At 38.6% G+C, this 62,096-nt stretch overlaps 5 protein-coding genes across 6 annotated transcripts in view; 3 read left to right on the forward strand and 2 right to left on the reverse strand.

Moving 5' to 3' along the window:
- Positions 1-8,133, forward strand: part of LOC129096425 (myomesin-2-like) — a 33,073-nt gene extending 24,940 nt beyond the window's left edge. Inside the window, 12 exon segments of the mRNA XM_054605201.1 lie at positions 526-585; positions 1,015-1,082; positions 1,194-1,307; positions 1,543-1,630; positions 2,649-2,687; positions 3,226-3,331; positions 4,473-4,636; positions 5,230-5,266; positions 5,360-5,382; positions 5,766-5,821; positions 6,607-6,640; positions 6,643-8,133. Of these exon segments, the coding sequence (XP_054461176.1) occupies positions 526-585; positions 1,015-1,082; positions 1,194-1,307; positions 1,543-1,630; positions 2,649-2,687; positions 3,226-3,331; positions 4,473-4,636; positions 5,230-5,266; positions 5,360-5,382; positions 5,766-5,821; positions 6,607-6,640; positions 6,643-7,136 (1,283 nt within the window). The 3' untranslated portion in view covers positions 7,137-8,133.
- Positions 8,134-9,850: 1,717 nt separating this feature from the next.
- On the forward strand, positions 9,851-19,362 carry LOC129096514 (protein FAM83B-like). Its single transcript, XM_054605317.1, has 4 exons — positions 9,851-10,294; positions 13,369-13,533; positions 16,435-16,559; positions 17,229-19,362. The coding sequence occupies exons 1-4, from the start codon at positions 9,851-9,853 to the stop codon at positions 19,360-19,362; spliced, it is 2,868 nt and encodes a 955-aa protein (XP_054461292.1).
- Positions 19,363-21,233: 1,871 nt separating this feature from the next.
- On the reverse strand, positions 21,234-24,981 carry lgsn (lengsin, lens protein with glutamine synthetase domain). The gene is made up of 3 exons (XM_054603719.1): positions 24,318-24,981; positions 23,391-23,557; positions 21,234-22,427 (listed from the first exon to the last, which is right to left on the reverse strand). Exons 1-3 carry the CDS (start codon positions 24,979-24,981, stop codon positions 21,234-21,236), a joined length of 2,025 nt encoding a protein of 674 aa, XP_054459694.1.
- Positions 24,982-34,921: 9,940 nt separating this feature from the next.
- Positions 34,922-40,483, forward strand: ptp4a1 (protein tyrosine phosphatase 4A1). Its single transcript, XM_054603960.1, has 5 exons — positions 34,922-35,029; positions 35,328-35,420; positions 36,474-36,604; positions 37,078-37,152; positions 38,668-40,483. Exons 1-5 carry the CDS (start codon positions 34,925-34,927, stop codon positions 38,783-38,785), a joined length of 522 nt encoding a protein of 173 aa, XP_054459935.1. The 5' UTR covers positions 34,922-34,924; the 3' UTR covers positions 38,786-40,483.
- A 1,629-nt stretch (positions 40,484-42,112) lies between these two features.
- Positions 42,113-60,453, reverse strand: col9a1a (collagen, type IX, alpha 1a). Of its 2 annotated transcripts, none has more exons than XM_054604610.1 (32): positions 60,301-60,453; positions 59,321-59,395; positions 58,545-58,583; positions 58,396-58,458; positions 56,875-56,928; positions 56,741-56,776; positions 56,036-56,059; positions 55,430-55,483; positions 54,956-55,009; positions 54,831-54,863; positions 54,112-54,168; positions 53,314-53,367; positions 53,007-53,060; positions 52,837-52,890; positions 52,045-52,098; positions 51,904-51,957; positions 51,624-51,677; positions 51,031-51,084; positions 50,862-50,915; positions 50,725-50,769; positions 50,557-50,610; positions 50,251-50,304; positions 49,433-49,486; positions 47,459-47,530; positions 46,578-46,613; positions 46,445-46,489; positions 46,069-46,101; positions 45,695-45,841; positions 45,358-45,412; positions 44,637-44,825; positions 43,604-43,681; positions 42,113-42,374 (listed from the first exon to the last, which is right to left on the reverse strand). In XM_054604610.1, the coding sequence occupies exons 1-32, from the start codon at positions 60,373-60,375 to the stop codon at positions 42,169-42,171; spliced, it is 2,064 nt and encodes a 687-aa protein (XP_054460585.1). In that variant the 5' UTR covers positions 60,376-60,453; the 3' UTR covers positions 42,113-42,168. The 2 variants fall into 2 exon arrangements, with proteins under 2 accessions (XP_054460585.1, XP_054460583.1); XM_054604608.1 differs by lacking the exon at positions 60,301-60,453 and adding an exon at positions 59,493-59,598.
- Between the last annotated feature and the right edge of the window lie 1,643 nt (positions 60,454-62,096).

Raw genomic sequence — 62,096 nt, forward strand, 5'->3', positions numbered from 1 at the left:
CAGTAGAAGTAAATAAACCATGAAAATGCTGCTTCATAGGTTTTTCCATCTGTGAAAAGTAAGAATTGTTGGACAGAGACAAAAATACTTGAACATTCTGGTGTTTAAAACTGAAAGATATTTAATATTGGTTTGTTTTCATTTTAGTTGTATGTTTACAAGAAATTAAATCAGAGGTGGAAAGTAACTTAGTCCATTTAAACAGGTACTGTATTGAAGTATAATGATCATAAGAAGTATAGTATTTTCATTCTATTCTACTTATACTCCTAGTCCACTACATTTATCTGACAGCCTTAGTTACTTGTTTACATACAAAATAAATGCTTAGTTTATCAAATATGAGTAATTACAGATACATCTTTTAAAGGTAGTTCATCTTAATTTTGACCAGCTGAAACATAAAATGCTGTTTACATAATACTTTTATAATACTAAAGCACAGGATCTAAGTACTTTTTTCCACCACTGAACATTTTCTATATTCATTGATTGTGACTCGTGTTGTGTTTTTTCCTGTTTCAGTGTTCAAAGCTGCTCTGAAGGAGGCCGAGTTCCAGAGGAAAGAACACATCAGGAAGCAAGGTACCAACACACAAAAGAGCCCGGGAAACCCGTTACCAAGGCGACCAAATGTCCCCTAAATCATCACTTACACAAACAGAAGCTCTTTGTTGCACAAACTGCTAGTCAGAGTTAATTGTGTTTCTAAGATATTACAGTAAAGTTAATGTTTTTTTATTTGTTTGTTAGCAGGTTAATTAAAAAAACAGTGGTTCATTTTTAGTTTGGATGCAGGAATTTTTAAGGTTCTGCAAAATACATTTTAGTCACTTTTGTGTATTTTTATGCATATTTAAAAAAGTAGATAATAATGTGAATTAAAACAGCACATTTAGAAGGATTGTACAGTGTGTACAGAGTGTTTTACCATTTTTCATTTCATTTATGTTGAATATTATGCTCTTTATTTCCTAAAATCCTCATTTAAATGATCTCACTTCTTCATTTCAGGTCCACATTTCTCTGAGTATCTGTACTTCACTGTCACTGAGGATTGCACTGTTATGCTCGCCTGCAAGGTAAAAACTTAAATCCCCATCTCCAAACAATCTTTCTTATTGCTTCTTGTTCTCTCAGTAAAACTAATCCTCCTGTATGTTTGTTTGTTTGTTTGTTTGTTTGTTTGTTAGGTGGCCAATGTGAAGAAGGAGACGTCCTTCCACTGGTACAAAGAGGATGATGAGATTGTTCCAGAAACTCCTCCCAATGTCCTGTCCGGAGTCTGTTCTCTTCCCATCACCATGGTAACCACTGCAGCATCCACACCAGAGTACATTCATTCTCACTGTATATATATTTCTATATACATATATGTATATTGTATTTCAAATAATCAATAATGACTCTTGCGTGTATTTTCACCCTGACTTTTTAGACAATTAAATAACCTCACTGTTATGTGTTTTATTCCTATATTAAGGTTTATATTTACAGGTTTACTGCTGCCTGTTGATACAATAATAAATGTTTTCTTTCCAGTTTTCTAGAAAAGATCAGGGCGTTTTCAAGGCCGTGCTCAGTGACGACAGAGGAAAGGACACGTCTCTGTTTGACATTTCAGGCCAAGGTAATATTATTTATTACAATAAAAATAAACATGATTTGATTGACACCTTTTATTCAATACATGCAGCTCAAAGTGCTTTAGATTTAAGAAATAATAAAAAACAAGATAAAGTTCTTACCATTGCAGAGAAAGCAAACTATTAAAAAAATCACATTTAAAGGCATAAAGAGAGTAGATTTTTTTGAGACATTTTTTGAGAAACCCATTTCTCTACTACTATTTCTTTTAATTTTTTTGATTTATGTATTCAATTTTTTATTTTCTTCTCCTATCCTATTTTTTCTAAAATTCTATTTCCATTTTTTTCCAATATTTTATCTAACTTTTCCTTTTCCTCTGTGTTGTAGTCCATACTTTTAACTTTATTTATCCATAAATTAAATTTTATTTTATTTTTGTATTATTATTATTTATGTATTAAAAAATATATATATTCTCCTATCCTAGTTTTTTAATTTTCTATTTCCATTTTTTCCCCAATATTTTGTCCCTTTTCTCCTTTATAGTAGTCCATCATTTTAAATGTATTCATCCATAAATTAGAATACTATCCTCTTTAGTCAGCAGTGGTTTCCTGTTTGCTTTGTTTTTTGTTTGAGCAGGTGGATGTGTTGTAAAATTGTACGGTTTTATTTATTATTGACCATCAATAAAAAAAGACAAAGGTAATTCAAAAACAGCATGTGGGACTAAATGTGAAGCATGTGAGAAGCAGTGCAAGAAAAAGGCTCTGTTATAAAGAAATGTTGTTAACTGCTGCTTTAAAAAGGTTACCAGAGTTTTCACCATTGTATAGCTAAAAATATCCCAGTTTTCTTTTATGTGGGGTTTTGCTAAAACCAGCAGTAGAGAATCTTAGAGCTTGTGAAGGAACATAAGTTGACTGGGAATCTGTGATGTAAGATAAGATGCTTAATATACAAGTAGAAGGACTTTAAAATCAATTCTAGAATACACAGATTCAGATATTTATAATATAATATAATAAAACGTATTTTGTGTCTATGTTTGTTTGCAGTGTTTGACGACATCATCAATGCCATCGCCCAGATCGCTGGTGAGTTTGACTTGCTGATAAAATCCTTGTGTTTTTTGAGTTTGCATGACAGGATGGGATCAATGTGTTCGACTGGTACAAACCATGAAAACGTGACGATATTTATTGGAAAGTTTGTCCTCAAGATTTCCAATGAATCCATTTCTACATCTCTGCTACATGCAGCTGTGCAGCACTTTTGTTGATTTAGCCTGAAGGTCTGACTGCCTCCAAAAAAACATGTGATTTAACCTGATGACACTTGTGAGAAAAGTATTGTCATCGCTAAAAAAATGGCATCTTTCCAAAAGAAATGTATTAATTAAAAAAATATATATATCTTTTTTTTAAATTACAAAAAGATCCAATTTAAAAAAAAATCCAAAATGTAGAAAATGTCACATTATTTAAATTTAAAAATGTATATTAAAAATGTACTGTGTGGCCGAGCAGCAACTCCCCAGCATAAACGACTGAATCATAGGACATAGTGTGTACTTCAAAGTAGTATAACAGTTTCAAATGCATCCTTTGTAATTTTCATTTGATTGTTTTTCAGGTGCGTCTGCCTCTGAGCTGATGCTGCAGTGTACACCAGAGGGCATCAGGCTGCAGTGCTACATGAACTACTACACGGAGGAGATGAAGACCGTCTGGAAACACAAGTACAGTTTAAATAAATTACTCCACCTGGTACATCACACACCTACTGGATGCAAATATTTACTTCCACAGCACAGCTTCGTATCGTAGTACAGTGATAATATCACTGTGAATTAAACTTGCTATTTATGTACAAAAACAGCATATTACAGTACAGATCATTGCGATGATAACGTAGTCAGCAGACGTATGTTCACACTGTGCGGTACAGTATGTCCTCTGTGTACAACTCCTTTAGTCGTTGTATTTAAAGCCTTCAAGCAACTCTGAATCACATGAAACAAAAATAAGTCAATGTATGTCGTCGTTCTGGCTTCTCTCCACATCAGAACGTGTTTTCTTTCTGTCAGCTGTCAAAAGCTAAATACCTGAGTTGATATATCATGTAATGTTTTGTTTAGGACATGTTAGGCGCCCTAATTATGCTGAAGTAAAAACACTCCTTAACACAAGTTAATATTCCTCTACACACCTTCGACAAGGTTTAATGGACCTGCTTTGTCCATTTTAATTATGTGACTCTTCTCCCTCTGACATTCCTCATCAGTCATTGTTTAGTTATTGTGCTACTTCTGCCACAGAATGCTGCAGGAATGAGTCCTTAAACCCAGAAATCAATTCAGCATTTTTGCACTTCCTGTCCTCTGGAAGTCAATGTGTATATTGAATGTGTTTGAATCTGTGATGATTACAAGCTGAAGAGATTTTAACTTTTGTTATACGATATAAAATCCATCAGTAAATACCCGTCTGGTGAATTTAGAAGCTTTTACGTGTCTTAAAAAAGTGTCTAATTGAGACGATTAAACGTCCTCACTAGAACACTAGTCCTCCTTTAGATTAGTGGTCGTGATGTGTCATGTGACCCTGGTGGAGTTCATTTATAGCCAAAAGTTAGCTTTTTACTTCTGCTGATTGTATTAACGCTTCCAAAATCATAAAAGTGGAGTTTATTTGTGAAGATTATCTTAAAGTATCATAAATGTTTGTTTGACACAGAGATTATTTTCTACAAAATCCAAAATGGAGAAAATCCCACTTTGGGCGTTCTGTTGATGGAACCAGTGTGAAGCTAACTTCCTGTTAGCCTACAAAAAATCTATTAAGAAGTGACTCCTGTGTCTTGTGACCTGAACCCTGCAGGGAGAGTAAGATCGCCTCCTCTGAGAAGATGCGTATCGGAGGCACATCGGAGATGGCCTGGATGCAGATCTGTGATCCGTCCGACAAGGAGAAGGGAAGCTACTCCATGGAGATCCACGATGGCGTGCAGACCCACAGCAGGACCTTCGACCTCTCCGGACAAGGTACAGATATACCTGTGACATGTGATCAACACTTCATCTTTTCTCATTGACGGGTTATATTTTATTTTATTTGGAATTCATTTTAGCCTTTTTTATTTATTTTTTTATACTCTGTAGCCATTAGTTGTCATTTTTATATATTTTGTACTATTTACATATATCTATATATATATATATGTATATAAAAAGTGAAATATATATAAATATATATATATATATGTATATAAAAAGTGAAATATATAGATGTATATTATTTTAAATAAATATATATATTTATATATACAATAAGGAAAACATATATATATATATATTTTCATTTTTTATTTAAATATATACATTTAAATAAATGTATATATTTATATATATATTCATTTATTTAAAACTAAGTAAAATAAAATAAAATAAAAATATATATTTTTTAATTTAAATATATATATTTAAATAAATATTTATTTAAAAAAATATTTAAAACTAAGGAAAATAAAAAATAGAACTATACATATATTTATTTATTTTCTTTTACTTAGTTTTTAATTATTTTAAAACCTTTTGTGCAGTGAGGTGAAGTAATGAGCTCATTCTTCTTTTTGCAGCTTACACCGATGCCTATGAGGAGTACCTGAGACTTAAGTGAGTTATTTGATAAAACAGTAGTTTGTGAACATGCATCTTTAAATTGTGTCTAGATTGTATTAATAATATTTATATTCTTTTGTCTTTTAGGGCAGCCGCATTCGCTGAGAAGAGTGAGTATATCATTATTTCATTTAAGCCACATATTTAGGATGTTAAGGTGTTTTTAAAGACTCCTCTAGTGACATTCTGAACATTTTCAGATCCGCCTCACAGACGAGTTATTTGCTTTCAAAGCAGACTACGAATGAATGTTGAAGTTCAAAGAGTTTTTACTTTTCTTCTTCTTTCTCCTTCTGAACATCTCCACTTTGTTTACACTGAGACACTGAGACAGTCTTACATGACTTCACAATGCAAAGGGAGATATTATCCACTAAAGTAGAATTTTACTTTATTGTCAGTACAGAAGTATTCTCATATTCTCCACTAAAGTAGAGTTGTACTTTATTGTCATCAGTACATAAGTAACAAACCTTTTGCTGTCTCTCCTCAGACCGTGGCAGAGTGGTCGGAGGTCTCCCTGACGTTGTCACTATTATGGAAGAGAAGGTGAGAATATTAAACATGTTGATACAAATCAATACCTTGTTAATAATATGTAACATGACATTGTCATACATTCATTTTTGGGGTTTTGTTTACATAATTACAAACAAGCGATTATATTAATAAGGGAGTCGAGGAGCTGCACTGCCCTGGTAGCATTCTTGTATGAAGCAAGGTTTGTTCAGCTGTTATGGAGGAGAATCTGCTGACATGCAAATTCAGTAGCTTTTATGGTTTCATGCATAGCAGGTATCAGACTTCTCCTCTGTGTAGGCATAAACTAAATAGTTTATCTTGTAAAGGTAAATCCTATATCGAGGTCCACTTACTCGCTTGTTCCAGATCAAACTGCCTTTTCAAAGAACAAACTTTTCTGCTAATTTCTTGAATAATTTGAGTGAGTGCTTCAAATAAGACAAGATAAAATAAGATAATCCTTTTTTAGTCCCACAACAGGGACTTTTGCAATATAACTATGAATATATATATATATTATATATAAATGTATACTCTGATTATTTTATTTTATTCCTAATGTTTTATTTATAGTCTCAAAGAATTTTCTGAAAACGCTTTTTCATCTTTTTTCAAAAGTTAGATGATATTTATTCAGAGTGCAGTTCGTGACAGTGTGGGCTCCATGGTAACGTAGCTCTGACAGCTTGATGGACTAGGAGCCGAAGGGGGCGGGGCTTAGCAAAGGGTCAATTGTTTTTGGTAAAATGCTTAAACAAACCTGCATGAATTGAATACGTTTTGACTTGAGTTGACTCTCGACCCTCTTCCAGTCTCTGAGCCTGACCTGCACCGTGTGGGGCGAGCCGACCCCGAGGTCACCTGGTTCAAGAATGAGCAGGAGGTCGCCTCCACCGAGCACATCAAGGTCACCTTCGAGGGCGGCAAGTTCGCCAGCATTGTGATCAACAAGGTCACGCCCGACGACTCCGGCAAGTACAGCATCAACGTGCGGAACAAGTACGGCGGCGAGTTCGTGGAGATCACCGTCAGCGTCTACAAGCATGGAGAGAAGTTACCCGAGCCCAAACTGGGACAGCCCAAAACGACCGCAGCCACGGCAGCATCCACGCCAGTCCCGCCTAGGTCCTCAGCCACGCCCTCCAAGACCCCGACCCCGACCCCTTCCAAGTCCCAGACCCCGATGTCCATGAAGAGCCCCACTCCAGCCTCCACCCCGATCCCCAAATCCCCAACCCCGACTCCAAAGTCTCCAGTCCCGAAGTCTCCGACCCCGAATCGCAGCGTCAAGTCGCCAACCCCACCCAGATTCATGAAGTCTCCGACCCCACCGAGGAAGTAAACGATGGTTGTGACGTCTAAATGGAGGGGGGGGGATGTTTGCTTTTAGCGACGCTGATTTATAGCATTTATAGAGAGTGAAACCAGGAGGCGTTTATGTAGTTTATGTAGATGTAGTCGCTGAAAAAAGTCCCACTTTGTGAACTTCTGGACGATCACTTACAAAGTTTTTCTGCGTTCTAGTTGCAAGATATATAAAGATACAAAAGAGAGATTTTTGCAGCGGCTACTTATATATACAGTAGATTTCCTTTGCATCATTCAACTGCCAAATGTGCTTTTGATACAGGTGGGAAAAAGGCGGGAAAGCGCAAAAAAACCAAAAAAACTTTGCAACGTAAGTGGAATGCCTGTTAACGTTTGTTTTTTGTGGATGTTAAAGGATAATTCCCGTTTATTAACATTGGTAGGTTGGCAGGTTGTACACAAACCTCCAGGTTTAGACAAACTGATTCGGAAACGAAGGCAAAACTGTAAAGTTTATACGCAAACTATCCGTCGTAAACGTCCATCAAAATGAACAAGACTGACTTTCTGGTTCCACTTTAACCAAACTACTTATTGTAGTCATGTGCACAAAGTTTCTTGTACAAAGAGGGATTATTACCGACGTTTCAGGGGAAATTACTTTGAGTTTTACCTCCAAATATATCTGATCGTGTTTCTCACCCGTCTTTAGTGATGTCACAGCGTTCCCATATTGGAGCAGTTTACCCGGTGAGTACAAAGTTATCATAAACCGGTAAAAAGCGATGACCAGAACTATGGATGTCAGATCAAAGTTGTTATAAACAGGAATTACCTTTTAAAGTTGATGACCAGGGAGCTGGGGTTATGTTGTCAGTACCTCGGTGGGACATTAACATCAGATACCAGATCATTTTTTTGTTTTCTCTCTGGTTTGGTGATGTTTCTTTCATCAGTTGGAATTACAATATTCACTTCCTGCCCTGGTCTCTGTGTCCGAGAGGTCAGTCTGTCTGTGACATGTTGTTCTCCCCCCCCAAATGCTTTGTGATGGCAATAAACTCTCAACCTTCTTCTGATGTCTTTGTGATTAATCCATTCTCTGCCTGAGATACACTACTCTTTTGAAAATTAAAATGTAACTGTTATATTGGTGTTTTTTATTATTTCTCTTTTTTAACAGATATAAAAACAGCATAATTAAGACACAAAATGTGTTATTTACACTTGAAATAATTTTGAAGAATTAGTAATAACTTTATTCATATAGCACCTTCTAAAAACAGAGTCGACAAATTGCTTTGACAGACAAATCAAGGCAATAAAAACAACATAAAGCTCAACAGTGAAGCCCAACAACGAAGACGAACTGACATAAAAGTTAAACTCTGATAAAACAGTTCAATAGATGAAACAATAAAACCAATCGATACGATAAAAAGAAACTAAGAAATAAAATAATAATAAAATAAAGCAGTAAAAAGACGACATCACATAGAAGCCACTCTATAAAAGTTTGTCTTAAGAAGTGATTTAAAAGAGATTGCTGATTCTGCGAGCCTCGTGTCCTCGGGCCGGTCGTTCGATAGCCATAAATGATTCAAGTGTTTCATCTTGGATGTTGAATTAGAGCGTCAGCGACCCTCCGTCATAAATAAACCACAGCGTTGCAACTGTGCTCTAAATATTGAGTTAGTCTGTTTTTCTCTTGGTCCTTTGCCGTCCAATCAGTGTTTAGCTTAAAGAGGTTTAAACTGGGATTTGTACAGCTGGTATTGCAATAGTGCTGACTCCAGACTAATCTTCTATTTCTACTGTGAAGTTTGAAAAAGAGCTTTACTTAAGCTTAACTTGCCTATTATTTCCAACTTCTTACAGGCTGCATTATTGTGAAACAGGAAGCTGTTCTTATTTAGCTTCCAGTTTATTTCTTCTATTCTCATTCTATCTGTTGCTCAGAGGGATCTTTGTCTCGATCTGCGTTTCCATTGTCAGTCTGGTTGAACCGCTGTGGGGCGTTTTATTCTCCATGTACAAAACCAAACAGCATCTATTTATAAAGAGGACTTTCTACAATCTAAACCCTTTCAAACGGGTAATGAATGTCAGGAAGGTAACTCGATTCCCAACTGAAGCACATATGCACATATTGTGTTTTTGAGTTTATGTATCCAGGCTTGAACGCGCTGCTAGACAGCTTGATAAATAAACAAAAAAACCTGCTCCCGCTCCTCGAAACCCAGGTGAGCTGAGATGGGCGGAGCTTGTTAAAAAGTTTAGTGAGCTGTCAGTGGAGCCGACGGGGCAGGTACGACCAGCTATTCGTCACACCTTTTAGTGCTGCTGGCTGGTTCATTCTGCAGAGACGACACACACACACACACACCACACACACACACACACACAAGGCTCACTGGAGGGTTTGACTTTGTTTCTTTAATCTTCAGGACTCTGAGTGGATTTCTGTTACCGGCGATGAAGTAAGTCTGTTTGAGAATCTTATTTTCATCATAATGTTAAAGGATTTCCCCTCATGCCTTCTACTATTTACCTTCTTCTGGTGAATCGCACTTGCCGGACAGGTTTTTAACTCTGTCACTTTGCATATGTAAAGTTTATTTTCTCACTCAATGTGTTGCTTCATCAAAGGTTCAGTCCCAACAGCCAACAGTCTCACACTCTTGTCCCATTGAAGGTAAAGGAGGAGGCCTGCTGCTTGTAGGGACTCAGAGGGGGGATCTGGCATCCATGGAGTCCAATCTGTCCGGCCTGTCTTCGCTGAAAGAAGACAACAATCCTGTTTACATCCAACCACATTACAAAGAGTCCTACCGCCTGGCCATCTACGCCCTCCTCTGTGGAGGCAAGGAGGCCTACGAGGAGTTCCTCAGGGCCGAGCAGATCAGCCACTTCCTGTCAGAGGAGGAGATCCTGTTCGTTCTCCAAAATGCAGAGTTACCAGTTGTGGAGGAGGACGACTCCTCCGAGGGGAAACGGGTCACGGACGAGGCCAGCCCCTCCACCTACTTCCCCACGGAGTCGGATGAGGAGGTGCCCGACCTGGAGCTGGGCTGGCCGGAGGTGTCGTTGGAGAGCGAGGACACCAGCATCAGCATGCTGTTCAACCCCACACGGCAGAACACACCGACCATCAAAGAAGTGATTCGCAAACAGATACAGGAGGCGAGGCAGGTGAGAACACAACACTGTTGAGTACTTGGAGAAAATAAATACTGTGAAATGTGAAGTAAGAGTCATAGTATCCATCAAAGGGAGGGCGTGAATGTCACAGATTCATCTTCTTGTCTTTGGTGCACGCATGCTTCACGCTGAGGACAATAGTGGTTAAAACACACAATGGAAGGCGTTGCTTTGCACAGAAGAAAATACACATCACTCTGCATATTTCTCTGCATACACAACACACTGTAGGCCTCATTTATTAAGGTGAAAGTAGTAATACCACAGTCTATAAATACACCATTACAAGAAAAGTCATGACTGATGGAGAGAAGTGTTATCCGCAAAAGTAAAAGTCTTGTCTTTTGTCACCAATCCTGTAATTTTCATGGAAAGGATTTCGAGGTTTAGCCGAATTGCGTCTCTGCTCTTTGCAGATGATGCGGTTCTGTTGCTTCCTTCAGAGCTTAACCTTCAGAACACACCGGTTTGCAGCCAAGTGCAAAGCATGTGGAGAGTCAGTACCTCCAAGTCTGAGTTCATAGTTCTCTGATGGAAAAAGGTGGATAGCAGCCTCTGAGTTGGGAGTAAGCCTGAAATGAGGGAGTTCAAGTATCTTGGGGTCTAGTTCACGTGTGAGGGTAAAATGGAGCGTTTGTTTTTTTTGCAGCGTCAGCAGTGAAGCAAGTGTTGTAACAGACCTTTGTGTTGAAGACGGAGATGAGCCTAAAGGCAAAGATAACCAGTCCATCTAGGTTCGTTCATCTGTGGTCATGAAAAACCCCTGATAAGCAGAAGACGGTGCACGGAAGTTGGATTTTAAGTGATTCTGTCTTCTGAGTATCAACAATTCAACGGCTTGAAGGATGACTTTGTCTTTTGTTTGCTTGCTGTGAATTTACTTCTGTTACAATAGTTTTGAGAGAAACATCTTAAACTATTCCTTCACAATATTGTACAAGGCAGACGGCTCCATTTAATTATAAACATGCAGAAACATATCACAAAATCTGAATAGAGACACTTCATCTGACTCAGTCCTCATGTAGCAGCCTGTGGAGCTCTGAAGGTCAGACCTGCTCCGTCCTGCAGTCGCTCATCATTGTGATAAAACGATAATAACATTTTAAACAAGAAGATGTTTTCTGGTTTTTAACCCCTGAATATAAAACCTAATTCAGTTACAACAGGTCAGTATGACCATAACTAAAACACAAACTACGCTATGTGTGTAGGTGCACAGCTACACTAAGCAGCAAGCTTAGATGTTCCGTAAATTAGTTGCTTTCCAGAATCAGATTCACATTACAAAATCTAATTAAAAATTATTATCATAACCATAAGACTTCATTGATCCACAGGGGGAAAATTCACAAGCTACCCAGCAGTGTATAAAGTAAAATATGTATATTTATATAAAAAATGTATAAATAAATCAAATTTAGAGAGCAGTATTAATGCAATGTAGACATTAAAACATCATTTGTAATTTGAATGCATATGTGCATTATAAAATGGGCTATTCTAAAAAATGAGAACTCTTTTGTTGGTCATACTTTTTTTTACTTAATCTTAAGTGAAATTTGAAATGCATGACTTTAACTTGTATTTGTGGTATAAAAACTTACTGAAGTATGATATCTGAGTGCTTCTACCACCATCCCCTTTATTGGGCAGCAGATTAAAAAAAAGCATGTACACATTCATCAGTTGTGCAGAAAGCTGAGCTGCAGCAGTCCTTTTGTGAAGAGAACTTAAATCCAGCTGCTTCAGAGAGTAACAACCATGTACTTCAGCTGGCAGAATACTGACTATCAGGAAAAACTAAGCACCTCGGGGCGAATTATTAGTCATAACTCCTATAAAGGATGGAAAAATCTTGCCCCTGCAGGAGGTGAATACAATGAACAGATTCCACATTTCTCTGCACACTCTTCTCTGCCCGGCTTTGCAGAGACAAAAAAGTTAATTTGCCCTCTGTGATTAGAGCTCTGAATGTAAAAGGTTAACGTGAAGGTCGTGACAGACTCATGACATTAAACCAGCCAACGTGTCTCTGCTTGAACGTTTTCCATGTTCGACTCCACACGCCGGCTCGCCGTCTCCAGAGCTGAAACTAATAGTTCAGAAATTACAGCAGGGCGTGTGTGAGTTTGTTTGTGTGTGTTTGAGTGTGTGTGTTTGAGTGTGTGTGTCTTTGTCTTTGGGAGTGTGCAGGAAATTAACTTTTACAGCTCAGAGATCAACCAGCTGAAAATGATCTATGAAATGCACGCAGTGATTTGCACAGTTCAGTGTATTCATGGCTCGTAAACAATGATTAAAACCTGGTCTGTTCATTATTATGAAAGATTCAACAAATCAGGTTTCAGACATGACTGTAGTCAAGCTTTTATTTTGTTAAGAGAACCACTCCTCTTATAATTTACGAACATCTATCTGATACAACATGTCTGAGTGATGATAAAGATTAATAACAGGCCAAGAAGGGAGAGTTAACTCTTTAATAACATGGTTATCAAATTATAATCCCTGTTCTTCTGACTAATCCACAGCACCAGAATTACTTTTCAATATGTGTCTTGAAATGTCTTAAATTATATGTTAAATTACATTACATTACATTACAGTCATTTAGCAGACGCTTTTATCCAAAGCGACTTACAGGAAGTGTATTCAACATAGGTATTCAAATGGAGGAAAGAAAATGTTATGTCTTGAGATCCATTTTAGAGGGTTAAACTTGCAATATATGTTTTATTTTTGTGCATGCAAAGAACTTCATTCATTACGTCCAGATATATTCATTCATTCATTCATTCATTCGTACAATCATTCATTTACTCTCTCCAGTAGAAGGTCAGGAACCTGGAATTAGGAAGACTTACATTTATTTTATTTTTTTAAATGTATCTTTCTTGGTAGAACTTTTGAATTATACATTTCACCTTTCATTTAAATATTAAAAATAAATCATTTAAATAACTTTGACTCTTGAGACTTTTTTATCTTTTAATATATTTATCTAAATATATTGGGGTTTTTTCTGTATTCAAAGCATTTCCAAATGTTCCTTATGTCTCCAGGTTATTGCCTTGGCGATGGACATCTTCACTGACGTGGATATCTTCAAAGAGATCATCGCTGCCACATTGAGGGGAGTGGTGGTCTACATCCTCCTGGACGATTCCCAGTTCAAGAGCTTCCTCACCATGTCGTACAGGGTCGGCGTCAACATACAAGACTTCAAGGTGAGAAAAACACGACATGACCCAATCCCAAATCTCCTCAATCAGTCCGTATTTCTGCAGACTTTTTCTGAGGGAATTACCCACAATTCGTAGCATTTTGATGTTGAACCAGGGGGCAACCTCCTGTTCTGACGAGTGAAGCCGATGAGGAAGTGTCTTAAACTTGCATTCTCTCTACTGTCCACCAGGGGGCGACTCCTCTGGTTGTATAGAAGTCTATGAGAAAATGACTCTACTTCTCTCTTGATTTATTCCCTCAGTAAACATTGTAAACATGAGTTTATGGTCTCAATCTCTAGTTTCAAGTCTTCTTCAATACAGCATGATGTTCATTTAGTAAATGATGCTCCATTTAGAGTCAAACAGACCATAAAGCAGGGGATGCTTTAGGGCGGGGCTTGCTGTGATTGACAGGTCTCTGCCAATACCAAAGACGTATAAGGCGTCATTATGTCACTCCTCCGCAGTCCAAATATGGTAACATCTGTTCAATGGTTGCGAAAAAACCAAACATGGCGAAGGATGTAATCCAAGATGGCGACCGCTAAATCAGCAAACTCGAGGCTTCAAACCGGCAGTCCACAAACAAATGGGTGACGTCACGATGACTACGTCTACTACTTATATACAGTTTATGAGGAAAAACAAGGATTCATCAGGGGGAAGACCGGGGGTACAAATAAAAAAAAGATAAACAAAGTTGAAGGCACACTGGTGTTCAGCCTGGCATATTACATTTACACAGAAACATCAAGATGCTACATATGAAAACATTAAATAAGATGAATGCAAGCAGAGACTGTATTACACACCTGGTTTATTCATCAACTATTTATTTTCATTTTGTTATTCAAGCTGTTTTGACACTTTGACAATGACCTCTTATCTCTTAAGTCAAGACCCTGGAAGACTTTCAAATCAAGGAGTAAAATAAAAAAATTAAAAAATACCCAATATGGGTCAGGAAGAGAAATATATGAGCAACCTTTAACAACTCCCTCTTGTCCACTCTGACTCTAAATTACTTCCTGTCTGGTCAACAAGACGGAGAGAGAGAGAGAGAGAGAGAGAGAGAGAGAGAGAGAGAGAGAGAGAGAGAGAGAGAGAGAGAGAGAGAACTAAGCCACGATGTACCACACAAAAGAATTACAACTTGTTAAATCTGATCTGAAAACAGCTCCTTCATCAGTATTTCAGTATATTCGTATTCCACCAGTGCTATCTTGCCCGAGGAAGCTTCGCCTGTGGCATTGACCTTTCTTCTATCGGCAGGAGCGTTTTAGTGGATTAAGTCTGACATTTGCTCCACACACCCTGGTGAAAACGCTGTCATTTACCAGAATACTCCCAGCCTGTCATTATCATGCAGGACGACGGCAGAAGCCGCAGGACAGATCTGTTAGCGAGGCTAGACTTTCCTGTTAGACAGCATCGGGACGGCGTTTCAACAGTCCAAACAACAGAGTGAGTCAGAGTGAACACAGTGGAGGCTTTGAGATCTAATTGCTTAGCCGGTAGCCACATCCAAAAAAAAAACTGACACACAGGTTTGGTCTTGTTGAGTATCACAAAGGGTGTGTTTGGAGATTTTCTGAACCTGACGTGTTTTATCTGAGACTGATTCCTAAACCTTAACCGGTTGGTCATTAAGTACAAACACTGTTCAAACTGTAGACGTAAAATAGGAGTAGAACTCATTCACATCAACGTAGCAGGATGGTCAGAGCGGCGGCCATTTCTTATGTGTACCGCTGCCATGTTTGTAAAACTCCAAATGAAATATATCAAATACATGTGTGTTCTCTCAACTGTTTTAGGAGTAGAAGTGACATTCCCATTCATATCACAAGGTAGTTCTCCAATCAGAGGGTCGGTGGTTCGATACCCGGCTTCGGCAGTCGATGTGTCCTTGGGCAAGACACTTAACCCCAAGTTGCTCCTGAAGGCTTGCCATCGGTGTGGACTGGATGTTGTGTGAATGTTAGTTAGAGTCTGATGGTGGCACCTTGCATGGTAGCCTGTCATCAGTGTGTGAATGGGTGAATGATATGTAATATACTACTGATTGTAAGTCGCTTTGGATAAAAGCGTCTGCTAAATGACTGTAATGTAATGTAATGTAATATCAGCGTAGCAGGGTAGTCAGAACGGCGGCCATTTTTTATGTGTACTGCTGCCATGCCGACCGCTGTAGCGGGAGAACGTTGAAATAAAATAAACCGACTTAAAGCAAGTCTCAGACTCACTGAGGTGAGGTTTTACAGTACCGACTAAAACAAGCAGTAGGCTAGTAACGTCAGGAAGCGTAGAGAGTGAATAAGTCAAATGTAACAATTAATGCTTCATCAAAACACTCGTGAAGGAAGGAACTTTGCTATCTGTAACCAGTGTAGCATTAAAGCATGGTGGAATTACCAAGATAGCTAGCTAACTAGCTAGATATATGTATACTAACCTACCCAAGTTTGTAAAACTCCAACTAAAATATATCAAATAGATTTTAGTTTGTGTTTATTTTACTCATAAATGTACCACTTTAATCTCATAAATTCTGATTTTATTTCTTAGATTTTTCTGCCTGCTCTGTATTTTATTTATTTAAAAAAAAATTTTTTAAACCTACTAATGGCAGTACTGACAACACTGCTGAATGGATGTGTAAATAGAAAACAGTTTGCTAACAACTTCGCCCTATCAAGTTAAAAAGTGATGATATGTCAATGTTGTTTCCACAACTTGTTTCTGCTGCACCCAAGTTGCCACAAACCTGTTATGCAGGTGCACGTAAAAATGTACTGAATTGATGTACAAACAACAAAAAAATGTAAATGTCACCTGTTTCTCTTCCTGGCTCTAAACCTTGTGATAACTGTAAACTCTTTTTGTTTGTTTCTCCACCAGAACATCCGTGTTCGGACGGTTCAGGGGCAGCAGTACCAGTGTCAGTCCGGGGTGAAGTTTCGAGGAGATTTGGAGCAAAAGTTTCTTCTGGTCGACTGCCGAACAGTGTTGTTTGGATCATACAGGTAAGTCAAAACAGAGGCTGTGATTTATTCTTCCTGTCCAGCTCAATACCTCAAAATTCCCCTGCTTTATTTTAAGGCAATTTGTGGCCTTTTTTTTTTTTTGTTCTGGATTTTTCTTTTCTTTTTTATTAAATATTTTCAAACTGTAGGAGTTTCACAAAACTGTCAACTATCAAAACCACTAGTCAACACTGTGTATTGTTGCACTGATGTCGTTCATCATAAAGTTTATTATTACAACTACTACTACTACTACTACTACTACTACTACCACTATGTTTATTAAAAGGATCACATGTTGATGCTGGGTGGAAATATGAATTTGTACTCACTTAAAAAGTAAACTGACCAAAATGTCAAAACTAAATTGAGTTAATGGGATTCTGGTTTTCTCTTTGTTTACAGTGTTCAAAGGTTTTTGGTCTCAAGAACTTGACACTATACACTAAGATGTTAGTAATTGTTAGCTTTTCTCACATTTATAAAATTGTTTGTATTCATTATCTTTGACTATTGCCCTTTTAAAGGCTTGTTTTGTACAACTTTTGTCTTTAGGTCATAAAGATTTGAATCAGTTTCTTATAAGGAACATTCAAAATATATTCTTCATCATCATCATCATCATCATCGTCTCTGCTGGCTCTTTGATGAATGAATCCTCTTTTTCAGCTACACATGGTCGTTTGAGAAGATCAACCTCAGCATGGTCCTGGTGATCACGGGTCAGCTGGTGGGCTCTTTTGACGAGGAGTTTCGCAGGCTGTACGCTCGCTCCACAGTCCCTACCGTTCTGTCCAAGGAGAGGTCGTCTGTCCAGTACCTGAGAAACACTGTGGCCCTGCAGAGCCCCAACTCCAGTCAGCTCTCCCTCCACAAACTCCACATGCGACCACAAGTCATGCACGGCATGAGGAGTGCTCAGGACGACCGGTTCAACAACGCCACAATGATGACCAGAGGCTTGAGCGTGCAGGAGAGGCTGCACCAGTCTCACTGTTTCGACATGGGGAATCTGATGCGGGGACACAGTTATGGCGGGGAACTGCAGAAACTGAACTCCATGACTCGGCTGAGGATGGGGACCAAGGACTTCGGAGTCCCTTTCACTCCAGAGAAGACAGGACCAAACCCGAGGGGGGGCGGCGACTTGCAGCCACCAAACAGGTCGGTTCAGCATCACCTTAGGCACCAGACTCGCTACGGAGCGGACCAGAATCTGATCCCCTTCAACTCGGAAACATCCCTCCACAGGTGGAAGATGGACACGTACTTTAACGAGAACGACGTGCCTCTAGATGCATCGTGTGAAGCGATAACACCAATAACATCTCCGTATAGCAGCCACACCGGCCTAAACGAGCATCAGTCGCAGCTGATTCAGAACAGGTCGAGGGACATTAAGTCCAGGATGGAGGAAATGAGGCAGAAGAGGTTCAGTCTGCAGGACTACACCAATCTCAGGCAGAGCCAAGAGTCCTTAAGGTCCTCGTATCAGACTCTGGAAAGACCTAAATATAAAAGGGGTCTGGACATGAGGCAGGGTGTGGCAGAACTAGAGCCAAACGCGCAAAACGGGTACAACCTAGAACCGGCCAACCACAAAGACAGTGAGCCAAATAAAGAAGTAGAAAAAAGAGAGCAAACTCTCACCGATGGCCAGCGATCTGCATCCCACCACGACGTCGCGATGACTCCAGATCGCAGGACGACGCAGATATACGACTGGCACGAGCCTCTCTCCAGGTCAACCTCCGCTGCCGATTTCGAAATGACAATAAACGATCCGTCGCTCAAGCTCTCTCATCTGCAGCCCAGCGGACTCCAACACCAAAGAGCGATGGAGTCCTTGACCGAGATCCCTGAAGAGAAAGGAGAGGGCTCACGCGTCAACAGTTCGGACTCGGCTGCATTCAAAGAGGGAGGTGAGGAGATTTGCAAAGATGAGAAAGCTGTTCCAGAGGAGAACCCTGTTAAATCCAGCGTACCTGCAGAACCACAGCGCAAGGATCAAGCCAGAGTAAGCCATGGCTCTGTAGGCAAGCCGGCCAACAGTTCAGGTTCGGCTGCTCCAAAGGAAAGAAAGAAATCAACATCCAGTGAGGTGCAAACCCTTCCAAAAATCTTGAACCCTTCTACAGGATCTCAGCACTCACCGGAAGCTAAGAGTGGTCCCCCGGAAAGAAAGAAAACACAGCGAGAGGAACCGCCCCTTCAAAGGAAGAATTCCTTGAGGAAGAAAATGCATTCGCTGCTTTCAACGGACGAAAAGAAAGCGTCCAAGAAAGAAGAGAAGTCGCTCCAGAGGAAGGCCTCGGTGAGATCGCAGAGCTCCTCGGGGTCGAACCAAACTTGCAGAGTGGACCATCTGCAGGCACCCGCGGTGGAGCAAACGACCAAGAGAGGTGCATCGCCGAGCTCCTCCAGGTCGCAGAGCTCTCTCAGCTGCCCGTCAGAGCCGGAGAGGCAGAAGAATCCATTCCAGAGATTGTCTCCTCGGAGTTCAAGCAAAAGAAAGCCGAACCCCGCGGTGGAGCAGGAGCGAGGATCGAGGGGCACTCTGGACGACGAAGGAGCGACCGTCCATCACCCCAGGAAAGAGAAGGTCTACAGTCGGTTCGAGTATTTGATTAACACTGAAAGTCTGGAAAAATCGACGGTGGGGGCGAGCGTGTCACCTTCAGAGAAAGACGGACGCTCCTCCCTGAACAGGAATGACTCTACGCATCAGACACAAAGTGGCGCTGACAACAAACTGGGACGATTCATGCAGCGAGTAGGAAATCTAATAGCCAAGAACAAGTAGATTCACGGGACGAGAGGAAGGCCGCCGTGCTCAAGGAACGACGGCAAAGTTAGTCCATGACCCATATGTTGTTTATTGATTTATTTTGGCTCCAAACCGAGACATGGATACTGTGTTTTGATTGATTTATTCCTTTATTGGAGAGTCATGCTTTAGATGAAGCAAAGCCCATAAAGTATTATGAAACACTTTCCTGAATGATCAAACATACAGCAAAAAGAAACCAAAAACACAAACAATGTATGCCTAAAACAATATGAGAACATGTCTAACAAAACATATCCTTCTATTCCGGGCTTTAGATAAATAATTTACAGTCTGAAATATACTCACCTCCAACTTCTGTCCATCTTCTACCCAAATTAGCTCAGGGAAGCGAGGGAATACTCAAATTGTAGGATAATGTACAATAAACCATGAAATGAAGTTCATGTTTAACATCTTTTAGATCACAAACATCCTATTCTCACCCGGCATAGCTGTGAACTGGCCAAATCTAATTGTAAAGAGTAGGATACCAGTTCTCAATTAAGCTCACAATGGGCTCCAAGAAGATATTTACCACAGATGACAAAACACAAGATGTGTTTTCTCCAGTTTATGCTTCATAATCAGTGTCTGTGTGTTGCCCTTAACTGGATGTTACAGGGAGGCAGGGGTCGATATGATAATACCGGTAACTAAAGGTGTTGAAAATGGTTCTGAAAACAAATAAGTCCTTTTATTGAAAGTGTATGGTCTTTTTGAAAGTGTAGTTGACGGATAAGTCTGGTGACATTTTATTTGTCAATATATTTTTTGTAACACGACTTGATGTTGTACATTTTCTCCTGTTTTGACCATTTTGACATGGCTCATGGTGGAGAATCATGTTTGAAGCTTGGTGGCTGTAAAATAGAGAATGCAAGATGTTTTAAAAATCTAAAAAAAATCTATATAACCACGTTGTCTAAAGGGAAATGTATCCTTGAAACCAAGAATTCAGTGGGCTAAAGGTATTTGTTTTGAGGTGACTCACGATTAATGACTGTAAACAGGTTTTATTGGTCCTACATAATGATGAAATAGTTTCTATGAAAGCTGATCACAGTGAAAGCCTCTGGATTAGGTAAATCACTGGCAGGGATAGGAAGTTACCACTATGGGTAAGTTAACACAATAATTAAGTGGTCAGGAATTAAACAGTTTAGAAAGCAGTATACCCTTGAAAAGAGCAATTATCTTCTAATTTTTTAATATATTAAGACTTTAGAATTGAAAAAATATATAAAAATATCCTAAACGAATAAAACATGAATGAAATAAAAAAACACATTAGTAAAAATAAATAAAATAGACTCTTGGTCTCTGCTAACAAAAATGTCTGGGCAATGCCAAGTCTAAAATGTTGGTAACATTGTTCTGTAAATAAACACACAGCACTTGTGTCTTTTTTTTAAATATCTCTTGTGTCCTTTTTTGTGAAGAGACGGAAAGTTTAGCTGAGAAACGCTTGAACACAGAGAAACAAGACTCAAAATCAGCAGCAACACTAGCGGCCCCAAGAGGATGATATTATCATTAAACACCAGAAAGTAAGTCAATTTATTAGCATAAGCGTCATAAACAGCATAGTTTACAGCTGCATCAGTATTATTCTTGAAAGTTATTATATATATAAACTACAACAACAAAACTTCTTTGCACATTGAGGGTGTTCTTATAACTTTATTTTGAAACAACTGAAAAAATATCTACAATCAGTATGATAATAATAAAATATCAACATATTATATAAAATAAAAAGCTATTCAAGCGGGTTTTCATGCTTTTATTTGTGTGGCAGGAGGAAGTGCTTTTTCCCCATATTATAAATAATCAGAGAGGGTTTTCTAGATGAAATACTCCAGACACTTGTTCCTCTCGTCGTCCAGCTCTTGAGTCTCGATCTCAAACTTCTTCATGGCGATGAAGTACTGGATGAACGGCTCTCCGAGGGTGCTGCGGATCACGTGATCCTCCGCCAGAGCCTCCAGAGCTTCGTCGAGCTTCACTGGAACGGGGAAGTCCTTCTGCTGACAGGGGGCTTTGTCCAGACCGCCGTTGAAGTTCAGGTTGCGCCTGATGCCGTCCAGCCCCGCGGCCACGGTGGCGGCCAGCACGACGTACGGGTTGGCCATGGCCGAGCCCAGCTTGTTGTCGATGTGCGTCTCCCTCCCGCCGTGAGACTTGATGTTGAAGGAGCTGCTGTTGTCGTTGCAGCCGCAGGAGGCGTACAGCATCCTCTTGGGGTCTTTGATGGTCTTGGCGATGTGGCTCCGGCAGCTCAGGCCGGGCGACATCAGGCAGCTCAGAGCGGCGGAGTGGGTGAGCAGCCCGGACAGCCACTTCCTGCCGATCTCCGATAGCTCGCCAGCTTTCTCCCCGTTGAGAAAGAGGCTCCGCCGCCCGTTGGCGTCCCACAAGCAGTGAGAGAGCACCCCGGCGTTGTAGAGCCCGTCGTCGGTGTAGAAGCTGGCGATGTAGCTGTGTTTGCGCGCCATCTCTTTGATGCCGGTGCGGAAGGTGAAGGCGCTGTCTGCGGCCGCAATCCCAAACTCCGGCCTCAGGTTGATCTCCATCTGGCCGGGCCCGCTTGCGGACGCGATGCTGTCTACGTCGGCGCCCATGCAGTACATGTTGTCCAACAGCTGCTGGAAGAACGGCAGGTCGTGGTTGCCCAGCAGGGTGGTGGCCGGGAACAGGAGGGTCTTCGGTCCGATCCGGTCCAGCGCTCCGAGGACGCAGCACTCGTAGGTGAAGGACGAGTGCAGGGAGAACCCGAGGCTTTGGAGCTGGCCGAGGAGCTGCTTGGCGATGAGGCGGGGGGAAGTGCGGAGGGGGCTTCCCGTCACCGTGCAGGGGTCGCAGATGACCCGGGCGGTCTGCTCGGCCCAGGGTAAGACCCTGAAGGTCGAAAGATCGGGGATCAGAAGGATGTCACTGCTGAAGTTGGCCGTACTGGCGTTGTCCACTTCGTTGCTCTTAGGGCTCAGGGTCAGCTCCAAGTAGCTTCTGGGCATCGGTATCCCATACACCGCTTTCTCCTGTGGATGCAATGTTTGAATTAAAGCAATAATTGAGCATTTTGGGGGGGATTTATACCCTTTTCTTTATGAGAGTAAAGGTCTTTACACACCAGGGGTTTGACGAATAAACAAACAAAAGAAAAAATCACAATACATTGATTCTGAAAGGTAAGAACAGAAAAAGTGGGTCTACGCTCCCTTTTTTGGGTTGAAAGGAGTAATAGTTTCCATCTTGGACAACGGAACCTCTATGTTGTTGTTTAATAAAATATAGATCCAACTCAACCCGTCCTGCACATTGTGATTGGTTGATGCCTTTATTCAGAGTGCAAAAGCTAAGAAAAATCAACCTTTTTTCAAAAAAAGAATACCTTTTTGGCCGTGTATTTTTCGCAGTCTGTATTAAAATAGAGACAAAAACTACAGTTCGAAAAAATATATATGGATGTGCAAATTAATTTCATAAAGAGGCCTTTAGATTAGAAGCAATACCACTCTGATGTGATTTAGTATGGAGGTGATTACCCTAGCTTAGCATAAAGGAGCTAAAAGGAGGCGGAAACAACTGTCCAAAAAAAACACAGTACCAAACTATTAACACCTCTAAAGCTCACTAATTTACATAGTGTATAAAATGACTATTAGTGGTTTAATAGGGAGTTACATGGTATTAGTATTTCACATTTAAACCGTCTGCCCATTACTTCAAGTCACTGCATCTTCCAGTAAATAGTTCTAGCACAAAACACGAATTTGGTCAGGACCGAAATATCTTTCAAATATATGGATGCCATATCATTTTGTACAGATGTTCATGGTCCCCAGAGGAATATTCCTACTGTCTTTGGTGATCCTCTGACATTTCCTCTAGCACCACCATGAGGCTCAAATTAGTAAATACCTACAACAGCGATAGACAGATATATAGATAGACAGACAGACAGACAGACAGACAGACAGACAGACAGGTGAGGTGATTACGTGGAAGAAGCGGACGGGTACTGTCTTGGACCTGGACACCCCGTGGAGGTCGGTGGCCTCAAAGCGGACAAAGCTGATGTTTTCTCTGGCGATCTGCTGCTTGATCTGCTCCATGGCTGCAATGAACTTCTGGTTCCCAAAGATCTGCTCAGTCTCGTGTCTGTTATCTGTGGAAGAAGAGTGTGAAAAATATCGGCAAAAACATTGGATAACCTTTGGAGGGTCCATCCCGTTGTAGAACAAAAATCCATATAAATCCATGTTTTTTCTTTAGTATTTCTAAAACTCAAAGCTCCAGTAGCATCAAGAGCTAATATTAGGTTATTGCAGATATATATATATATTGGTATCTGTATCTATGTTGAACAATAATAACAACAATTTGCTGCATAGGAATGCCAACTGGGGTTTGAGAAAATTTAGAGCCAGTTTGTCCAACAGAGAGCACTGATGAGCTTTAAAATGTCTCGTTCAGGACGTATTTTGATCACAATTAAGTTGATAATATGTACGAAGTACTATCGCCCAACATATGGTTATGAGATTTTTTTAAATTGACAAATATATACATCAGTATCTGTTTCAAATATACAGTATACGGCTATAATACTGAGGGCAGAGAAAACAAACTTAAAATACGCAAAGAAAAGCATTGATCCAAATGAAATAAACGAAAGATTAAGGAGCCTCTAAGGGATGAAAATAAGTTTTGATCCTTCACAAGTAAGACAACAATTAAAAGAATATATTTTTTTTAAAGCTTTAAGAAGTCAATATCCATCAATAACTGAGTCCAGGTCAAGTCCAACTTAAAACAGAGTCCAAAGATTGAGACAAGACAGACTTCAGCATCTCAATTTCACCTTCATAAGAGAAGATATATCCCAAAATAAATCAGGAACAAACTTTGTCCTCAGCTTCACCAACCTGTATGAGGAGCTTCAGTCTCTCCCCAGGAGCCAGCGCTTGCATATGTGTTGTCCCAAACTCGGTGCTGCCTATTTGTGTTGTGATCAGACCTGAGTGAGCTGGATGAATCCACGCCGGAAGGCTGCTGAATAGAGGAACCATCTCTGGACCTGGGCCCCCTTCTGGAAGCCTCAGGCTGGGGTTTGAAGGTGCTGAACGTCCTGTTGGGGTTCATGTCGTCTGGTCTTGCATCCGGCCTCCCACCACCACTTCCTCCACTGGTGTTATTGCTGCTGCTTCCATGCAGGTACGTATAAGGACTCCCCGGCTTCCCATCGTCTCTTCCCCGGATGCCGAGAAGAGGACTTTCCCTCAGGAGGGTCTTCAGCTCCTCCATGGTCTGCCGGGGGACCCCAGATTCACCATAGGACACGCCTGTTCTGGAGGACGCCTCCGTGGTCCAATCCTCCCCGTCGGAAGGGTCGTCCACCCTGGGATCATCGACCGGCTCTTGGGGCCTGTTCGGCAGGGGCCCGATGGAGATCACAGTGGGGGGGTCTGGAGGTAAAGGTGTAGCGTTGGGTGGAGCGTGGACGATGGATGGACCTCCTCTTCTGGTGGCCCAGTCCACACGAGGTACATTCTTCCCCGTCACCTTCACCCCCTTCCTGTTGCTTTGCATGCTCATCCCTGTGCCATCTATTTGGTCTTTGCTTCTACTCTGGAAAAAAATATATAAAAAGTATAGTAAGAGGTGGTTTAGATTGCATGAAGAGAGGAATCACATCAAAAAGACACAACCAAAAGTGAATAAAAAAACAATATATCTGAAGCCAGTAATACAAATGAAGAAGTTAGAGGTGGAGTTGTTACCTTGGAATCTTCCGAGTCATTCATTTCTTTGTTTGGACTCTTTCATGAACTGTGATTTGGAATTTGACGGCCCCCTTCCTGTGAAGGCAGAGCTTCACTCGCACATGAATCTTTATAGACAATTGGTACAATGGTGACGGATTTGGAAAATTCTCTTTGCCCTCCCCACCCACCCTCTTCTGACACCCACGGCAGTCCGGCTGGAAACTGGCCCCGGCCGGCCTGCTGCTGGACACTGAGCTGCCGCTGCTCGTTGCTCATTGGCTGCCCGGAGAGGACAATTCAAAGTGGCCTTTTGTGTGATTGCAGAGTGAAACCGCAGAGCTCAGCAGCTCGGCTCGTGTTTCCAGAAAGATATGGGAGTAAAAAAAGTATTTATTCCAGAGAGATGAAACTGCACGACTATGAGGACCGGACAATGGGTTCAGTCAGTGTTGTTGATCATCATGGGATTATATTGGTACCAGTTTCTACAAGACAATGTCATCCAAAAAGGGTCCAATAGTATTACACAGTCTTCATCAGGAAGTTTAAATAACAAAGTTTAAGCCAATGAGTGAGAAGAATGCCTGTCAGAAAACTGCATGACAATTGGCCATACTCCATATGCTGATCATGACTGTGTGGTATGGACGGAAGTGTAAAAATGATATATATTATTTTTATTATGCATGGCAGCATCACAAACAGCAGCATAAAATAATGATCATAAAGGTAAATCAACACCTCACTAAAGCAAAAGGGTTATTAAAAATGTAGTCAGTCATAAAAAAAAGGGTCATTGGTTTATTTTATTGTAGGCCAATATAACAGATATATATAATATAACAGATTATAACTATGAGTTAATCTTTAATAAAGAGTTCATATAAATTGTAGTAAAGTAAATACCAATTGACCACTGTCTATATTAAATTACATACTTCTTTCCAGGAACCTTTTTGATATTATAAGAAAGATAATAAAATATTTATTAACAACATTTTAGTATGATTTATTAACCATTAATAAAGCCATAAATTACAACTTACAACCAAAATATATGCCTTATTAGAAAGCAGTACCAAGATAATTAAGATTTTACTTGAAATTCCTTAAATACCCTTTTATATTTAGCATTCTACTACCACTACTACTCATTTCCTCCTTGACCTCCTTCCAGTCCTGTGCACTGCTACAGGCCTCCAGTTGTAGCGACTTGTGACTCAGCATTGTTGACTCAGATATTAGACCCTGATGACTTGGGAATTCAAACATCAGGTGGCCCGATAAAGTGGACTTAATTAGGTATTCTCAGCCTCAACTATATCGTGCTGGTTTAATGCTATAGAAGGGATATAGAAGGCTCTGTTCACACACATTGCAGGAAAAACAAATCTCATATGGTTTCTAAAAATGCAGAGTTTTATTTTTATTTTGCAATTGATAGTTAACTTCTGCCACTGCTGCAAAACATTGTAGGTGGATATATACATTTATTTATTTATTTGTGTTTTTGAGTAGGTAGGAAACATAATGACATGCTGTATATTATGACACAATTGAAATATGTATTATTTAACTCTTTAAATAATCTCTGGGTGTATGAGGTCACCAATGCACTCCTTTATCTTATTTATTTATTTTATCAATGTGAGTATTTCATTTCTTGGATGCCAAAAAAAGACATTTCTGCCATTAAAAAAAAAATCCAGTGTCTTGATTCCAGAAGATGTATTACACTGTGAAACAATTTTAAATAGGCTATACACGTTTATCATAATTACATTTTTGGGATTATAATACTTCCCCCCCCTCAGACAATTTAAAGTAGTGAAGAATTACCTCATGACAATTTAACAGGATGCATATATGGATTTATACCACCATGAGTCACAAGATTAGACTTTTATTTATTGATTTATCTTTATTGTGTGAGCTGAGCCTATAAACTGTGAAAATACATGAAGCCTTATCATACTTCTCGCCCTGTCTTTCAATAAACTGCATGGATTTTAAAACTTTAGATTCAGTGTGGATGTTCACTGAGTTCTGTCTCTTTAATGTCATCAGTAAACTCCTTGAACCTTTGTTTCAGTGATATTTCAGGATGGCACCACCTGACCGGTGCAGCATGGAGGCAGAGGGATGTCTGGGCAGAACACCTCCCGTTTTTCAGGGTGGGGTTTTAAAGAGCTGCGTGAAGCTGGAGACAGTTCAATAAGGGAAGCTTCCCCGGGTTCCTCTTCAAAATAAGATCAAAGTGTGTCATTCATGGGGACACCAACACATGCAATGACTACAAATAACTAAATAACCTTAAAGAAAAAAAGCAAAATATATCATAATAGAATTGTTGTAAGTTGGTTTAATCATGTGTGAAGTCATGGCTAACAATTTATAAAACTATATCTGATATATATATATATATATATATATATATATATATATATATATATATATATATATATATATATATATATATCTACTAGTCTAAAGTTTGGACACACCTTCTCATTCAACTACTTTGAAGAATGTAAAATATAAAACATATTCTGGTTTGTTGAGCATTTGTTTGTTTACCACATAATTCCATATGTGTTCCTTCATAGTTTGGATGTCTTCAATATTAATCTACAATGTAGAAAAAAATAAAAAATAAAGAAAAACCATTGAATGAGAAGGTGTGTCCAAACTTTTGACTGGTACTGTACTATGTTACAAGTAGTGGTCCTGCATTCAAATGTTTACTTAAAGCTCAAAAGTATTACTATCACAATGTACCTAAAATAAATGTACTCATTATGCAGAATGGCCTTTTTTCAGTATGATGCTTCTTTTAATAATGGATTACAATTATTGATGCATTAATGTCATTTCATCGCTCAAGCTTGTACAAATTCTGCTTAGATTTTACTATACAATATGTACTACCCTGAGCCTTCCACTTAGCACTTATTGTATTCGTATTAGTTTGTTGCACTTATTGTATTCATATTAGTTTGTTGCACTTATTGTATTCGTATTAGTTTGTTGCACTTATTGTATTCGTATTAGTTTGTTGCACTTATTGTATTCATACTAGTTTGTTTCTGTACTTTTGCTCTGGTTTATGCTCTTAGATGCTTGTTTAAGAAAGGAGATGCACTTATGACTTCTGGTGACTAGTAGTTCTCTTGAATACCTATGTTGAATACACTTATTGTAAGTTGCTTTGGATAAAAGCGTCTGCTAAATGACTGTAATGTAATAGATAAGATAAGATAAGATAAGATAAGATAAGATAAGATAAGAGCAGCATAAGATAAAGTGCATAGAGACATAGTAAAAGAAAGACAAGATAAAAATCCTTTATTAGTCCTGCAGTGGGGAAATTTGCAGGCAAATATTACAAATAGCATAGGGTAAAGTGCACACAAGAGACATAGTAAAAGAAAGACAAGATAAAAATAAAAATGAAAAAAACCAAAATATTATTTAAAAAAAAAAAAACAAATATTATAAATAACAAATATTATAAATAAAAAAACAAATATTATAAATAAGCAATAAAAAAACAGTAGAAAACCAACAATAACTGAAATATTATATTTACAGACAGAAATAATGTACTTATTGGTAGCTTATTAATTCCACCAAGGGATCAATAACATGTTATATTGATCCATAATAACAATACATAAAAATGCCTATATATATATATATACACCAGTATCTGCAATTTAACAAGTGTTTTATTGTGAAGGTCCCGACCGGAAGTGGGCTCGGCCTTGCTCTCCATGGTGACGGTGACGTCACGGCGGACCAGGAGACTTCGGCTCCGCTCGGAGAAACGCACGGACTGTATGGTGGAGAGCCGTTTCACATCTTTACCTTTTTCTGGGGACCGGCTGTATGATTAAGCTACAATCTTCAATGAGTAAGCATATCCCAGTAAGTAACGCATTGCTGTTGTGTTTATTGTATTTATTATTATTATTGCATCTGTGTGTGTTGTGTTAGTCGGAGGACGTTGTCGTCACCAGCTGGCCTGCACGGGTTTTTTTTTTTTTTTTTTTTTCACTCCGCCGCCATCTTGGTTTTTTAAACGCCTCTCCGGCCGTTGACATCAACTGTCTTGACCCGGCCAATCACCCGGCAGTGTCCTAACGGTCAGAAACACTGTGACAGTGAATGACGTATCTGTGTGCTCTCCTCCACACACACACACACGCACACGCACACACACACACTCTCGCGCACACGAGGCACACACACACACTGCCTCACAAAGCACTGCCCCTCGTGCTGCGTTCACGAGGCGTCGTGTGCTACACAAAGGACACTTCACTGCCTCCTAGTCTTAACAAAGGACACTTCACTGCCTCCTAGTCTTAACAAAGGACACTTCACAGCCTCCTAGTCTTAACAAAGGACACTTCACTGCCTCCTAGTCTTAACAAAGGACACTTCACAGCCTCCTAGTCTTAACAAAGGACACTTCACTGCCTCCTAGTCTTAACAAAGGACACTTCACAGCCTCCTAGTCTTAACAAAGGACACTTCACTGCCTCCTAGTCTTAACAAAGGACACTTCACTGCCTCCTAGTCTTAACAAAGGACACTTCACTGCCTCCTAGTCTTAACAAAGGACACTTCACTGCCTCCTAGTCTTAACAAAGGACACTTCACTGCCTCCTACAACAAAGGACACTTCACTGCCTCCTAGTCTTAACAAAGGACACTTCACTTCCTAGTCTTACTTCACTGCCTCCTAGTCTTAACAAAGGACACTTCACTGCCTCCTAGTCTTAACAAAGGACACTTCACTGCCTCCTAGTCTTAACAAAGGACACTTCACTGCCTCCTAGTCTTAACAAAGGACACTTCACTGCCTCCTAGTCTTAACAAAGGACACTTCACTGCCTCCTAGTCTTAACAAAGGACACTTCACTGCCTCCTAGTCTTAACAAAGGACACTTCACTGCCTCCTCACACAAAGGACACTTCACAGCCTCCTAGTTTTAACAAAGGACACTTCACTGCCTCCTAGTCTTAACAAAGGACACTTCACCTCCTAGTCCAAAGGACACTCCTAGTCTTAACAAAGGACACTTCACTGCCTCCTAGTCTTAACAAAGGACACTTCACTGCACTCCTCCTAGTCTTAACAAAGGACACTTCACTGCCTCCTAGTCTTAACAAAGGACACTTCACTGCCTCCTAGTCTTAACAAAGGACACTTCACTGCCTCCTAGTCTTAACAAAGGACACTTCACTGCCTCCTAGTCTTAACAAAGGACACTTCCTAGTCTTAACAAAGGACACTTCACTGCCTCCTAGTCTTAACAAAGGACACTTCACTGCCTCCTCACACAAAGGACACTTCACAGCCTCCTAGTCTTAACAAAGGACACTTCACTGCCTCCTAGTCTTAACAAAGGACACTTCACTGCCTCCTAGTCTTAACAAAGGACACTTCACTGCCTCCTAGTCTTAACAAAGGACACTTCACTGCCTCCTAGTCTTAACAAACAAGTTTTAACAAAGGACACTTCACTGCCTCCTAGTCTTAACAAAGGACACTTCACTGCCTCCTAGTCTTAACAACTGCCTCCTAGTTTTAAAAAGGACACTCCTCCTAGTCTTAACAAAGGACACTTCACTGCCTCCTAGTCTTAACAAAGGACACTTCACTTCCTAGTCTTAACAAAGCACTTCACTCCTAGTCTTAACAAAGGACACTTCACTGCCTCCTAGTCTTAACAAAGGACACTTCACTGCCTCCTAGTCCTAGTCTTAACAAAGGACAAAGCCTAGTCTTAACAAAGGACACTTCACCTCCTAGTATTAACAAAGGACACTTCACTGCCTCCTAGTCTTAACAAAGGACACTTCACAGCCTCCTAGTCTTAACAAAGGACACTTCACTGCCTCCTAGTCTTAACAAAGGACACTTCACTGCCTCCTAGTCTTAACAAAGGACACTTCACAGCCTCCTAGTCTTAACAAAGGACACTTCACTGCCTCCTAGTCTTAACAAAGGACACTTCACTGCCTCCTAGTCTTAACAAAGGACACTTCACAGCCTCCTAGTCTTAACAAAGGACACTTCACTGCCTCCTAGTCTTAACAAAGGACACTTCACTGCCTCCTAGTCTTAACAAAGGACACTTCACTGCCTCCTCACACAAAGGACACTTCACTGCCTCCTAGTCTTAACAAAGGACACTTCACTGCCTCCTAGTTTTAACAAAGGACACTTCCTGCCTCCTAGTCTTAACAAAGGACACTTCACAAAAAGGACACTTCACTGCCTCCTAGTCTTAACAAAGGACACTTCACTGCCTCCTAGTCTTAACAAAGGACACTTCACTGCCTCCTAGTCTTAACAAAGGACACTTCACAGCCTCCTCACACAAAGGACACTTCACTGCCTCCTAGTCTTAACAAAGGACACAAAGGACACTTTACTGCCTCCTAGTCTTAACAAAGGACACTTCACTGCCTCCTAGTCTTAACAAAGGACACTTCACTGCCTCCTAGTCTTAACAAAGGACACTTCACTGCCTCCTAGTCTTAACAAAGGACACTTCACGGCCTCCTAGTCTTACTTCACAGCCTCCTAGTTTTAAAAAAAGGACACTTCACGGCCTCCCAGTCTTACTTCACAGCCTCCTAGTTTTAAAAAGGACACTTCACGGCCTCCTAGTCTTACTTCACAGCCTCCTAGTTTTAAAAAAGGACACTTCACGGCCTCCCAGTCTTACTTCACAGCCTCCTAGTTTTAAAAAAGGACACTTCACGGCCTCCTAGTCTTACTTCACAGCCTCCTAGTTTTAAAAAAGGACACTTCACGGCCTCCTAGTTTTAACAAAGGACACTTCACTGCCTCCTAGTCTTAACAAAGGACACTTCACTGCCTCCTAGTTTTAACAAAGGACACTTGACAGCCTCCTAGTTTTAACAAAGGACACTTCACTGCCTCCTAGTCTTAACATAGGACACTTCACAGCCTCCTAGTCTTAACAAAGGACACTTCACTGCCTCCTAGTCTTAACAAAGGACACTTCACTGCCTCCTAGTCTTAACAAAGGACACTTCACAGCCTCCTAGGTCTTAACAAAGGACACTTCACCGCCTCCTAGTCTTAACAAAGGACACTTCACAGCCTCCTAGTCTTAACAAAGGACACTTCATAGCCTCCTAGTCTTAACATAGGACACTTCACTGCCTCCTAGTCTCACTCAACAACATGTCATCCATTTAAACCACCTCTTTAACCCCTTTTACCTCTTTTATCTTTTTATATCGCCTCTCTTTAAGTCATTTTAGAGTTCTCCTTTATTCCCTGTGTTGTCATTTTCTTTTAAAATGCTGTTTTTCTTTTTCAGCACCAGATTAACAAAGCACACTTGGACAGTTTAGTGGGTTTTTTTTAATAATAATAATAATAATAATAACTTCATTTATATAGCACCTTTTTAAAAACAAGGTTTACAAAGTGCTTCGACAGACAAGCCAGCAAAACAGTGCAACATAAGAAACATTAAGAACAATCGTTAGGATAAAACTAAACAAAGAAATGAAACAACAAGTGACGATCAAATGAATAAAATCAAGTGAAATAGGTCAAATATAGTAAACGAATATAAGATAAAATGCTAAAACCAAATGAAAGCGAAACATTAAAACGACATCACATGAAAGCCATTCTGTAAAAACGTGTTTTAAGAAGTGATTTAAACGAGATTACTGATTCTGCAGCCTTATCTGCTCCGGCAGGTGGATGTCACATACGTATGAATATAGTTCCGTCTTTAAGGGTTTAAAGGGCATAAACAGTAGGAGCGGACCAGCAGTGAGTCATATTCATGGTGGTGATGATAATAACAACAGAGTGCATGTTAAAGCCCCGCTGAAGGCCTCGTGGTGAGCTCAGCTTTCACAGTTATGACCTAGATGTCAGATATGACACATCCTTCCCATTGTACACCAGCAGCCATTAGGTAAGATATTACATGGTGCTGCAGTGTCACTTTATGTAACATACTCATTTATTGCTCTTTATGTTTTATATCATCCTCCATATTTTGTTGGAAAAACACCTGTAGTAAATAGTGCCTTGCTTATGAACATCTTCCATTTTGCATACTGTTAAGATGGTTTATATACAATAAACTCACAAGCGTTTACATTAATTCAGCTTTATAAGATGTTCTAAAACGCATCTGTTTTTAGTGTCATAGTTTAAATGCAGAGAGTTTATTATTATTATTACTTACGCATTTTATTTTCTGGCAGCGTTGCAAGAAACTTGAACCCATAAAAAGACAAAGACACCGTCTCACTTTGCATTTAACTCTGGTGTGTTTTTTTTTGTCTCTTGTGGGAATATAACATTGATTTTGAAATTGAAGCTCTGGAGAAAAAGTGATGATTGTTCTAGTCGGAAATTTGGCTGTGATGCAGTTTTGTTATCAGTAACGGTGATGTATGTATCTGTAGCGCAGAAAGTGTGTGTATGATGCAACTGTGGTGCAACACGGAAGTGACAATATATATATTTTACAAGAGTTTGAGAAAAGCAAGCAAATCCTCACATTTCTAAAGCCATAACAAGACTACTTTTAGTAGACAAAGAAAAAATCTGCAACAATTTAATCATAAGAAATGCTTGTTCTAGTTTCTCAAATGTGAATATAGTATTGTTTTCTTACTCATATATGATAGTAAACTGAATATATTTGGGCTTTGGGCAAAACAAGACATTTTAAAAATGCCTCGTGAGCTTCTGGAACTAGTGACAGGACTTTTTCACAATTTACTGACATACACAAAAGACAAAGTGCACCACCACTTCATATTTGTCAATCTAACACAATCATGGAAGCGTTAATTACTTAAAAAATAATACAAAACCAACATTTTGAGATTATTTGGGTTTTAAAATCGGATGAAACTGACAAACAGAAGGACCTAAATTGAACAATTTTGCTGTCTTTGCGAACATGTAGTGCCAGCCGAAAGATTCTAACACTACCGATTTGCATAAACATTTGCAAATACACCATCCTGCAGAGAAAGCCACACTAAAACAGAGAGCTCAAAATCCTTGGTGCTCAAATTTCCTTTATTTAAATGGAAGTCTCTTAACAGCGCCTCGGCCCTCCTTGTCTCCCTCTGTGTCCTGCAGCAGTTCTGTGGTGTTCTGGGTCACACATTTATGGAGTTTCTGAAGGGCAGTGGGGACTACTGCCAGGCTCAGCACGCTGCCTATGCAGACGAGTGAACGGCCAAACTCGCCATCGATCCGACGCACTTGAGCCACAGGAGGGACCCCCCCCCGGAAAGTTGGCAGGACCGGGACGCCTCCCAGAACCAGCGACAACTCGGCCTGGATGGGGTAACTTCACCCGCTGCACACTGCCCTCGTCGGCTATCCGCCTGGCCAGAATCAAGGTGGAACCAGCCTCGTTTTTCTCCTCCTTTTCTTTTCGTTTATTCCAAAGGAGAGGGTTTTCAGTTGGTTTTCTGATTGTCCGCCCTTTTTTTCGGCCGCCAACTCCCCAAATTTCCACATTTTGCCCGTTGAAGCCTTAGTTTTTTCCCGTTTTTTTTAGCCAACTTCAAAGTAAACTAGAGGATTTCTGTTTTTCTGGGTTTCTAGATCTCGTTGGACGTTTCTGTTTTGACATTCCCTCCGAGTTTAACTAAGTGTTTACATTAGTGTTTTTTACTCCGTGGAAGACTTTTGGGTTCTTGTTATTTTTCTTTTTTTTTACGTTGTCACAATGGCTCGTATGAACAGACCGGCCCCTGTGGAGATCACCTACAAAAACATGAGGTTCCTCATTACCCACAATCCCACCAACGCCACCCTGAACAAGTTCATCGAGGTGAGCCTCCGTGTTATTTGGTTGAAAGTTAACATTCACTCAGCCAGATTCAAGGGGCAAGTTTAGTTTACACGTTTTAAAGCAGTAAACTTGAACTGTATGGTCACATATTCAATCTTTAAAGATAATGTGGTGGGAAATAGTTTGAATAATGGAAGATAAGCAACAACATAATGTTTCAGCCAAAGTTTAACTGTAATAAAAGACGCATTTAGATTTAAAATCAGGTTTTATTCCTTGTGTACATACATGATGCTTGAGATAGCTTTCTAATGAATCCCATGATGCATTTTCACAGGAGCTGAAGAAATATGGAGTGACCACCGTCGTGAGAGTTTGTGAGGCCACCTATGACGCCACTCTGGTTGTGAAAGAAGGGATCCAAGTTCTGGTGAGTTCAAGACTGCAGACCTTCATTACTGTGGATGCATCAAACCAAACTAAATGTACCTTTTTTTGCTCTTTTTCTCTCCCGGCTCAAATGCTCCACTAATAAGACTCAAAACAGATGAAATATAATCTAAATGTTAAACTCACAGCTTTTCATTTTACCTCAGATTTAGTGAGTTTTTAGACTCTATTATTACCTGTTACACGGCTGAAAGGCATTCTGGGTACAGCTCGGTTGCTCGATACAGTACATTCCAAAAACAGATGAAGAGAGAGAGACTCGAAATGTTTCATTGCAACAAATGCAAACATTTCTAGCATCTAACTTGTAACTTTTTGACTGAACACTTTTTCCCCGAAGTAGCTAGCTGTTAGCGATCGATGTTTACACTAGCATTGCTAGGGGACGTGACTGTCATGGTGGTTATGTTGCTAAGGACCCAAGGAAGGAAGCGCATTGTTAGGAGTTCCACTAGTGCAGAAAATGAGAAAAAAATGCTCAACACAGTTCCCAAAGTCGACATCTTCAGATGGCTTGAACCTTTTTAAACCCTGAAGATTTTTAATTCATAGTGATATAGAAAAAACAGCAGCTGATCCTCACATTGGAGAAGCTGAAAACAACACATTTTCTGCTTCTTTTCGCTTTATAACTGACTTTAATCGATTAATCGATTATGGAAACTGTCAATTAATCCCATTGATCAAGTCATTGACGCCGGACAAATTGATTTAAATGCCGTCCAGAGGCTTTTTGCCTTTCAAAGAACCATCAACACTGCACTGTTTTGTTCATAGATCCATTCAACGACATGCCTCTTAATTATTTGTGACATAAACTGATTCTATAAATACCTACATTTGATTTAAACTTAATGTGTAACCACAAAATAAACTCCATGAAGTGTGAAATGCGTTACTGATGGAGGCAGTAAAAGCCCTGCAGCCACCCCTCCCCCTACAACATTGTTTCCCCCCTCACACTTCTTTTGTTTTGGTTTCCAAGAAACTGGGCGGATGACATCATTTCTCTCCCCTCCTCTTTCTCTTCCAGGATTGGCCCTTCGATGACGGAGCTCCTCCCTCTAACCAGATCGTGGACGATTGGCTGAACCTGCTGAAGCTGAAGTTCAGGGAGGAGCCGGGCTGCTGCGTGGCTGTCCACTGTGTGGCAGGGCTGGGGAGGTGAGCCATCAAAGGATTATGTTCTTATCATGCCAGATATTACACAGGATGGAGCTGTGACTTATTACTTCTGTTTCTACATTCTCTGATGCAGAAACGGTTGGTGCTGGAAACCATTTTGTATTTGTGATTAAGTCAGAAATGCAAAACATTCTGCTTTTTTGCTATTTTACTCTGATAAATACATTGAGTGTCTTTTTATTTTGGGAGTTTTGTTCTGACAAAACATGCAAGTTCAAGACACCGAGCTCCGGGATCATTTAAAACATTTTTTTTTTTTTAAACTATTTTTTCTTTTCATGAATAATTGGCTAAAACTATCTATAAACACTCAGATATATGAAATTGTCTCTTACATGTCATTAGAAACCATTACTTTTGTTTCAGGTTGAACCGTCTTTATGATAATAGTGTATATTAAATACGAGCTGTTGTTTTTAACCGTCATTCTTGGTCCCTTCGTGTCTCTGCAGAGCTCCTGTTCTGGTCGCACTCGCCTTGATTGAATGTGGGATGAAATATGAAGATGCTGTCCAGTTCATTCGACAGTAAGTGAGACACAAACAATGACTATGTTTACATTAAGGGGCCACGATATACCAGTACTGACAATAACGATATATTGTAATATATATGTAATAATACCCATATTATAAAATTGTAAATGATCCAGTGCTTTTAAATCATATTGGAGTCCCTCTCCACCTCCCTACACTCGTTGGAGTTAAAGATGAATTTGACTGAAAGTGTTATTATTATATTCATCTAATTTTATAGATGCTATGATAATATATTCCTAATATTCCACTAATATTCACGTTTACATGCAGTTCTGCATGAACGTTAAACAACTCGGACCCATGCCCTTAAATTTGAAATCGATAAATCCCCAAAACTGCTGATGTCCAAATGCTTGAAAGTTTCTCCTTTGGACCACAAATGTGGGCGCTTGTTTTGGACATCTTTACCTCAGCCTTACAAACTACAACGTAAAGAGCTGGCGTAGTGTAAACCGTGGTAAAAACCCCATTTGGGCCGCATATTGCAAATGCATTGTTTACATGTAAAAAGAATGTTTCTAAAAGCTGAATTATACGTATCTGTCTTTATCAGAAAATAATTCATACAGAATAAGGCCTAATACAGAATATGCTGGTGACATGACTCATAACAAAGTCGTAATATAGTTATATTCAGAATATGTGTGTGTGTGTGTGTGTGTGTGTGTGTGTGTGTGTGTGTGTGTGTGTGTGTGTGTGTTGTGTGTGTGTGTGTAAACGTTTGTCAGAGCTGCACCTTCGCTCAGAGGAAAGTCATGATTTATTGTAAAAGCTGATTCAGTCTCCTGGTGATTCTTGAAGTCACAGTGAAAAAACATTCTGAGCTAAAACTTGAGTGAAACTGGACATTTGAGGCTGATAATCTACCTGCAAATACTGTTTTTGTATATATTTTTAAGAAAAGTTTTCGGGCAAATCCATCTTTAGCAGATATGACAGTACAGAGGTTATATAAACACAAACGGTTCTTTAAGATCCCTTTTTAATTTGGTTGTATTAGATTATTGTGAAGGACGTGAACTGAGCTTTAAAGTGAACAGTTGACAGATGAACGTCGGTGCCCTCTGGTGGACAAACTATGTAATAGAGACCATTCACTCCCTCAGACATGCAGTATTTCTTTCACCGTTATTATATCAATATCTTCAATTATTAAGATTAAGAAAATAATAACCTTGTCATCAGATTAGGGCCATCACAATATCAGATTTTCACTATGTTGTGGCCAAAATAATTCACAATAACATCACAATACTGTGGTCATTTTGAAATAAAAAGATTACTCTTGCTATCAATAAAATTCAGCGTTTTGTCTCCTTTTTTTCGGGACAAATTAATTAGTGTAGAGAGTCCGTAACATAATAATACAAACGTGTGATTTTTTTAAAGAGTTGCTGGATTATTTACAGAATTGTATATGTATATTTTTGACCCGATATCATTACGTAGATCACATAACGTTCTGTCTGTTGATCTGAGTTAACGTCCCGTTGTTTCCTCCAGGAAGCGCCGCGGAGCGTTCAACAGCAAGCAGCTGTTCTACCTGGAGAAATATCGTCCAAAGATGCGCCTGCGCTTCAAAGATTCCAACGGCCATCGCAACACCTGCTGCATCCAGTAGAGCCAAACCCTGAGACCCCGCCCCCTCTCCTCCCTCCCCTCCCCCGTTCAATTTAACCTGGCTAGCTTATTACCTGGCAGGCTTGTTTTCTTAGTCATCGTGTTGAAGTATCTTATTTTGGTAAAACCATGCTCGGTTAGTCAAACTGTCCCTTTCCCCTCTCCAGGTTCAAAATCAAAGTGTCAAAAAAATAAAAAAATAATGAAAAGAAAATCGAGTTGTGTGAACCGGAATCACCGTATTTTCTCTCAATGTGAACAAAAAAAAAAAGAAACCTGTTAAGAGGGGCAGCGCTGAGTCGTGTATCATTGTTAAAAAAAATAAAAAATGTTGGATTAATTGTTTGTCTGCGGAAACAAAAACCCGCAGCCCAAAGATTCCTGATTGGCCAGAACGTTTACATCTCCTGAGAATGTGCTAAAAACAAACAAAAAAATGTGAGCAAATTTATTCCCCGTTTAAATTTTTACGGTCCCGTTTCCAGAACTGACTAGAAAGAGGTTTGCCTTCCTTCCAATCATATGGTTCATCCATAAATGCCTTACAATCGAAGTGGAACAAAGGCAATGGAGGCGGGAGAACAACACCCGCCCCCCCCAGCTGGCGTTTGGAAAAAAGGTGTTTCATTTTTCTACTCGGAACAAAAACAAAACAACAAAAAAAAGAAATCGTTGCCTTTGTCTTGTGCAGGAAGTCTTACACTCACTTAAGCCCTTTCAGTAACTATTTTTTAATATAAAATGCTTAACTGTTGCAATATTTGTCAATTGAAAGTCTAGAATTTTTTTATTTCTTTTCTCTATCAAACCTTCTGTTTACTAATTAACTGCCATGTCCAAAATGTGATTTTAGTTTATTTTTATTTTTATTGTTTTGCTTCAAACTGGACTTCCAACGTCTGCGATATTTTGTATGCCTTTTTATTTGATGTTCGTAACTTAAGACTTGGATACTTGATGATTTTATGTATTTGAAAATGTGTACTATTATTATTATTATTATTATTATTATTATTATTAGGTTGGCTATTTATACTATCAATGGATGTGTGATTTAGTACCGTGAGCGACAAAGTTGTACCTGTTCACCAACTTGTGAGAGTACATTAAATGATACACTGAAAAACAAAGGGAGTTAATGGGTGCTTATTTGTCAATGGTTATGAATTATTATTGTGGCTGTTGGTGCCTGAATAAAAGTTAATTCTTGACTGTGGAAATATTATTTGGACAAAAAAAATTATCTAAATTCAAGGTCATTTTACCTGCTTTTTCCATTTCAAATTCAAATCACATTTATTTGTCACATACACAACCATTAATAGTATAACATGTAGTACATTTTGTTAGTTTCGAGCTCTATAAAGCAGCTAACAAATGGGTGGGAAAATGATTTAACAAAAGAAACAATAACACAAAGTATCCGTGTTATTGGTTGACTGAGTTTACAAATCAATAGGTGACAAAAATCAACATGCTTTGTGTTTATTTTTAAAAGATGATGGATTGCAAATTGGTCAAGAACTCAAATAAACAGGATTTTAAGTAAACACAATTTTGGACAAATTAATGTCAACAGATGAACTTTTCTATTTCTGTCAAAGTCACCCTTTTGAAAAAAAATTCAACTTGATACTATGATTCACTGCGTTGCATTGTTTCCACCTCTGCTACGTCAGGTCCTCTCTGTATGTGGTGTTTTATAATAAAATGAGCTGGAGCAATGAATGAACTCTTTAAAGTCTTATGGTGACTTTTACACAGTTCAGTTGATCCTGATGATAGAATGATGTTTCACAGCTTTCACCACCTAACCTCAATTTTAAACATAGAACCTCTAATATTCAGTCCCCTCCTCCTCCTCCTCCGCCTTTGTTTTCTTCTCCATGTTCTTCTGCTTCTCCTCTTTCCTTGTTTTCATTTGCTTCTTCGTTTTTCTTCTCCATCTCGTTCTTATTTTTGTTCACCTACTCCTGCTTCACTTGTCTTCTACTTTTTCTTCTTCTTCTGCTTGTTCTTCTCCTCCTCCTCCGTCTTTGGTTTCTTCTTCTTCTTCTTCTTCTTCTTCTTCTTCTTCTTCTTCTTCTTCTTCTCATTCTCCTACTCTACTTCTCCTACTTTTTCTTCTTCTGCTTCTTCTCCTCCTCATTCTACTTTTCCTTCTTATCTCCCCTCCTTCTAGTTCTGCTTCTTCTGCGTCTTCTGCTTCTTCTTTCCCCTCTGATTCTTCTTCTCCTCATTCTTCTCCTTCTTCCTCCCTTCATCTCCTCACATTGAGGTTTAAATTTAGCCTTGATTCTCTCTAAAATGTATTTATTCGTCTCTTGCGGACTGACTCAGTTAACTTTCTTTCTTTAATATATTTTGGAAATCAAATGTGACATTTTCATCTTCTGAGAGAATCAAATCAAATTGCTGTTTTATTTTTACTCCAGAAAGAAATTGTTGTTTAAGACTTCATATAGATCAGGGAATATTTAATACTACTATTTTAATAAGCTTCGTAGGTTGCACAGTTGAGAAAAGGAACATCCTTCCTCTGGCCCTTTGGAGAAGATAAGAATTAACCACGTTTTCTTAAGTATTGTTAAGAATATCTATATTACATTAAATGCCAAAATGTTTTGGTGCACAGTTTAGTTGACCTTTGTTTCTAAAGCTTGAAAAAAAAAGCGTCCTTGGTTTCTGGTCTCCTCTAAATAATGTCATTTTATTCATGCATTACACAATAATAATAGAAATCAATGTTTTGGCTTTGGATCGTCGGGTCAATTTGATTTATTTAAAGTGTAGTTCTGGTAGTTTCTTAGCTGTACTCGTCGATACAAAACATGCAAGAGGTTATCAAAATGTGTTTATTTCCTCCTTTGTACAACTCGAAGATGTCACCTTGAACCTTAATATAATAAATAAAAATGCCAGAGAGGTTTTCACACCCTCCAACCACAAAAACATGACAGAGCAATTATCAAACATATACCTACATTTGGAGGAAAAAGGGATTAAAGTGAACAAACAACAAACTCACAAACAAAATGTACGTCGTCCAGCTGTATAATTTGCGTATTGACACATTTACATAAACATACATAAGAACTTTTACTCTCGTTGATGGATTGAAATGTGGCCGGTGGGTTTGTACAAACAGTGACTTCTTCATTTCTCTAATTTTACAGTACAGAGATGGCAAAAATAAAAGTGAGGTAAACTGAAACTTTTTATGTAAAGACGTTTGATTTTCTGTTCAGTGTCCACCTTCAAAGATGGCTTCATGAGAACAAAATCACTTTTTTCCAAATGAGCTCACAAAATAAAACAAAGACACACATGGACAGATGTTCCTCGGTTCTGGTTTCTCCTCCAGTCTCTCAGTTTTCCGGCTCCTCACATGTCACTGGGGCCCTTCATGCTGGAGTCCTTGGCTGAAATGGGCGACGCCACCATGGCCAGGACGCACTGCGACGACTCGCAGTAACCGTTCATGCCGGCGGTACCGGGGGGCCCGGGGACTCCAAGTAGACCGGGGACTCCGCGGGGTCCCCTCTCTCCATCACGACCGTCGCTGCCGTAGGCCGCTCTCCCGGGTTCACCTGAGAGAGGAGTTATAAGTTATTTAAATAATCTGCAGTTCACTTTTAGGCCACATGAGGGAGCCTGAAGGTTCATATTAATTGTAGCCTACTTATAACATTGAATCTAATATGAAAGGACATGCATAAAACAAAGTTGTAATTTATCGAACTTGTATCTCTTCTAATTGGTTGGTTTATCTATTCAAGGTAATATGAGTTAATGCAGAAAAGGCAGAAAAAATGTTCAGAAACGTTCATGTTCGCATGAATTCGCTATTCTCCGTAATTTATAGATCGGATCGTGATGGTTTGTCATTTTAAGTCAAGTTATTGCGATATTTATAGAAACATTAGTATCTCTCATTTTGGGAAATTAATTAATAATACGGAATACAAATGTAGGGAGGCAGAGAAAGAGTCTGTAGCTGGATTATATACAAAAATTATCATATGTGCATTTATAACAAAATATCAATATTAAAATCTTTTTAAATTCACAGTCATTGTCAATATGGGAATGTATCCCGAAACCCCTAAAGGCAGTGCAGTGTTTGACAGAATGAAAGTGCATCTATTATATTCTAAATTATAGAAGTCTTTTATTTTTTTCGGGTTTTTTTTGCTGTTTTTTCCTGTAAACTTGTTAAGAAAAGTGCTTTAAATCAAATGTATTATTGTTATTATTATACTTCTACTAATAATAATAATGATTATTATTATTAATATTATTATTACTACTACTACTAATACTACGCATTATATAATAATACTAGTAACAATAATTATTAATAATTATTAATATAGTAAAGTGCTATACAATTTCAGTGTATTACTCTAATTATTATAATCTTCTGATGTCATTATATAATAATAGTAATTCATTATAATAACAACTAATCGTATAATAATTTTCATTATTAATATAATTGTTACTATTTTTATTAATATTATCCCAAGCCTAACTATTTTCTTTTCTGAGTGTGATGTTTTTGTTTGTTTGATGATGTTTTCTGTTTAGCCTTTTTGTAATTTAATCATTCAATTTGAATCCAGAAAAAGGAACATTTAGGTACAGTCATATCAGAGAATGCTGCAGATAATAACATTTTGCCCATAGAGATGTATTATGAACACTGACTTGGCCCTTTGTTGAATAATGCTGAGTGTTTGATTCAGACGCACCAGAGTGAAATATTGAGGACATTTGTTCTAAAATCTGATTTTCTTAGTCATGATGAGTCATTTACCTGGTATACCGGGGGCTCCTGGAGTTCCCTTGGGTCCTCGCTCTGTGGGTCCTCTGTCGCCTCTGTCACCCTGATCGCCTGCACAGAGGAAACATCACCATCACCAGGAGGGAAAAAACATAATTGAGTTTTCCATATTTAGCCGAGAGTTCAAGCTCAGACTTCACACCTCATCTGTTCCCTCGTTAACATTAAGATGAACCTGATTGATCCCCGAGGAGGAAGTGGGTCGGAACAGGATATAAATAAGAACACAAGATAAAATAAAACATGACGTCTTTAGCTCCGGGCCAGAACAATGACTCGCAACTTCAACTATTGATTTAATCAAATATGATTGAAGCTGACAGGTTTGACTTTCACAGGATCAAATCTGCAAATGGTTTATTCTTTCTGCAGATGAACCAATCAGATCGTTTCTCTCCTAGGACCAATTCAAATACTTTAAATCAGCTTTGATAATCACAAATGCTTTTCATTTCGTTTTGGCATTAAGCATAATTTATATTCTATATATATACTAGTTTATTATTAATGTCATGTTGGCTTTTAACGCAACCAGTAAACAGAAGTGACCATATTTGGAATGTTGAGGAGTGACATAGAGACACCGTATACTTCTCTGGTAGCAACCTGTCAATCACAGTAGCCCCGCCCTAAAGCATCCCCTGCTTTATGGTCTGTTTGACTCTAAATGGAGCATCATTTACTAAATGAACATCATGCTGTATTGAAGAAGACTTGAAACTAGAGATTGAGACCATAAACTCATGTTTACAATGTTTACTGAGGGAATAAATCAAGAGAGAAGTAGAGTCATTTTCTCATAGACTTCTATACAACCAGAGGAGTCGCCCCCTGATGGACAGTAGAGAGAATGCAGGTTTAAGACACTTCCGCGTAGGCGTTACTCGGCAGAACCAGAGGTTGCCGCTTGGTTACGATTAAGAGGGGGTCCTCGGAAAACGTTACTGGCCCTCCAAGAAGTTTGAGTACCCCAAAACAGTCATAGACCTTCTGATCTGAAACTCACCTTTGGGTCCTTTGCGACCTATGAGCCCAGCTGGACCCTTCAGACCGGGCAGGCCTCGGGATCCGCTGTGTCCGGGGAAGCCGTTCTCTCCGGAGGGGCCTTGAGGTCCGGGTGGGCCGGGGGGGCCGGGCATCCCAGAGATGCCGGACTCAGGTCGGCTCAGGCTGGCTGCTAGCTGGGCCAGCTGCTCTGTGACACACAGGAAGACACGGTGGACGTTTATATTTAGAAGCTTTATCAGCGTTTATGTGGGCTGCTTCTTCAGAATAAAGTAGGTCCAGTACAACTCTGTATTATCAGGAATCACACTGTTTCTGATTTTCTTTAATGTAATTTTTCCAACGTTATGTGCACCACAATGAAAGTCCATTCACCAGAGATACATTTCTGAAAACCCAGCCAAATAAACCCCAGAAAACGATCTTACATGCCACTTTAATTCAGTTAGAAAATATGTGTTTTAGTAACCCTTAAAGGTCAATAATGTTTATTATTTTTGCACTGTACCCTGTTAACCTAACATTTCTTGTTAGACATGGAACATTACTTTGATAGGGCTTTACTTTAATTGCATCATTTTCTTGGGATCGGAATTCTAGATTAGTCTAGAAAATATAACATAAATAAGAATGCACAATTGACAAATTATCAAACATTTAAAAACAAGTAGAAAGTAAAGAAATCAAACTGAGAGTTTGGTAAAAAGGTGACAAACACTTACCTTGCATTACCCTCATGCAGACTTGTTTGATGTGTGTATCTGTTGGTGTTTTTCCCTAAACAAAAAAAAGAACTTGTCGTCAGTGATGAGTCATTTGTTCGCTTTTATAGCCGAATATCACATGTCAACATGTCCCTGAGGTGTTTCCTCTGTAAACCGGATTTATTTAATTCCAGTAAAGCTTAATGAAAAACCAATCCCAAAACATTATGTTATTTATGTTGAATAATGGCAAAAAAAAACCTCCCTGGAGGATGATTTATACTTTCACCAGAACTCTAAATGACCAGAAGAGTCCTTCAGCTGAGGGAACATATCGTGATAAAACACATCTCACCGCTGGTCCCTGTGACCCCGGCAGACCTGGTACACCCGTGTCTCCCTGCATGCCACGGGGTCCCAGTTGGCCCGACTTGCCCTCTTTACCCTCCTGTCCTCTGCCGCCCTCGGGTCCTTTGTTCCCGGTCTCTCCCGGTGGGCCTGTCTGTAACCAACAGCAGCAGATAGACACCGGATGAAAAATCTATTAGGAAGCATCAGCTTTTCACGGCAAAGTCAAAATGTCCTGCAGCTGCTTCACAGTAAATCTTAGGTACAAACTGCAGTAAAGCGCAAACAATGACGCAAATGATATCAGAAAACAAATAAGGTCCTTATGAGAATCATTAAGTCATGTGATATGAATGTGATGGTTTGTCTAGGAGAACATACCGATCCTTTCTCTCCTGGTTCTCCTTGATCTCCCTGTAAGTGATAAAAAAAGTACATGTTTATTTGCAGAAATTGCTCCGGAAGTTTGTAGCAACAGTGATGCACTCATAGAGTATAAGGAAAATGATATGTTTATACATGTTTTTTTTATCTTATAGTAGAAGACTTTTCCATATCTTAATGATTCGACTTTGTTACAAAAATAATTATTCCTCACAACAACACATTTGAGACTTCTCGACACTCTTTTTTAGACTTTCCAGAACTACACATTCTTGTGTTTTTTACACTGACAGGCTGATATTTCCCCCTCAACAAACAACTAAATAAAAACAGTTGCAACAAAAAGCAGATGATTCAGTCGTCGATCACTCACCAGTTCTCCGAGATCTCCTGGTGTTCCTTCAGCTCCTGCAGAACCCTGAAATAAAAATTTTGGCATTTAATGAGCTGCAACTCAACACTCTGTAATGTGAGTTTTAATAGCAGGATTAATCTATGAAACGTACCTGGTCTCCTTTTGGACCATCGAGACCGACTGCCCCCTGAGAAAAAAGAACATAGTGAGTATTTGAAGTGGGTTGGCTGATAACAATTCTGTACTCTATGATTCTGGAAACAGACACCGTAAGTCTTTTAAAGGGACAGTTTATACCTGTATGATTCTTTTCATATTGACATCTACAAATTCCCAACTATGTGTCTTAAACTTGCATTCTCTCTAATGGCCAGCAGGGGGCGACTCCTCTGGTTGTATAGAAGTCTCTGAGAAAATGACTCTACTTCTCTCTTGATTTATTCCCTCAGTAAACATTGTAAACATGAGTTTATGGTCTCAATCTCTCATTGGGATTGACAGGTCTCTACCACGCCGTTGTCCTGTCTGGGAGTTGTTTATGTTTTCGTCCTACATCTTAAACCCGTTCACAGTGTGTTTTCTGTTCATGCAAGTTCATTGTAACCTTCTTGGTCCCCTAAAAATGTCTTATTCAGTGTTTACTCAACTGTCAAATCTGGTTGCAAAAAAACAAGATGGCGACGGCCAAAATGCCAAACTTGAGGCTTGAAAATCAATGTGTGACGTCACGGAGACTACGTCCACTTCTTATATACAGTCTATGTTCCCACCAAAGCTCCACAGTATTTCAACTATAGACCATTCTATTCAGCAAAATTAACAATATAACATAAGTATGGGGTGTTTGAACTATATAAATACTTTCTATAATCTGAGCCGGGGTTCATTTGAAAACATCCTCATGTGCTAGAAATGAGAAAACGCATTGATCCAACACCTATTGACTCCTGATTCTGTTGGCTGTTGCTCTTACATAGCTTTGTGTTTTAAGTTAATCTTTGTATTTATGATGTATCTCTTTGTGTCTCTTACCCTGTCGCCCTTCTGGCCACGATAACCGGCAGGGCCAGGGAGTCCGGGAAGACCTGGGTTCCCTTTGCCTCCCTGTTAAAATAAACACAAAAATAAACAGTTTAATTCACAGAACGAATAGCACAAGACCGACTGTGTGAAGCTCAGAAGAGTCACCTCCCCCACCTTAACCTCAGCACATCCACAGAAAAAATAAAAACATCTCCAGCTTCACATCATCTGATCGGTGAGGCTGGAAGGACCTGAAGACCCCCCCCTCTCCCTTCCTCCCAATCATCCAACCATTCACCCTCCCTCACATGTTCCTGGGTGTGTGTGGGTACTGATTGAGGTGTACAGTGGTCCGACGGGGTTTTTTAAGGCATTCCTGGTGAACAGAGAGCTCTTTCAGGGCTCCTCAGCTTCTTTTCCTGCTCTGATTCGCCCCCCTGAGCTGCAGAAAAACCCCTTTGGACCTCGGATTTCTGTAACAAGAGGCCATTCATGCTCGCTCACCGGCGGATTACAGACTTAACAGCAGGCACAGAAGTTCATAAAGGACCTGACACTCTTTAATAAAAGCATGGCACGAGGCTTCGGTTCCCAGATACAAGGTTGATCTTGGTGAACGATCCTTGTGTTGAATAATAAGTTCAGGATGGGAGAAAGTATTTATGAACACTGATTGGTCGCTTTGTATTTCGGGGACCTGATCTCTTAGTTTGAAATATAGCCGAGGTTAGCAGAAAAAGGTTCAGCTTGCACTTTAGCCCTGGGCTGTCAATCACGTCTATAGGATTATTATGTTTTGAGCTAAGCTTCATCAAAATATATATATTTTTAACTGCTTCCCGATCCATCCATGCTCTAATCTTTTCCCATAACAGTATTACTTTAATCCTGTTGTTTTCCTCTCAGGTTTAACTAGTTCTTCCAAAAACAGGAATGTTGTTAACACCCATATTTTTTTCTCCTGCCAGCAGGAGATCTCTTTGTGCACTGATAGGAGTTGACCAAGTGATTACATCTTTATAATGATAACAATACCTTCTTCTTCATATTTGTGATTCAGGTTTTTATCCATGTGTCATTTATAAAATTCATATTTATATAGAAAACAGAGAAAGAGAGTTCCCAAATTTGGTCTGCAGGTTTGTGTTTGTTTATCCTAAGATTTTATGAATGGTATTACAGTAAATAGAGGAGCTTGTCTTGACTTCATGAGCATCATGAAGTAGTCTTTTTATTTGTTTTAACATAACATAAGATATAAATTTGACATAGAGATGTGCGACTTATAACTAGTGTTTGGAGTACCACAGGGTTCTGTACTAGGGCCACACCCTTTCTGAGAAGTTTTTGACACTTTTCTGTGCACTTGATTAGGCGTCAACTTATTGACGCCTACTTATTTTAAGTAATTATTATTCTAACAACTTTATTATAATAATATATAATATATAATAATAAAAATAATAATAACAAACTTCTCCTGTGAGCAAAACTAGGCAAGACAGTTAAGGCAGCGAGAAGCAGCCAATCACAGCACAATTGGGGGGAACTACGCAGAACAATCATTGGGAAAAAAATATCGTGTTGCTGCCACATGTGGACTGAAGATGGATGGGGCAGGAATTGATCTTGTCTAGTTCAAACTTGAACTTTGACCTGCAAAATGCAAAGACTCACCAATGTCTTGTTATATCTTTCCAATTGTGGTCTGACCTCTCCCTTATTCTGTATACATCAAAGCAAATGCTACAAATGATTTGTGTAATCACGCTGAACTCCTTTCTCCTTTTAAACACACTCCGTATCATCTCTGTTTCCAGCTGTTGTAGTTTATTCTGTATAATCTCTGTTGTCACCTCTACCTGTGCAGCTGTACCTCACCTGTGATTTCTTCCTATGAAACTCGTTAATCATTTCTGTGGTGTTCAGGTACAATGGGAGTTTTCATCCCTGATACTAAACAGACGCTCTCTAAACTCTTACCCTGGGTCCTGGTGATCCTAGAGGCCCGCCAGGCCCTCTCTCTCCTCGTCCACCCTGAAAGAGAGAAAAGAAAAGATTGAATATGGATAGAAAACACAAATAGATGCTTAAATGTATCAAAGCACAATGGAAAGACATATTTAGTTTAGCTTTATGAATGTGTTTTCTTTTGTTTACTGTTGAAACTGACAATGTAGAATGCAGCAAAATGTAATGAAATACATTTTTGTATGTATATTTGCATTTTGTGCTGCCAATGCAGTTCGACTCAAGTTACTAAAAGTTAGTTTGTCTGTCATCATTTAATAAAGAGACATCCTCCAGAAAATTGTTTTATAAACAGCCACATTAAGAGGAAATGTAAGCGTCATTTATGGCTTTTATCTGGCAGTTTTTCTGAATTATAGATGGTGCAGAAGTATCAGATGATGCAGAAGTGTGGAATCTACAAAATGCATGATGAAAACGCTGCATATTTATCCGGTTGATCCTCCTGCTAAAGTTCAGTTTTACTTTCGATCCTGGAGACGATAACAATAACCCTTCAGAAAGATGTTTTGCATGTCCTTATTGACATGACTAAATCAGACTTTGACCAGCTTTACTCAGTCTACAAAATGCAACCTTCTGACACTAAAAATATGAACAGTCTGTTTCCACTGAGGATATTTAGATTTTTGCCTCGGAGGCCTCTTGGACACCCGGTGCCCCACAGGATGAGTGACAAGTGCCGGGGCAGGAAGTGAAACCTGTTTCCTGTCCCGGGGAGATAAACTGTGTCATCAGTTTTATATGAAATGTAGATGCAGCTGACTCACTGGTCCTCCTCTGGCTCCGACTGGTCCAACTTCTCCCTGCTCGCCTCTCTCGCCCTGGAAGCAAATTCAACATAAAATCAGATAAATATCAAAGCTTCGTAAAACAAAAAACTTCAAGCAAAACTTGACTGCCTCTTTGATGAGTTGAGGAATTTCTCCCATCGTTAAAACATCTTAAACCAGTTAAAATCCAAAGACTACATTTATTTTTGTTAGATAGTATAATGTGCTTTTACACACCTACTCTGAGGCTCTTGTTTTATAATCAAATGCATTTTATTGTAACACAACCTGCTTTAAACTTACTTGTTTCCCTGGAGAACCCATCAGTCCTACAATGCCTGGATCACCTGTGTTACCCTGGTGACAAAAGAGAGAAAAACAGTTCAGTTTATTGTAAAAAAAATGTTTTGTTCTAGAAATGGTCATAAGTAAAAGTTGTAGTGTTACAAATATCCAAAAATGAGATCATACCACTTCACCACTGACGCCTTTTTGGCCATAATTGCCCGGCAAACCCTACATAAAGAAAATAATGTCAAACATCAACAAATCTCTCCCACTGTTAATGATGAATCAGGGGTTGATTTGGGGTCAAAGGTCACACTTACAGGAAGTCCTTGACGGCCAGCATCACCTGGAGCACCATCTTTTGCTGTAATCCCCTTAAAAAACAACCGAAACACACTTTTAGACGGCATACTTTATATAAAAGCATATTTTACAAACAAAATAGAAATCAACTGCTGTAAAATATATATACAAGTTGATGGTAGTTACCTTGGATCCTGGTAGACCAGGTATTCCTTCACGGCCATCAGGACCAGCGAGGCCCTGTGGACCAGAAAGACAAGTGGGTTAACGTAGATACTTACACAAATGTGTCCACCGAGAACAAAAGACTTAGACAATTTAAATGTCTAACATATAATGTTGTCCATACTTATTCCTACAATGCTTAATTTTATTTTGAAATAGTACAATTGTTAGATTAGTTGAAAATAATAAGAAATATATATTTAAAAAATGTAGAAAAATGTAATAAAATATTAATAAAGCATGAATATATATATAGAATAAAACATTTGAGGATATCAACAGCTGCCCTATATTATTTAATATTATTTAATATTTATTTTTACATTTGTTAAGTGTTTTTGTGAATATAAACATGACAAACTTAACATAACTGACGTTGTATTGTAAATCAATGGCATTCATTTGGTTGCATTATGGAAAGATAAATAGTTTTTATGTAGAAAGAATTGGTTGTAGCGTAAAAGAAAAAAGGTGGATTTGTGAATAGGAAAGCAGGACAGTTGTTATTGATTTATTGATTGATTGATTGATTGATAAGATGAAGCGGTGCTCACAGGCTCTCCTTTAGGCCCTGGTACTCCTCTGATTCCAGAAGGACCTCGATCCCCCTTTCAAAAAAAGGAACCAGAAACATATTGAATTTATGACATATAACTCAAATAACACATTGGAAGGAGGAACAAAATAAGCAGTGACGTCATTGAAAGAGTATTTTTATGAAGTTTCATGAAATAAATGGGACTTTAAAACAGTAAAACAATAAATACATCAATCTATTACTATAACAGCTGCTAAATCGTTGTTTTTGTTGTTATTGTGTGTGTATGATCTTACCTGCACTCCTGCTGGCCCGGGTTCACCTAAGGCTCCTCTTTGACCCGGGTCGCCCTAAAAAGATGACATCAGTTGTTGTTTTTTTGTATCAGTATTTATGTTTTTAAAAACAACAGAGGTGAGACAAAGACGGGGACTCACATGGCCTCCCTGGATCCCACGAGGACCTCCATCACCTGGTTTTCCACGAGGTCCCTGAGTGTGGAGACAGGAAAATTTGTTGTAGTCAGAAAAATAAGTTTTATCATCCTTTTTTTTCAATTAAAATATATATTGAGCTTATATATCAGGTCACATTAGGGTTTACATGTAAATGTGTTCATGTGGGGCTGTGAATAACGACTAGTTTCATTATCGATTAATTTGCCAATTTGTTTCTCCATGTACTGATTCACTGTACTGATTAACACTTTCCATCCCAGTTTCTCAATGTCCAAGGTGATTAAATGTCTTTAAATGTATTGTTTTGTGCAAATACCGACATTATCCATTTTTAAATGATAAAAGAAAAGCAGAAAATATTCACAATTGAGACACCTAAAACAGCCATTTTTGGATAAAAACGATGAATCGACTATCAAAATAGCTGTTGATCGACTAATCAATTGGTCAAATAACTGTTGCAGCTTCTATCTACATGTTTCTTATTCCAGAAAAGACAATTCAGGCAATTTATATGGCTCACGTTGAATGCATTCTATTACGAGCTTTTATTTTGAAATGTCTTTGCTGGAAGTCTAAGAGGTTGGTGTGTCTTGGTCCTGATTGGATAATTGATAGTCAGACATTTTTCTGGTGTGTGTGTATAAACTGTGCTTTTATTCCTTCTGTAAAAAAAACAGAACCTGATGGAGGCTAAAGTTTAGACTCTTTCTGATTTGTCTTACGACTTCATGTAACTCGTCTACAGTGTTTGTGTGTTTGACCTCTTACCCTGTCCCCTTTGGATCCAGTTATTCCTGGGAGGCCTCTTGGTCCACCTTGGCCCTAAAATCGATCAGCGGAAAGAAGAAAAAGAGACAGAAGAGTCCCGTGTTGATATGTTTGACTGTGAGGAGGAGACATTTTGAAGCATGTTGAGAGAGAATGGTGGATTATTTTACTGGTAGTCCTTGAGATCCAACTTCACCCAGCATTCCTTGTTCGCCTTCCTCTCCCTGAAAGAGAACGTAAGTTATGTCATGTTGTGATACCTATGAATATTTAAAATCCATGTTTCATCTGGTTTCTTTTGTTCAGTGTCTTTTACTTTTGCAAAAGCTGCAGAGAAAACAACTGAGCTTACAAGAAGTTGTCTCATTAAGCAACTTATTCTAGAAATTTTGCAGCATCTCACTCGTGAAAAATTGTATTTGCATGTTATCTGTTTCAGGAATAGATGATAGAGGCTGGGAGAGGAAAGGATGTTACCTTGTGTCCTTGTCTTCCAGGCTCACCAGATTCACCTTTAACCCCTTTGTGGCCCTGCAGACAGACAGGCAGGAAGCAGAGATGGAATCAAATGAATGTTTTGAAAGTCACAAGTGAGTCTTTGTTCTTAAGTCTCAAGTCCTTAACTATGAGTTTAGAGTCTTAAATAAGTCATAATGCGCTTTTCAACAAATTTAAAGGCAATTGCGTCACTGTCTACAATTGTCAGGCTACATGTTTTGCATACTGTGATTTGTTTTTGTTCACCAACTGGTAGATTTTGCATGCGAAGGCAATTATCTTTGGTATATTTTTATCCAACTGGTGCTCAGTAAAGTAACGTTAGTTCTTTCTGGTTTGTCTCCTGCTTCTTGATTGGATGCTGTCAGATCTGTTCAAATAAAGTGGATCTGGGGAATTAAGCCTTAGCGTTACTTAATTCAGGAAACTTACTTAATTCGGGGTACACTTTTAAATGAACATGGTTTTTTTTTTGAGGAAGAAAGATTTTTCCAAACAAAAGTCCACAGTTAAGCCATGAGTCATTGGTGTTAAAGTCCAAATGTAGATGTTAGAAATGTAGAATGTAGAAAGTTTTTTTTTGTGAAGTCGAATCTAACGTGATCAAAATGATGACTTGAGTCTAACTCGAGTCCAAGTCATGTGACTCGAGTCAACACCTTTCATAAGAAGTTACATTCATCCATAAAATGCATTAAGTAAACACCAGGACACAAGGTTCAGCTGAGCAGTTAAAGTGGGAGAAAATAATATCGGCCTCCGTGACGTTTCACTCACTTTCATGCCAGGGAGACCAGAGTGTCCATTGAGTCCAGCGGGGCAAGCGTTGGGACACTGAAAAACACAACAGCCTATTTGAGGTCATGGAAGAGCCCTGCCACTAGGGGGCTCCACTGTCCAGTAACCCCCCCCCACACCCCATGAGCCAACAGAAAAAAGCAAATTAACAAATGTTTTTTAATGTTTACTACAAATTGTTTGTGCTCTACTTTACTGTTGATAATTATAAGAAAAATATTTCAAATATTTAAAAAATTGCCTACAATCTGGCAAAACAGCAAAAAATCAGCTAAAGTGATGGTTGATTTACTGAAAGTTAATTTGAGTTTAAACATTAATGTCATGAAGAGGATGATGTGCATTTGGAAGACTCTTGATTTAAATGAGTTGCTTGTTAAGTCTCAGATGTCAGAGCTTTCTTCGAGCTCTTGAACACATCATTCTGGCTTTCAGTTGTATGACAACACAACAATTATGGAACTTTGACCCAAACAGAGGTCCTTTAAAATCATTAATTCCAATAAATAACATATCCCAACTTTGTGGTTCTATCAACTGTGACTCATCCAGAATAATCTTCATTCTTGCAGCTTCAAATGTAGCAGAGTGTACAGTTTTAGCATGTTTAACATTTTACCAAGTGCTTTTATTTTGAAAAGGCAGAAAGCAGTTATGTTGAAATGGTTCTAAATAAATCTATTTGGGATCAAACTTACCAGGTCCTCGCCTTTATACACACCCGGAGGACCCTAGAAGAAAAAACCAATGTGTGTTGAGCTTAAACAAACTTTAATAATAATAATAATAATAATAATAATAATAATTAAATAATAATATTTACCCGTGGCCCAGCAGAACCAGGAAGACCCACTGAACCTCTCTTTCCACCTGCTCCCTGTGAGAGATTTCAAAAAAAATGTTATGGACAAGAATCTCAAATCTTTTCTTATGTTATATATAAAAATATATATTATACATATACTTTATTGTTAGAGTGCAGAAGTTAACATAAATGTACATCCATTAAAATATGCTGTTGTCCATACTTATTCCTACAATGTTTAATTTTATGGTTAAAAAGTAAAAATGTTAGTTTAATTAAAAATAATAATACAAATATTAAATAATGATATTAAAAAAAGGAATCAAATCAAATATAATAATACAAATATATTATAAAAGATTCTTCTGTTCTTTACTTAATGTTAAAGTTCTTAAGACATTTTGAAATAGATGTATTGCTTACGTTTGTTATGTGTAGTTGTGAATATAATCATGACAAACTTAATATAGCTAAAATGATAAATGTACTCACAGATCCTCCAATTTTGCCGAGTTCACCTGGGAGCCCGTCTGTTCCCGGGATACCCTGTTAGCAAACAGCAAAACATCAACTTCTGATGAACAATCTGATGCAAAAAAGCCTCTAAAACACTGGAACATTTTTAAATAATGTTAAGTATCATTATTAATACAGACATAGGTGAACGAAATAATACCACAGTGTATAAATTCTCAGCTACTAAATACATCTACTCCACTACAATTTTACTTTTCACTCGACTAAAGTTATTTGACAACTTTTTTTACCTTTTAGGATTATGATTTATGATACAAATATATAATTAACAAATAAATAATGATTTATTATAATAGGATGAAATCATATTAAGATTACCAGCTGCAAGATTAAAATGATGCACATATTAATTCATCAATAATTATATATGAATAATACAATATATATGATTCTAAAATGGACAATTTTGCATAGTGAGTACTTGTACTTTAGCTGCATTTTGAATGCAGGACTTTTTTCCAGTAACAGAGTATTTCTACACTCTGGTATGACTTCTTCTACAAAGTAAAAATCTGAATGATTTTCCCTCAACTGTTCATGTTCAGCTCGTTATATACTCACATCCAGCCCGTCAGGTCCTACACCCTGTGGGAGAGAAATCAAGGATTCACAGTGTCAGAAATCATTCAAAACAATCTGGTTAGCTCAGTGTTGTTCAAATAGGGAGCTAAATGAAGCCTATTCCTTTGATTTTATTAGTTGTGCAGACACGGGTAAATTCAGTGTAACAATTTCAACTACATTTGGCATATTGTGACATATTTATAGATTTAAAAAAAGCCTAAATATTAATATCATGATAATGTATTTAAACCCAGCTGTTATACTATGTATGGGTTATCTAAAACACAAAAGTAAGCAGTTGCATGATACAAAAGAAGACTAATTGTTACTAACTCTTACACAGTTTGCACTATTGTTTAAACTAGGACTGCAACTAATGACTATTTTTATTATCGATGAATCTGCCAAATTTTTTCTTGATTCATCCATTAAAGATTTAATCTATAAAATGTCAGAAAATAAAGAAAAATGTCCATCCGAGTTCCTCAAAGTCCAAAGTGATGTCTTTAAATATATTTTTATGTCAGTCCAAGATATTCAGTTTAATATGATATAAAACATAGAAAAGCATGTCATCTGCATATGTGAGTCTGAAAATTGCATTTTCTGATATGTTTGCATGGAAAATGTCTTCAAAGATTAATCGATTATCAAAATGATTCATTATTATGTAATGTAATACAGGTTTATATTTGTACTTACAGGCTCTCCAGAAAGCCCACGTGGCCCAGGATCTCCCTGAAACAACAGAAACGTTGAATCTGACAAATATGGAACAATAGACACATATTCAACAGAAATACTAATCCCATAGAATGTTGCCATAATAAACCTACTTTTGATCCTTTGGGGCCCACTTGGCCTGGATCTCCAGTAGGTCCAACGGGTCCCTAGAAAAATGACACAACATCCGTTAAAACAGACTTAACATAATAATAAAACTCAACCTGAACCCGACTGATCCTGACAAAGTGTTTGGTTTGGGTCATGTTCAGGTTAAGCTACGAGTAGTAAATATATTGTCTATATTCTATATAAATGTAATTTTATTAGGATGTCTCTTTATCCCTCTGATTGAGCCAAAATGTGGTTATGGATCTCAGTATTAGACCCTTTCATATTTCTATTTTGTGTACATCTGTGAGCCCGATCTGTTAACTGGGATGAATGTTCACAACGAACAATTCGGGTGCTCATTTTTTTAACTCGACTTTGAATTTGTTGGGCTAACCTGGTAAACATGTTCAACCATCTCACTGCTCCTGTTTCTCACAGGATTCCCAGATCTCTGCATCCAATTTGGTGAGAAGATTATCATAATGTTGTTTATCATTTTTTATTGTACATTTTCATATTTCTATTTTTGAATCATGCCTTATATTTGTACTGTGTTTATTGTTTACTGTTACGCACCAATCAATCACATAGACAAATTCCTTGTATTTGTAACGTCCTTGGCAATAAACAGCTTCTGATTCTGATTCTGATTCAAAACATTGACCAGAATCTACGGAAATAAGAAGTAAAATACAACAAGAAATGATCCTCTTGAATCAAGACATGAATACAAAGTTATGAAACTCCCTCTGATTACTTCTTCTCAGATTATAGACTATGAAATCAGGAGGGGGTGTGGCCTTCCTTCCATAAACTCCTCCCCTCTCCTGCCTCCTCAATAAATAACTCTAAAAACACTCTCCACCTGGTCAAAGGCATCAGCAAGGAAAGGAAACAGACGAAACCTAAAACCCAAACAATCAGCCAGAGACAGCAGAAAGTAACCATAGTAACCTCAAAACGCGACTCTCTCCTCATTGCATCGCAATGGCCTATTTTATGTTACTGTAGATGTAGAATTTCCTCCCACTCATCCTACAAAGTACGACTGTTCAAGCTTGGTACACATTTTTTTTTTGTTTCTTTTTCCTCAAGATTCATCCACATGAGGCTCTGAATCTGTTCTCAGCACCGTCACCACAGCAGAGACACACTGAGTCCATTCTGCACCACCTCTCCCCAGCACACGGCCCGTCTCCGTCAGCCGATCCCCGCCCCCCCCTCTTCGATCTCACACAAAAAGACCCCTGTTTCTGTCAGGAAGCGACTCAAGACTCTCCCCTAAATAACCAGATTGGTTTATTCAAGGAACTCTCAGTGAAAGCCAAGACAAACTGCTCACACAGCAGCAGCAGATCTGAAGAGCTCAGATCTTACAGAGATTCAATACATCCTCCTGTTGGAGAGTTTAACCTGCAGCACAGAGAGGGACTCAATATTCAACTGTATCTTTGATGTAAGAACGTGTCTGGTACAAGAAAAACCCACCGATCCATGACTATCATTGTCGCCATACTTACATCTGCACCCGGAAGGCCTGCAGCTCCTGGAACTCCATCTTTGCCGTTTTCTCCATCAGGACCCTGGAGGCAGAAGGTTCACCTCATGTTAACACTGTTAGCAATCAATCACACATTTCTGTATAAAAAAATGTAAAGTCCACACTCACTGGTCCTCCGTCCACTGTGGAGTCTTCTCCTCTGTCGCCCTGGAGATGCACGAAGAACACAATCAGATGAGGATGAAAAATAAAGATTTTTTTCAATCCCATTGAGGACATTTGGCTCCATTTGTTTATTTTTCTGGGATTTAGAGGTTCTTTAAACCTGGCATATGTTCAATTCTGCTATTTAAAAAATGCTTGCTTCATATTTGAGCCCGATTCAAATATCTCATAATAAACATATTTAGATTTCGTAAATGATTCATGATCTTCCCCAGTAAAATGTTATCCGTGGACGTGAGAAAGGGCTGTGAAGCCGCATTTAAATCTTCATGTTGATAAGAATATGCACAGAAAATAATAAAAGCTACTACCTTTTTGTTTTTGATGCATTGGGGGTAACTTGAAATCATGAAACCACCATTATGCTTCTGTTGTTTTATATTAAGGGAGTAAGAAAAACTGTTCTTTTTTGTGATTCATGATACATACACAAGTTTATTAAATGGGGGTTTGAAATGATTTGCAGCATTTATTCTAATTAAAAACATAAAACTGCTTCTAATTTACTGTAGTTTAATATAACAACAGGATTAATCTCAGAGTAGAACATGATTTAGTCAGGATGAAGTCATGTGAGGACCTTTTTATTTCCAAAGAACACTAAAAACCTGCTTCACTGTTCACTGAGCTGATTAACCCAGAAACCAGCTGATCCACAGCTTCAGTCACACGTCTAAAAGAAAGAAAAACAGAAGTGTATGACTGAAACAGCGACTCACATCAATGCCATCCACTCCGGGTATGCCTGCTACTCCGATCGATCCTGGGGGGCCTCTGGGACCGACGGGGCCCCTCTGCAGAATAAACACACACACGTTTTGTTTTTTTAAATTCACTTTTTACTCTCACTGAAATTCATCTCTAGATATCTTCCAGTGAAGGGCGGCTCACACAGAGTCTCATTGTTTGGGTGATGTGAGGGGAAAGGTCAGGAAACTGAACCTGGTTTCTTATTATAGTCCCATTACACCGTCTGAGTGACTGCATGTGTTCAGACCACTGCTGCTGACTGGACATAATTAATTCCAGGTGTGTACACTGGGATGAATGGACACCAGTTTGGACCAGTTTTTCAATAAACTTCATTAAATAATTAGTCTTTTGTTAATAATGCTGGTTTTTGATGCATGAATTTAAACTCTTTTGCTGCAAAAACACCTTTAAAGTCACCCAAATTCAACATTCACGTGTCAAATACAGATTTCATAAATGGCTCGTTCAATAACAATGCGTGAAACCAAAAAACATTGTCAAAGAAAATCCAATACTTAAACCATAAATTAATTAAAGTACACTCGAGTCTCTAAAAAACTGTCTCAACATGACTCAAAAAGATTTAATAAAGATGGATTTTAAGTAAAAGCACTACAAAAGCACACACATTTAATTTTAACAGGGATTATATAGTGAAAAATAGGAGGAAATAAGTTCAGTAAGGTACAATAAAGTTTACTTTGAGTAGCAAAAACAAGCTTTAATTTCCAACAGGAATATGAAATATGATACCATAAGAGTTTCACAATAATATCACATATATAAACTTTCCTTTAAGGATCATACATTCACCTCAGATTCTCTATTTATTAAATTATACGTATACATAAGAAATAAAACAGTATAAATCACAATAAGCCTCTGATCACCGCAGACTCCTGTAGGAATAACACAGGATCATGAAAGAGCACCTATATGTTCTCACCTGAGCCGAGCAAATCAGCACGATTTGCAGCAAAATCACCAGCAAAGACTCCCGACAGATCCTGGAGAGAGCCATGGTCTTCCCAGGGACGAGGAAGATGCTAAAAAAGTCCCTTTTTTTACCAGATTAGACGGGGAACACGGACGGTCCACCTGTCAGACTCCCCCTGACTGAAACCCCACCGCCTGCTGGAAGGGGAGGACGTTAGAGAGTCCTGATTATTCATAAGAAGCTGAGGCTGAGCAGGAGTAGGGGGGGCTTCTCTACACAAACAGGGTGAAGTGCACTTAACCTTTACTTTGAAATTACATTGAAAACAGTAGATATTTACCATGACAAAAAATGTTTTGATATTGTCCTTTACCTGGTTTAATGATTTCAGAATCAGAAACTTTTTATTGCCAGGTACACATACAAGGAATCTGGCTAGGTGAATGGTGCATAACAATAAGTGCAATAGTATAAGACATCATTTTAAATAAAATAAAAAATATAAAATAAAATATGGTAAACAAACCAAACTTTTTTTTTGTAAAAACACTTTAAAAGTAAAAAAAGAACAAAAGAAAAGGGAGATAGAAGAAAAAGGAGGGCTGGAGTAATTAAGCTATTGTCACATGTTCAGTAATTGTTTGTTTTTTATTATAAGAATGCATGTGTCATATATAAAAGGTAAGACAGTTCAAGCAATAAAAGGTCAGTGGTAGAGCAAGTAATCAGATTCAGAGGTAAAGGTACTAAAAAGCTACTGCATTGTGAAAATATGATATACGTACGTACAAGTATTTAAGTAAAGTATGTAAGTATCATCAGCAAACTGCACTTTAAGTATAAAACAAATTCACAATGTAGTAAAATCTTATATATGATGTTTCTGGATTCATATTCTTGCTTCATTTGTGTGTGTGTTGCATGCATCATATCCTATAACATCATCATGTGTTTGTAGCATCGCTGTCCTGTGTAGTCAACTTTTCATGAACTCAGAAAACCTGTTTTCAGCTTTGTGACGATGCATAGATATAGATTTTTTGCTGTACTTTTACTTAGTAAGTGAAATTTTAAATGCAAAACTTTTTCTTGTTTGGACGTTTTTTAATGTGCTATTGCTACGTAAAAAAAATATTAGTATAGTATGTCGAAGAAAATCATAGTATAGCATGTCGAAAAATGTAAAAAAAGTAATCGTGTAGCATGTTGAAAAAAGTTAAAAAAATTGAGTCATAGAAAAAAGTAATAAAAAAGTCATAGTATAGCATGTCGAAAAAAGTAATAAAAAAATCTTAGTATAGTATGTCGAAGAAAATCATAGTATAGCATGTCGAAAAAGTAAAAAAAAGTAATCGTATAGCATGTTGAAAAAAGTAAAAATACCGTCATAGTATTGTATGTCGAAAAAAGACATAGTATAGCATTTCGAAAAAAGTATTATTATAGTATGTCGATATATAGTATAGTTTTTAAAAAAGTAATCGTATAGCATGTTGAAAAAAGTAAAAAGAAATTACTCATAGAAAAAAGTAATAAAAAAGTCATAGTATAGCATTTCGAAAAAAAAGTAATAATATATTATGTCGAAAAAAGTTATAGTATAGCATGAAAGTATTATTATAGTATGTCGATATATAGTATAGTTTTTAAAAAGCTCATAGTATAGCATGTCGAAAAAAGTCATAAAAAAGTAATAGTATAGTGTGTTGAAAAAAGTCATAGTAAATATAATATATATATATATATATATATATATATTTGGATACTGTATTTTATATATATATTTTACAGTACCAGTAGTTGAA

The sequence above is a fragment of the Anoplopoma fimbria genome, chromosome 9 (genome assembly GCF_027596085.1).
Source record: "Anoplopoma fimbria isolate UVic2021 breed Golden Eagle Sablefish chromosome 9, Afim_UVic_2022, whole genome shotgun sequence".
Classification (NCBI taxonomy): Eukaryota; Metazoa; Chordata; class Actinopteri; order Perciformes; family Anoplopomatidae; genus Anoplopoma; species Anoplopoma fimbria.

What these genes read in the sequence shown, in the direction of transcription:
- LOC129096514 (XM_054605317.1), top strand. Translation starts at nt 9,851, where the DNA reads ATGGAGTCCAATCTGTCCGGCCTGTCTTCGCTGAAAGAAGACAACAAT. An exon ending in TCAACATACAAGACTTCAAG is followed by an intron (nt 13,534 to 16,434) that starts GTGAGAAAAACA and finishes TTTCTCCACCAG; the next exon opens with AACATCCGTGTTCGGACGGT. An exon ending in GTGTTGTTTGGATCATACAG is followed by an intron (nt 16,560 to 17,228) that starts GTAAGTCAAAAC and finishes CCTCTTTTTCAG; the next exon opens with CTACACATGGTCGTTTGAGA.
- lgsn (XM_054603719.1), bottom strand. Translation starts at nt 24,981, where the DNA reads ATGCAAAGCAACAGGAAGGGGGTGAAGGTGACGGGGAAGAATGTACCT. An exon ending in GACTGAAGCTCCTCATACAG is followed by an intron (nt 23,558 to 24,317) that starts GTTGGTGAAGCT and finishes CTTCTTCCACAG; the next exon opens with ATAACAGACACGAGACTGAG. An exon ending in TACCCGTCCGCTTCTTCCAC is followed by an intron (nt 22,428 to 23,390) that starts GTAATCACCTCA and finishes TTGCATCCACAG; the next exon opens with GAGAAAGCGGTGTATGGGAT.
- ptp4a1 (XM_054603960.1), top strand. Translation starts at nt 34,925, where the DNA reads ATGGCTCGTATGAACAGACCGGCCCCTGTGGAGATCACCTACAAAAAC. An exon ending in AAGAAGGGATCCAAGTTCTG is followed by an intron (nt 35,421 to 36,473) that starts GTGAGTTCAAGA and finishes TTTCTCTTCCAG; the next exon opens with GATTGGCCCTTCGATGACGG. An exon ending in GCTGTCCAGTTCATTCGACA is followed by an intron (nt 37,153 to 38,667) that starts GTAAGTGAGACA and finishes TGTTTCCTCCAG; the next exon opens with GAAGCGCCGCGGAGCGTTCA.
- col9a1a (XM_054604608.1), bottom strand. Translation starts at nt 59,588, where the DNA reads ATGCAGTCACTCAGACGGTGTAATGGGACTATAATAAGAAACCAGGTT. An exon ending in CTGGATCCAAAGGGGACAGG is followed by an intron (nt 52,099 to 52,836) that starts GTAAGAGGTCAA and finishes CTCCACACTCAG; the next exon opens with GGACCTCGTGGAAAACCAGG. An exon ending in TAGGATCACCAGGACCCAGG is followed by an intron (nt 47,531 to 49,432) that starts GTAAGAGTTTAG and finishes TTATTTTAACAG; the next exon opens with GGAGGCAAAGGGAACCCAGG.